Raw genomic sequence first — 70226 nt, 5'->3', positions numbered from 1 at the left:
GGCTTCTGCTGCTTGCCTGAGCCCAGTCTTGCGGTGGGAGAAACCCCACATACAGCGAAAGTCTCTTTGCCTGGGCATCTCCCCTGGGAAAACACAGCATTCCTTGGGAAATCAGAGTTGGGTTTGGGGATGCTACTGCTGCTTACCTGAGCTAATCACCACAGCACGGTGGAAGATACCCGCATGGAGCGAAATATCTTTGCCCTAGCATCCCCTCTGCCTGAGAGAAAAGCATGGTTGCACACGTCTGTCACCGCGCTCCCCAGGAGCAAGTGTGGGGAAGGCACAGCACGCCGCCCACGGGGAAGAGAAGGAGCCGTTGGCCTTGGGGTCGGGAAACGCTCGGGAAGCAGGATAGCCTGCCGTGGCACGAACAGCAGGCCGGTGGCAAGACAAGTGTCACCCGCTTCTAGTGCAGAGAGATGGAAGCCTGGCTGCTAAGGTGACATGAGTGGACTCTAGGTCAGGGGTGCGTGCTCCACTCTGAGGAAGGAGTCTGGGCAGAAAGCAGGCCTGTTCCGTGCCTCTGGTCCCAAAGGCACAGCATCTCCTTGGCCACTTGTGCGAAGGGCAGTCTTGGGTTTGCCACCATGTGCCATACCCGGAACTCGCAGAAACAACCCCATGGAGAAACGTGCAGTCAGATGCCACCAAGCTTTGGCAGCGTTGTGGGTGGCAAGGGGTGTGCCAGGGAAGGAGTGGAGACAGTCTCCTACAGTTCCCCATCCCAGTGCACGGGCCGTGTGCAGGGATCCTGTCGCCTCCACTCTCCTGTGGTGAAGGCACTGGCCTAGACCCCGAGTGTGCCTGAGCACCGGAGCAAAAGGCAAAGGCTTACCGATGCCAGGATATGGTAATAGGCATAGAGATCCAAGCAAGGCCATGCACGCTGCTGAGGGTTGTTACTGTGTTTCCTTAGTTCGGCTTAGCAAGGTGAACCCCGGGCACGAACTTGGAGCCCGGGAAAGCAAGGCCCAAGAGGTACCAGCTCTCCTGTGGCTCTTCTTCCCTGCCGCGACAGAGCGAACGACCAAAGCCTTGCTGAGGAATCAGCAGCGAAGTGCGGTTCACGCCAAGCTGAAAACCTCTGCGAAAGCATAGCAGTCGCTGGGAAATCAGAGTCCGTTCTGAGGGATGCTTTTGTTGCTTGCCTTAGCCTAGTATTCCCAGGACGATGGGAGAAACCCGCCGAGAGCGAAAGCCTCTTTGCCGGGGCATCCCCTGTGGGAAAGCACAGCATTCTATGGGAAATCAGAGTCGGTTCTGTGGGATGCTTCCTGCCGAGTGCCGGAGCTGGTCTCCACAGCACGGTGTAATAAACCCGCATGGAGCGAAATCTTTTTTGCCTGGGCATACCCTCTGCCTGAGAGAGAAGCGTGGTGGCGCCTGTGGAAAGAGTCTTTGGGAAAGGGACACGTCTGTCACTCTCAGAGCGACGGAAGCCTGGCTGCTAAGGAGACATGAGGGCAAGATTAGGGCAGGGGAAAGGGCTCCACTCTGAGGAAGGAGTCTGGTCAGAAAGCAAGACTGTCCTGAACCTTAGGTCCCATGCAGTCAGCAGCTCCTTGGCCACCTGTCCGTGGTGGAGACATGGGCTTGCCACCAGGCGCCTACCCTGAACTCGACAAACCACCCCAGAAAGAACAGGCCATCAGAAGCTGTCTTCCTCCAGGATGTGGAAGCTTGGAGGAGGCACGGGGTTTAAGGGGAAGGAGTGGGGACAGTCCCCCAAAGCTCCCTATTCAGTGCACGGGTGGTGTGCACGGATCCTGTCACCTCTCCTTTCCTGTGGGGAAAGCACTGGCCTAATCCGCAAGTACGCCTGAGCACAGAGTAAAAGGCCAATCCATGAATACACCGGGCGATGGTAGTGTGCATAGAGTGCCGACCTATTCTACACACGCTACTGCACAGTTGTGGCTGTGTCTGCTTGATTCGGCCTGGCAGGGTGAACCCAGGACGCGAACATGGAGCCCGGGAAAGCAAGGCCCAAGAGGCAACAGCTCTCCCGCAGCTCTTCTTCCCTGACGCGACTAAAGCCTTGCTGAGGAAGCAGCGGTGAAGTGCTGTTCGCTCCAAGCCAAAGCCTCTGCGAAAGCACAGCATGCGCTGAGAAATGTTCTGCAGGCTGCTGCTGCTTGCCTGAGCCCAGTCTCTAGGTGGAAGAAACCCCGCATACAGCGAAAGCCTCTTTGCCTGGGCATCTCCCCTGGGAAATCACAGCATTCGTTGGGAAATCAGAGTTGGGTTTGGGGATGCTGCTGCTGCTTGCCTGAGCTAGTCTCCACAGCACGGTGGAAGATACCCGCATGGAGCGAAATACTCTTTGCCCTAGCATCCCCTCTGCCTGACAGAGAAGCACGGTTGCACACGTCTGTCACCGCGCTCCCCAGGAGCAAGTGTGGGGAAGGCACAGCACGCTGCCCACGGGGAAGAGAAGGAACAGTTGGCCTTGGGGTCGGGAAACGCTCGGGAAGCAGGATAGCCTGCCGTGGCACGAACAGCAGGCCCGTGGCAAGACAAGTGTCAACCGCTCCCTGTGCGGAGAATGGAAGCCTGGCTTCTAAGGAGACATGAGGGGACGACTAGGTCAGGGGTGCGTGCTCCACTCTGAGGAAGGAGTCTGGGCAGGAAGCAGGCCTGTCCTGTGCCTCTGGTCCCAAGGAGACAACATCTCCTTGGCCACCTGTCCCAAGGGCAGTCTTGGGCTTGCCACCCTGTGCCATAATCGGAACTCGCAGAAACAACCCCATGGAGAAAAGGGCCGTCAGATGCCGTCTTCCACCAAGATGTGGCAGCGTTGTGGGTGGCAGGGGTATGCCAGGGAAGGAGTGTAGACAGGCCTCTACAGTTCCCCATCCCAGTGCACGGGCCGTGTGCAGGGATCCTGTCGCCTCCTCTCTCCTGTCGTGAAGGCACTGGCCTAGGCCCCGTGTCTGCCTAAGCACCGGAGCAAAAGGCAAAGCCTTACATATGCCAGGAGATGGTAATAGGCATAGAGTTCCATGCTAGGCCACGCATGCTGCTGCAGGGCGGTGACTATGTCTGCTTAGTTCGGGTTAGCAAGGTGAACCCCGGGCACGAACCTGGAGCCTGGGAAGGCAAGGCTCAAGAGGCACCAGCTCTCCCGTGGCTCTTCTTCCCTGCCGCGACAGAGCAAACGACCAAAGCCTTGCTGAGGATCAGCAGCGAAGTGCGGTTCACGCCAAGCTGAAAACCTCTGCGAAAGCCTAGCAGTCGCTGGGTAATCAGAGTCGGTTCTGAGGGCTGCTTTTGTTGCTTGCCTTAGCCTAGTATTCGCAGGACGATGGGAGTAACCCGAGAGAGCGAAAGCCTCTTTGAAGGGGCATCCCCTGTGGGAAAGCACAGCATTCTTGGTGAAATCAGAGTCCGGTCCGTGGGATGCTGCCTTCTGTTTGCCTTAGCTGGTCTCCACAGCACGGTGAAATAAAACCGCATGGAGCGAAATCTTTTTTGCCTGGGCATACCCTCTGCCTGAGAGGGAAGTGCGGTGGTGCCTGTGGAAAGAGCCTTAAGGAAAGGGACACGTCGGTCACTCTAAGAGCGACGGAAGCCTGGCTGCTAAGGAGACACGAGGGCAAGATTAGGGCAGGAGAAAGGGCTCCACTCTGTAGAAGGAATCTGGGCAGAAAGCAAGCCTGTCCTGAACCTTTGGGCACATGGACACAGCAGCTCCTTGGCCACCTGTCCGTGGTGGAAACATGGGCTTGCCAACAGGCGCCTACCCTGAACTCGAGAAACAACTCCCTGAAAGAACAGGCCATCAGAAGCCGTCTTCCACCAGGATGTGGAAGCTTGGAGGAGGCACGGGGTTGAAGGGGAAGGAGTGGGGACAGTCCCCCAAAGCTCCCTATTCAGTGCCAGGGCGGTTTGCACGGATCCTGTCACATCTCCTTTCCTGTGGGGAAAGCACTGGCCTAGTCCGCGAGTCCGCATTAGCGCCAGAGTAAAAGGCCAATCGATGCCTACACCGGGAGATGGTAGTGTGCATAGAGTGCAATACTAGGCTACGCAAGCTATTGCACAGTGTGGCTGTGTCTTCTTGATTCGGCCTGGCAGGGTGAACCCAGGAGGCGAACATGGAGCCTGGGAAAGCAAGGCGCAAGAGGCACCAGCTCTCCCGCAGCTCTTCTTCCCTGACGCGACTGACGCCTTGCTGAGGAAGCCGCGGTGAATTGCTGTTTGCTCCAAGCCAAAGCCTCTGCGAAAGCACAGCATGCGCTGAGAAATGTTCTGCGGGCTTCTGCTGCTTGCCTGAGCCCAGTCTTGCGGTGGGAGAAACCCCACATACAGCGAAAGTCTCTTTGCCTGGGCATCTCCCCTGGGAAAACACAGCATTCCTTGGGAAATCAGAGTTGGGTTTGGGGATGCTACTGCTGCTTACCTGAGCTAATCACCACAGCACGGTGGAAGATACCCGCATGGAGCGAAATATCTTTGCCCTAGCATCACCTTTGCCTGAGAGAAAAGCATGGTTGCACACGTCTGTCACCGCGCTCCCCAGGAGCAAGTGTGGGGAAGGCACAGCACGCCGCCCACGGGGAAGAGAAGGAGCCGTTGGCCTTGGGGTCGGGAAACGCTCGGGAAGCAGGATAGCCTGCCGTGGCACGAACAGCAGGCCGGTGGCAAGACAAGTGTCACCCGCTTCTAGTGCGGAGAGATGGAAGCCTGGCTGCTAAGGTGACATGAGTGGACTCTAGGTCAGGGGTGCGTGCTCCACTCTGAGGAAGGAGTCTGGGCAGAAAGCAGGCCTGTTCCGTGCCTCTGGTCCCAAAGGCACAGCATCTCCTTGGCCACTTGTGCGAAGGGCAGTCTTGGGTTTGCCACCATGTGCCATACCCGGAACTCGCAGAAACAACCCCATGGAGAAACGTGCAGTCAGATGCCACCAAGCTTTGGCAGCGTTGTGGGTGGCAAGGGGTGTGCCAGGGAAGGAGTGGAGACAGTCTCCTACAGTTCCCCATCCCAGTGCACGGGCCGTGTGCAGGGATCCTGTCGCCTCCACTCTCCTGTGGTGAAGGCACTGGCCTAGACCCCGAGTGTGCCTGAGCACCGGAGCAAAAGGCAAAGGCTTACCGATGCCAGGATATGGTAATAGGCATAGAGATCCAAGCAAGGCCATGCACGCTGCTGAGGGTTGTTACTGTGTTTCCTTAGTTCGGCTTAGCAAGGTGAACCCCGGGCACGAACTTGGAGCCCGGGAAAGCAAGGCCCAAGAGGTACCAGCTCTCCTGTGGCTCTTCTTCCCTGCCGCGACAGAGCGAACGACCAAAGCCTTGCTGAGGAATCAGCAGCGAAGTGCGGTTCACGCCAAGCTGAAAACCTCTGCGAAAGCATAGCAGTCGCTGGGAAATCAGAGTCCGTTCTGAGGGATGCTTTTGTTGCTTGCCTTAGCCTAGTATTCCCAGGACGATGGGAGAAACCCGCCGAGAGCGAAAGCCTCTTTGCCGGGGCATCCCCTGTGGGAAAGCACAGCATTCTATGGGAAATCAGAGTCGGGTCTGTGGGATGCTTCCTGCCGAGTGCCGGAGCTGGTCTCCACAGCACGGTGTAATAAACCCGCATGGAGCGAAATCTTTTTTGCCTGGGCATACCCTCTGCCTGAGAGAGAAGCGTGGTGGCGCCTGTGGAAAGAGTCTTTGGGAAAGGGACACGTCTGTCACTCTCAGAGCGACGGAAGCCTGGCTGCTAAGGAGACATGAGGGCAAGATTAGGGCAGGGGAAAGGGCTCCACTCTGAGGAAGGAGTCTGGTCAGAAAGCAAGACTGTCCTGAACCTTAGGTCCCATGCAGTCAGCAGCTCCTTGGCCACCTGTCCGTGGTGGAGACATGGGCTTGCCACCAGGCGCCTACCCTGAACTCGACAAACCACCCCAGAAAGAACAGGCCATCAGAAGCTGTCTTCCTCCAGGATGTGGAAGCTTGGAGGAGGCACGGGGTTTAAGGGGAAGGAGTGGGGACAGTCCCCCAAAGCTCCCTATTCAGTGCACGGGTGGTGTGCACGGATCCTGTCACCTCTCCTTTCCTGTGGGGAAAGCACTGGCCTAATCCGCAAGTACGCCTGAGCACAGAGTAAAAGGCCAATCCATGAATACACCGGGCGATGGTAGTGTGCATAGAGTGCCGACCTATTCTACACACGCTACTGCACAGTTGTGGCTGTGTCTGCTTGATTCGGCCTGGCAGGGTGAACCCAGGACGCGAACATGGAGCCCGGGAAAGCAAGGCCCAAGAGGCAACAGCTCTCCCGCAGCTCTTCTTCCCTGACGCGACTGAAGCCTTGCTGAGGAAGCAGCGGTGAAGTGCTGTTCGCTCCAAGCCAAAGCCTCTGCGAAAGCACAGCATGCGCTGAGAAATGTTCTGCAGGCTGCTGCTGCTTGCCTGAGCCCAGTCTCTAGGTGGAAGAAACCCCGCATACAGCGAAAGCCTCTTTGCCTGGGCATCTCCCCTGGGAAATCACAGCATTCGTTGGGAAATCAGAGTTGGGTTTGGGGATGCTGCTGCTGCTTGCCTGAGCTAGTCTCCACAGCACGGTGGAAGATACCCGCATGGAGCGAAATACTCTTTGCCCTAGCATCCCCTCTGCCTGACAGAGACGCACGGTTGCACACGTCTGTCACCGCGCTCCCCAGGAGCAAGTGTGGGGAAGGCACAGCACGCTGCCCACGGGGAAGAGAAGGAACAGTTGGCCTTGGGGTCGGGAAACGCTCGGGAAGCAGGATAGCCTGCCGTGGCACGAACAGCAGGCCCGTGGCAAGACAAGTGTCAACCGCTCCCTGTGCGGAGAATGGAAGCCTGGCTTCTAAGGAGACATGAGGGGACGACTAGGTCAGGGGTGCGTGCTCCACTCTGAGGAAGGAGTCTGGGCAGGAAGCAGGCCTGTCCTGTGCCTCTGGTCCCAAGGAGACAACATCTCCTTGGCCACCTGTCGCAAGGGCAGTCTTGGGCTTGCCACCCTGTGCCATAATCGGAACTCGCAGAAACAACCCCATGGAGAAAAGGGCCGTCAGATGCCGTCTTCCACCAAGATGTGGCAGCGTTGTGGGTGGCAGGGGTATGCCAGGGAAGGAGTGTAGACAGGCCTCTACAGTTCCCCATCCCAGTGCACGGGCCGTGTGCAGGGATCCTGTCGCCTCCTCTCTCCTGTCGTGAAGGCACTGGCCTAGGCCCCGTGTCTGCCTAAGCACCGGAGCAAAAGGCAAAGCCTTACATATGCCAGGAGATGGTAATAGGCATAGAGTTCCATGCTAGGCCACGCATGCTGCTGCAGGGCGGTGACTATGTCTGCTTAGTTCGGGTTAGCAAGGTGAACCCCGGGCACGACCTGGAGCCTGGGAAGGCAAGGCCCAAGAGGCACCAGCTCTCCCGTGGCTCTTCTTCCCTGCCGCGACAGAGCAAACGACCAAAGCCTTGCTGAGGATCAGCAGCGAAGTGCGGTTCACGCCAAGCTGAAAACATCTGCGAAAGCCTAGCAGTCGCTGGGAAATCAGAGTCCGTTCTGAGGGATGCTTTTGTTGCTTGCCTTAGCCTAGTATTCCCAGGACGATGGGAGAAACCCGCCGAGAGCGAAAGCCTCTTTGCCGGGGCATCCCCTGTGGGAAAGCACAGCATTCTATGGGAAATCAGAGTCGGGTCTGTGGGATGCTTCCTGCCGTTTGCCGGAGCTGGTCTCCACAGCACGGTGTAATAAACACGCATGGAGCGAAATCTTTTTTGCCTGGGCATACCCTCTGCCTGAGAGAGAAGCGTGGTGGCGCCTGTGGAAAGAGTCTTTGGGAAAGGGACACGTCTGTCACTCTCAGAGCGACGGAAGCCTGGCTGCTAAGGAGACATGAGGGCAAGATTAGGGCAGGGGAAAGGGCTCCACTCTGAGGAAGGTGTCTGGTCAGAAAGCAAGACTGTCCTGAACCTTAGGTCCCATGCAGTCAGCAGCTCCTTGGCCACCTGTCCGTGGTGGAGACATGGGCTTGCCACCAGGCGCCTACCCTGAACTCGACAAACCACCCCAGAAAGAACAGGCCATCAGAAGCCGTCTTCCTCCAGGATGTGGAAGCTTGGAGGAGGCACGGGGTTTAAGGGGAAGGAGTGGGGACAGTCCCCCAAAGCTCCCTATTCAGTGCACGGGTGGTGTGCACGGATCCTGTCACATCTCCTTTCCTGTGGGGAAAGCACTGGCCTAATCCGCAAGTACGCCTGAGCACAGAGTAAAAGGCCAATCCATGAATACACCGGGCGATGGTAGTGTGCATAGAGTGCCGACCTATTCTACACACGCTACTGCACAGTTGTGGCTGTGTCTGCTTGATTCGGCCTGGCAGGGTGAACCCAGGACGCGAACATGGAGCCCGGGAAAGCAAGGCCCAAGAGGCAACAGCTCTCCCGCAGCTCTTCTTCCCTGACGCGACTGAAGCCTTGCTGAGGAAGCAGCGGTGAAGTGCTGTTCGCTCCAAGCCAAAGCCTCTGCGAAAGCACAGCATGCGCTGAGAAATGTTCTGCAGGCTGCTGCTGCTTGCCTGAGCCCAGTCTCTAGGTGGAAAAAACCCCGCATACAGCGAAAGCCTCTTTGCCTGGGCATCTCCCCTGGGAAATCACAGCATTCGTTGGGAAATCAGAGTTGGGTTTGGGGATGCTGCTGCTGCTTGCCTGAGCTAGTCTCCACAGCACGGTGGAAGATACCCGCATGGAGCGAAATACTCTTTGCCCTAGCATCCCCTCTGCCTGACAGAGACGCACGGTTGCACACGTCTGTCACCGCGCTCCCCAGGAGCAAGTGTGGGGAAGGCACAGCACGCTGCCCACGGGGAAGAGAAGGAACAGTTGGCCTTGGGGTCGGGAAACGCTCGGGAAGCAGGATAGCCTGCCGTGGCACGAACAGCAGGCCCGTGGCAAGACAAGTGTCAACCGCTCCCTGTGCGGAGAATGGAAGCCTGGCTTCTAAGGAGACATGAGGGGACGACTAGGTCAGGGGTGCGTGCTCCACTCTGAGGAAGGAGTCTGGGCAGGAAGCAGGCCTGTCCTGTGCCTCTGGTCCCAAGGAGACAACATCTCCTTGGCCACCTGTCGCAAGGGCAGTCTTGGGCTTGCCACCCTGTGCCATAATCGGAACTCGCAGAAACAACCCCATGGAGAAAAGGGCCGTCAGATGCCGTCTTCCACCAAGATGTGGCAGCGTTGTGGGTGGCAGGGGTATGCCAGGGAAGGAGTGTAGACAGGCCTCTACAGTTCCCCATCCCAGTGCACGGGCCGTGTGCAGGGATCCTGTCGCCTCCTCTCTCCTGTCGTGAAGGCACTGGCCTAGGCCCCGTGTCTGCCTAAGCACCGGAGCAAAAGGCAAAGCCTTACATATGCCAGGAGATGGTAATAGGCATAGAGTTCCATGCTAGGCCACGCATGCTGCTGCAGGGCGGTGACTATGTCTGCTTAGTTCGGGTTAGCAAGGTGAACCCCGGGCACGAACCTGGAGCCTGGGAAGGCAAGGCCCAAGAGGCACCAGCTCTCCCGTGGCTCTTCTTCCCTGCCGCGACAGAGCAAACGACCAAAGCCTTGCTGAGGATCAGCAGCGAAGTGCGGTTCACGCCAAGCTGAAAACCTCTGCGAACGCCTAGCAGTCGCTGGGTAATCAGAGTCGGTTCTGAGGGCTGCTTTTGTTGCTTGCCTTAGCCTAGTATTCGCAGGACGATGGGAGTAACCCGAGAGAGCGAAAGCCTCTTTGAAGGGGCATCCCCTGTGGGAAAGCACAGCATTCTTGGTGAAATCAGAGTCCGGTCCGTGGGATGCTGCCTTCTGTTTGCCTTAGCTGGTCTCCACAGCATGGTGAAATAAAACCGCATGGAGCGAAATCTTTTTTGCCTGGGCATACCCTCTGCCTGAGAGGGAAGTGCGGTGGTGCCTGTGGAAAGAGCCTTAAGGAAAGGGACACGTCGGTCACTCTAAGAGCGACGGAAGCCTGGCTGCTAAGGAGACACGAGGGCAAGATTAGGGCAGGAGAAAGGGCTCCACTCTGTAGAAGGAATCTGGGCAGAAAGCAAGCCTGTCCTGAACCTTTGGGCACATGGACACAGCAGCTCCTTGGCCACCTGTCCGTGGTGGAAACATGGGCTTGCCAACAGGCGCCTACCCTGAACTCGAGAAACAACTCCCTGAAAGAACAGGCCATCAGAAGCCGTCTTCCACCAGGATGTGGAAGCTTGGAGGAGGCACGGGGTTGAAGGGGAAGGAGTGGGGACAGTCCCCCAAAGCTCCCTATTCAGTGCCAGGGCGGTTTGCACGGATCCTGTCACATCTCCTTTCCTGTGGGGAAAGCACTGGCCTAGTCCGCGAGTCCGCATTAGCGCCAGAGTAAAAGGCCAATCGATGCCTACACCGGGAGATGGTAGTGTGCATAGAGTGCAATACTAGGCTACGCAAGCTATTGCACAGTGTGGCTGTGTCTTCTTGATTCGGCCTGGCAGGGTGAACCCAGGAGGCGAACATGGAGCCTGGGAAAGAAAGGCCCAAGAGGCACCAGCTCTCCCGCAGCTCTTCTTCCCTGACGCGACTGACGCCTTGCTGAGGAAGCCGCGGTGAATTGCTGTTTGCTCCAAGCCAAAACCTCTGCGAAAGCACAGCATGCGCTGAGAAATGTTCTGCGGGCTTCTGCTGCTTGCCTGAGCCCAGTCTTGCGGTGGGAGAAACCCCGCATACAGCGAAAGTCTCTTTGCCTGGGCATCTCCCCTGGGAAATCACAGCATTCGTTGGGAAATCAGAGTTGGGTTTGGGGATGCTACTGCTGCTTACCTGAGCTAATCACCGCAGCACGGTGGAAGATACCCGCATGGAGCGAAATATCTTTGCCCTAGCATCCCCTCTGCCTGAGAGAAAAGCATGGTTGCACACGTCTGTCACCGCGCTCCCCAGGAGCAAGTGTGGGGAAGGCACAGCACGCCACCCACGGGGAAGAGAAGGAGCCGTTGGCCTTGGGGTCGGGAAACGCTCGGGAAGCAGGATAGCCTGCCGTGGCACGAACAGCAGGCCGGTGGCAAGACAAGTGTCACCCGCTTCCAGTGCGGAGAGATGGAAGCCTGGCTGCTAAGGTGACATGAGTGGACTCTAGGTCAGGGGTGCGTGCTCCACTCTGAGGAAGGAGTCTGGGCAGAAAGCAGGCCTGTTCCGTGCCTCTGGTCCCAAAGGCACAGCATCTACTTGGCCACTTGTGCGAAGGGCAGTCTTGGGTTTGCCACCATGTGCCATACCCGGAACTCGCAGAAACAACCCCATGGAGAAACGTGCAGTCAGATGCCACCAAGCTTTGGCAGCGTTGTGGTTGGCAAGGGGTGTGCCAGGGAAGGAGTGGAGACAGTCTCCTACAGTTCCCCATCCCAGTGCACGGGCCGTGTGCAGGGATCCTGTCGCCTCCACTCTCCTGTGTTGAAGGCACTGGCCTAGACCCCGAGTGTGCCTGAGCACCGGAGCAAAAGGCAAAGGCTTACCGATGCCAGGATATGGTAATAGGCATAGAGATCCAAGCAAGGCCATGCACGCTGCTGAGGGTTGTTACTGTGTTTCCTTAGTTCGGCTTAGCAAGGTGAACCCCGGGCACGAACTTGGAGCCCGGGAAAGCAAGGCCCAAGAGGTACCAGCTCTCCTGTGGCTCTTCTTCCCTGCCGCGACAGAGCGAACGACCAAAGCCTTGCTGAGGAATCAGCAGCGAAGTGAGGTTCACGCCAAGCTGAAAACCTCTGCGAAAGCATAGCAGTCGCTGGGAAATCAGAGTCCGTTCTGAGGGATGCTTTTGTTGCTTGCCTTAGCCTAGTATTCCCAGGACGATGGGAGAAACCCGCCGAGAGCGAAAGCCTCTTTGCCGGGGCATCCCCTGTGGGAAAGCACAGCATTCTATGGGAAATCAGAGTCGGGTCTGTGGGATGCTTCCTGCCGAGTGCCGGAGCTGGTCTCCACAGCACGGTGTAATAAACCCGCATGGAGCGAAATCTTTTTTGCCTGGGCATACCCTCTGCCTGAGAGAGAAGCGTGGTGGCGCCTGTGGAAAGAGTCTTTGGGAAAGGGACACGTCTGTCACTCTCAGAGCGACGGAAGCCTGGCTGCTAAGGAGACATGAGGGCAAGATTAGGGCAGGGGAAAGGGCTCCACTCTGAGGAAGGAGTCTGGTCAGAAAGCAAGACTGTCCTGAACCTTAGGTCCCATGCAGTCAGCAGCTCCTTGGCCACCTGTCCGTGGTGGAGACATGGGCTTGCCACCAGGCGCCGACCCTGAACTCGACAAACCACCCCAGAAAGAACAGGCCATCAGAAGCCGTCTTCCTCCAGGATGTGGAAGCTTGGAGGAGGCACGGGGTTTAAGGGGAAGGAGTGGGGACAGTCCCCCAAAGCTCCCTATTCAGTGCACGGGTGGTGTGCACGGATCCTGTCACCTCTCCTTTCCTCTGGGGAAAGCACTGGCCTAATCCGCAAGTACGCCTGAGCACAGAGTAAAAGGCCAATCCATGAATACACCGGGAGATGGTAGTGTGCATAGAGTGCCGACCTATTCTACACACGCTACTGCACAGTTGTGGCTGTGTCTGCTTGATTCAGCCTGGCAGGGTGAACCCAGGACGCGAACATGGAGCCCGGGAAAGCAAGGCCCAAGAGGCAACAGCTCTCCCGCAGCTCTTCTTCCCTGACGCGACTGAAGCCTTGCTGAGGAAGCAGCGGTGAAGTGCTGTTCGCTCCAAGCCAAAGCCTCTGCGAAAGCACAGCATGCACTGAGAAATGTTCTGCAGGCTGCTGCTGCTTGCCTGAGCCCAGTCTCTAGGTGGAAGAAACCCCGCATACAGCGAAAGCCTCTTTGCCTGGGCATCTCCCCTGGGAAATCACAGCATTCATTGGGAAATCAGAGTTGGGTTTGGGGATGCTGCTGCTGCTTGCCTGAGCTAGTCTCCACAGCACGGTGGAAGATACCCGCATGGAGCGAAATACTCTTTGCCCTAGCATCCCTTCTGCCTGACAGAGAAGCACGGTTGCACACGTCTGTCACCGCGCTCCCCAGGAGCAAGTGTGGGGAAGGCACAGCACGCTGCCCACGGGGAAGAGAAGGAACAGTTGGCCTTGGGGTCGGGAAACGCTCGGGAAGCAGGATAGCCTGCCGTGGCACGAACAGCAGGCCCGTGGCAAGACAAGTGTCAACCGCTCCCTGTGCGGAGAATGGAAGCCTGGCTTCTAAGGAGACATGAGGGGACGACTAGGTCAGGGGTGCGTGCTCCACTCTGAGGAAGGAGTCTGGGCAGGAAGCAGGCCTGTCCTGTGCCTCTGGACCCAAGGAGACAACATCTCCTTGGCCACCTGTCCCAAGGGCAGTCTTGGGCTTGCCACCCTGTGCCATAATCGGAACTCGCAGAAACAACCCCATGGAGGAAAGGGCCGTCAGATGCCGTCTTCCACCAAGATGTGGCAGCGTTGTGGGTGGCAGGGGTATGCCAGGGAAGGAGTGTAGACATCCCCATCCCAGTGCACGGGCCGTGTGCAGGGATCCTGTCGCCTCCTCTCTCCTGTCGTGAAGGCACTGGCCTAGGCCCCGTGTCTGCCTAAGCACCGGAGCAAAAGGCAAAGCCTTACATATGCCAGGAGATGGTAATAGGCATAGAGTTCCATGCTAGGCCACGCATGCTGCTGCAGGGCGGTGACTATGTCTGCTTAGTTCGGGTTAGCAAGGTGAACCCCGGGCACGAACTTGGAGCCTGGGAAGGCAAGGCCCAAGAGGCACCAGCTCTCCCGTGGCTCTTCTTCCCTGCCGCGACAGAGCAAACGACCAAAGCCTTGCTGAGGATCAGCAGCGAAGTGCGGTTCACGCCAAGCTGAAAACCTCTGCGAAAGCCTAGCAGTCGCTGGGAAATCAGAGTCGGTTCTGAGGGCTGCTTTTGTTGCTTGCCTTAGCCCAGTATTCGCAGTACGATGGGAGTAATCCGAGAGAGCGAAAGCCTCTTTGAAGGGGCATCCCCTGTGGGAAAGCACAGCATTCTTGGTGAAATCAGAGTCCGGTCCGTGGGATGCTGCCTTCTGTTTGCCTTAGCTGGTCTCCACAGCACGGTGAAATAAACCCGCATGGAGCGAAATCTTTTTTGCCTGGGCATACCCTCTGCCTGAGAGGGAAGCGCGGTGGCGCCTGTGGAAAGAGCCTTAAGGAAAGGGACACGTCGGTCACTCTAAGAGCGACGGAAGCCTGGCTGCTAAGGAGACCCGAGGGCAAGATTAGGGCAGGAGAAAGGGCTCCACTCTGTAGAAGGAGTCTGGGCAGAAAGCAAGCCTGTCCTGAACCTTTGGGCACATGGACACAGCAGCTCCTTGGCCAACTGTCCGTGGTGGAGACATGGGCTTGCCAACAGGCGCCTACCCTGAACTCGAGAAACAACTCCCTGAAAGAACAGGCCATCAGAAGCCGTCTTCCACCAGGATGTGGAAGCTTGGAGGAGGCACGGGGTTGAAGGGGAAGGAGTGGGGACAGTCCCCCAAAGCTCCCTATTCAGTGCAAGGGCGGTTTGCACGGATCCTGTCACATCTCCTTTCCTGTGGGGAAAGCACTGGCCTAGTCCGCGAGTCCGCATTAGCGCCAGAGTAAAAGGCCAATCGATGCCTACACCGGGAGATGGTAGTGTGCATAGAGTGCAATACTAGGCTACGCAAGCTATTGCACAGTGTGGCTGTGTCTTCTTGATTCGGCCTGGCAGGGTGAACCCAGGACGCGAACATGGAGCCTGGGAAAGCAAGGCCCAAGAGGCACCAGCTCTCCCGCAGCTCTTCTTCCCTGACGCGACTGACGCCTTGCTGAGGAAGCCGCGGTGAATTGCTGTTTGCTCCAAGCCAAAACCTCTGCGAAAGCACAGCATGCTCTGAGAAATGTTCTGCGGGCTTCTGCTGCTTGCCTGAGCCCAGTCTTGCGGTGGGAGAAACCCCGCATACAGCGAAAGTCTCTTTGCCTGGGCATCTCCCCTGGGAAATCACAGCATTCGTTGGGAAATCAGAGTTGGGTTTGGGGATGCTACTGCTGCTTACCTGAGCTAATCACCGCAGCACGGTGGAAGATACCCGCATGGAGCGAAATATCTTTGCCCTAGCATCCCCTCTGCCTGAGAGAAAAGCATGGTTGCACACGTCTGTCACCGCGCTCCCCAGGAGCAAGTGTGGGGAAGGCACAGCACGCCACCCACGGGGAAGAGAAGGAGCCGTTGGCCTTGGGGTCGGGAAACGCTCGGGAAGCAGGATAGCCTGCCGTGCACGAACAGCAGGCCGGTGGCAAGACAAGTGTCACCCGCTTCCAGTGCGGAGAGATGGAAGCCTGGCTGCTAAGGTGACATGAGTGGACTCTAGGTCAGGGGTGCGTGCTCCACTCTGAGGAAGGAGTCTGGGCAGAAAGCAGGCCTGTTCCGTGCCTCTGGTCCCAAAGGCACAGCATCTCCTTGGCCACTTGTGCGAAGGGCAGTCTTGGGTTTGCCACCATGTGCCATACCCGGAACTCGCAGAAACAACCCCATGGAGAAACGTGCAGTCAGATGCCACCAAGCTTTGGCAGCGTTGTGGTTGGCAAGGGGTGTGCCAGGGAAGGAGTGGAGACAGTCTCCTACAGTTCCCCATCCCAGTGCACGGGCCGTGTGCAAGGATCCTGTCGCCTCCACTCTCCTGTGGTGAAGGCACTGGCCTAGACCCCGAGTGTGCCTGAGCACCGGAGCAAAAGGCAAAGGCTTACCGATGCCAGGATATGGTAATAGGCATAGAGATCCAAGCAAGGCCATGCACGCTGCTGAGGGTTGTTACTGTGTTTCCTTAGTTCGGCTTAGCAAGGTGAACCCCGGGCACGAACTTGGAGCCCGGGAAAGCAAGGCCCAAGAGGTACCAGCTCTCCTGTGGCTCTTCTTCCCTGCCGCGACAGAGCGAACGACCAAAGCCTTGCTGAGGAATCAGCAGCGAAGTGCGGTTCACGCCAAGCTGAAAACCTCTGCGAAAGCATAGCAGTCGCTGGGAAATCAGAGTCCGTTCTGAGGGATGCTTTTGTTGCTTGCCTTAGCCTAGTATTCCCAGGACGATGGGAGAAACCCGCCGAGAGCGAAAGCCTCTTTGCCGGGGCATCCCCTGTGGGAAAGCACAGCATTCTATGGGAAATCAGAGTCGGGTCTGTCGGATGCTTCCTGCCGTTTGCCGGAGCTGGTCTCCACAGCACGGTGTAATAAACCCGCATGGAGCGAAATCTTTTTTGCCTGGGCATACCCTCTGCCTGAGAGAGAAGCGTGGTGGCGCCTGTGGAAAGAGTCTTTGGGAAAGGGACACGTCTGTCACTCTCAGAGCGACGGAAGCCTGGCTGCTAAGGAGACATGAGGGCAAGATTAGGGCAGGGGAAAGGGCTCCACTCTGAGGAAGGAGTCTGGTCAGAAAGCAAGACTGTCCTGAACCTTAGGTCCCATGCAGTCAGCAGCTCCTTGGCCACCTGTCCGTGGTGGAGACATGGGCTTGCCACCAGGCGCCTACCCTGAACTCGACAAACCACCCCAGAAAGAACAGGCCATCAGAAGCCGTCTTCCTCCAGGATGTGGAAGCTTGGAGGAGGCACGGGGTTTAAGGGGAAGGAGTGGGGACAGTCCCCCAAAGCTCCCTATTCAGTGCACGGGTGGTGTGCACGGATCCTGTCACCTCTCCTTTCCTGTGGGGAAAGCACTGGCCTAATCCGCAAGTACGCCTGAGCACAGAGTAAAAGGCCAATCCATGAATACACCGGGAGATGGTAGTGTGCATAGAGTGCCGACCTATTCTACACACGCTACTGCACAGTTGTGGCTGTGTCTGCTTGATTCGGCCTGGCAGGGTGAACCCAGGACGCGAACATGGAGCCCGGGAAAGCAAGGCCCAAGAGGCAACAGCTCTCCGCAGCTCTTCTTCCCTGACGCGACTGAAGCCTTGCTGAGGAAGCAGCGGTGAAGTGCTGTTCGCAACAAGCCAAAGCCTCTGCGAAAGCACAGCATGCGCTGAGAAATGTTCTGCAGGCTGCTGCTGCTTGCCTGAGCCCAGTCTCTAGGTGGAAGAAACCCCGCATACAGCGAAAGTCTCTTTGCCTGGGCATCTCCCCTGGGAAATCACAGCATTCGTTGGGAAATCAGAGTTGGGTTTGGGGATGCTGCTGCTGCTTGCCTGAGCTAGTCTCCACAGCACGGTGGAAGATACCCGCATGGAGCGAAATACTCTTTGCCCTAGCATCCCCTCTGCCTGACAGAGAAGCACGGTTGCACACGTCTGTCACCGCGCTCCCCAGGAGCAAGTGTGGGGAAGGCACAGCACGCTGCCCACGGGGAAGAGAAGGAACAGTTGGCCTTGGGGTCGGGAAACCCTCGAGAAGCAGGATAGCCTGCCGTGGCACGAACAGCAGGCCCGTGGCAAGACAAGTGTCAACTGCTCCCTGTGCGGAGAATGGAAGCCTGGCTTCTACGGAGACATGAGGGGACGACTAGGTCAGGGGTGCGTGCTCCACTCTGAGGAAGGAGTCTGGGCAGGAAGCAGGCCTGTCCTGTGCCTCTGGTCCCAAGGAGACAACATCTCCTTGGCCACCTGTCCCAAGGGCAGTCTTGGGCTTGCCACCCTGTGCCATAATCGGAACTCGCAGAAACAACCCCATGGAGAAAAGGGCCGTCAGATGCCGTCTTCCACCAAAATGTGGCAGCGTTGTGGGTGGCAGGGGTATGCCAGGGAAGGAGTGTAGACATCCCCATCCCAGTGCACGGGCCGTGTGCAGGGATCCTGTCGCCTCCTCTCTCCTGTCGTGAAGGCACTGGCCTAGGCCCCGTGTCTGCCTAAGCACCGGAGCAAAAGGCAAAGCCTTACATATGCCAGGAGATGGTAACAGGCATAGAGTTCCATGCTAGGCCACGCATGCTGCTGCAGGGCGGTGACTATGTCTGCTTAGTTCGGGTTAGCAAGGTGAACCCCGGGCACGAACTTGGAGCCTGGGAAGGCAAGGCCCAAGAGGCACCAGCTCTCCCGTGGCTCTTCTTCCCTGCCGCGACAGAGCAAACGACCAAAGCCTTGCTGAGGATCAGCAGCGAAGTGCGGTTCACGCCAAGCTGAAAACCTCTGCGAAAGCCTAGCAGTCGCTGGGAAATCAGAGTCGGTTCTGAGGGCTGCTTTTGTTGCTTGCCTTAGCCTAGTATTCGCAGGACGATGGGAGTAACCCGAGAGAGCGAAAGCCTCTTTGAAGGGGCATCCCCTGTGGGAAAGCACAGCATTCTTGGTGAAATCAGAGTCCGGTCCGTGGGATGCTGCCTTCTGTTTGCCTTAGCTGGTCTCCACAGCACGGTGTAAAAAACCCGCATGGAGCGAAATCTTTTTTGCCTGGGCATGCCCTCTGCCTGAGAGGGAAGCGCGGTGGCGCCTGTGGAAAGAGCCTTAAGGAAAGGGACACGTCGGTCACTCTAAGAGCGACGGAAGCCTGGCTGCTAAGGAGACACGAGGGCAAGATTAGGGCAGGAGAAAGGGCTCCACTCTGTAGAAGGAGTCTGGGCAGAAAGCAAGCCTGTCCTGAACCTTTGGGCACATGGACACAGCAGCTCCTTGGCCACCTGTCCGTGGTGGAGACATGGGCTTGCCAACAGGCGCCTACCCTGAACTCGAGAAACAACTCCCTGAAAGAACAGGCCATCAGAAGCCGTCTTCCACCAGGATGTGGAAGCTTGGAGGAGGCACGGGGTTGAAGGGGAAGGAGTGGGGACAGTCCCCCAAAGCTCCCTATTCAGTGCCAGGGCGGTTTGCACGGATCCTGTCACATCTCCTTTCCTGTGGGGAAAGCACTGGCCTAGTCCGCGAGTCCGCATTAGCGCCAGAGTAAAAGGCCAATCGATGCCTACACCGGGAGATGGTAGTGTGCATAGAGTGCAACACTAGGCTACGCAAGCTATTGCACAGTGTGGCTGTGTCTTCTTGATTCGGCCTGGCAGGGTGAACCCAGGACGCGAACATGGAGCCTGGGAAAGCAAGGCCCAAGAGGCACCAGCTCTCCCGCAGCTCTTCTTCCCTGACGCGACTGACGCCTTGCTGAGGAAGCCGCGGTGAATTGCTGTTTGCTCCAAGCCAAAACCTCTGCGAAAGCACAGCATGCGCTGAGAAATGTTCTGCGGGCTTCTGCTGCTTGCCTGAGCCCAGTCTTGCGGTGGGAGAAACCCCGCATACAGCGAAAGTCTCTTAGCCTGGGCATCTCCCCTGGGAAAACACAGCATTCGTTGGGAAATCAGAGTTGGGTTTGGGGATGCTACTGCTGCTTACCTGAGCTAATCACCGCAGCACGGTGGAAGATACCCGCATGGAGCGAAATATCTTTGCCCTAGCATCCCCTCTGCCTGAGAGAAAAGCATGGTTGCACACGTCTGTCACCGTGCTCCCCAGGAGCAAGTGTGGGGAAGGCACAGCACGCCGCCCACGGGGAAGAGAAGGAGCCGTTGGCCTTGGGGTCGGGAAACGCTCGGGAAGCAGGATAGCCTGCCGTGGCACGAACAGCAGGCCGGTGGCAAGACAAGTGTCACCCGCTTCCAGTGCGGAGAGATGGAAGCCTGGCTGCTAAGGTGACATGAGTGGACTCTAGGTCAGGGGTGCGTGCTCCACTCTGAGGAAGGAGTCTGGGCAGAAAGCAGGCCTGTTCCGTGCCTCTGGTCCCAAAGGCACAGCATCTCCTTGGCCACTTGTGCGAAGGGCAGTCTTGGGTTTGCCACCATGTGCCATACCCGGAACTCGCAGAAACAACCCCATGGAGAAACGTGCAGTCAGATGCCACCAAGCTTTGGCAGCGTTGTGGGTGGCAAGGGGTGTGCCAGGGAAGGAGTGGAGACAGTCTCCTACAGTTCCCCATCCCAGTGCACGGGCCGTGTGCAGGGATCCTGTCGCCTCCACTCTCCTGTGGTGAAGGCACTGGCCTAGACCCCGAGTGTGCCTGAGCACCGGAGCAAAAGGCAAAGGCTTACCGATGCCAGGATATGGTAATAGGCATAGAGATCCAAGCAAGGCCATGCACGCTGCTGAGGGTTGTTACTGTGTTTCCTTAGTTCGGCTTAGCAAGGTGAACCCCGGGCACGAACTTGGAGCCCGGGAAAGCAAGGCCCAAGAGGTACCAGCTCTCCTGTGGCTCTTCTTCCCTGCCGCGACAGAGCGAACGACCAAAGCCTTGCTGAGGAATCAGCAGCGAAGTGCGGTTCACGCCAAGCTGAAAACCTCTGCGAAAGCATAGCAGTCGCTGGGAAATCAGAGTCCGTTCTGAGGGATGCTTTTGTTGCTTGCCTTAGCCTAGTATTCCCAGGACGATGGGAGAAACCCGCCGAGAGCGAAAGCCTCTTTGCCGGGGCATCCCCTGTGGGAAAGCACAGCATTCTATGGGAAATCAGAGTCGGGTCTGTCGGATGCTTCCTGCCGTTTGCCGGAGCTGGTCTCCACAGCACGGTGTAATAAACCCGCATGGAGCGAAATCTTTTTTGCCTGGGCATACCCTCTGCCTGAGAGAGAAGCGTGGTGGCGCCTGTGGAAAGAGTCTTTGGGAAAGGGACACGTCTGTCACTCTCAGAGCGACGGAAGCCTGGCTGCTAAGGAGACATGAGGGCAAGATTAGGGCAGGGGAAAGGGCTCCACTCTGAGGAAGGAGTCTGGTCAGAAAGCAAGACTGTCCTGAACCTTAGGTCCCATGCAGTCAGCAGCTCCTTGGCCACCTGTCCGTGGTGGAGACATGGGCTTGCCACCAGGCGCCTACCCTGAACTCGACAAACCACCCCAGAAAGAACAGGCCATCAGAAGCCGTCTTCCTCCAGGATGTGGAAGCTTGGAGGAGGCACGGGGTTTAAGGGGAAGGAGTGGGGACAGTCCCCCAAAGCTCCCTATTCAGTGCACGGGTGGTGTGCACGGATCCTGTCACCTCTCCTTTCCTGTGGGGAAAGCACTGGCCTAATCCGCAAGTACGCCTGAGCACAGAGTAAAAGGCCAATCCATGAATACACCGGGAGATGGTAGTGTGCATAGAGTGCCGACCTATTCTACACACGCTACTGCACAGTTGTGGCTGTGTCTGCTTGATTCGGCCTGGCAGGGTGAACCCAGGACGCGAACATGGAGCCCGGGAAAGCAAGGCCCAAGAGGCAACAGCTCTCCCGCAGCTCTTCTTCCCTGACGCGACTGAAGCCTTGCTGAGGAAGCAGCGGTGAAGTGCTGTTCGCAACAAGCCAAAGCCTCTGCGAAAGCACAGCATGCGCTGAGAAATGTTCTGCAGGCTGCTGCTGCTTGCCTGAGCCCAGTCTCTAGGTGGAAGAAACCCCGCATACAGCGAAAGCCTCTTTGCCTGGGCATCTCCCCTGGGAAATCACAGCATTCGTTGGGAAATCAGAGTTGGGTTTGGGGATACTGCTGCTGCTTGCCTGAGCTAGTCTCCACAGCACGGTGGAAGATACCCGCATGGAGCGAAATACTCTTTGCCCTAGCATCCCCTCTGCCTGACAGAGAAGCATGGTTGCACACGTCTGTCACCGCGCTCCCCAGGAGCAAGTGTGGGGAAGGCACAGCACGCTGCCCACGGGGAAGAGAAGGAACAGTTGGCCTTGGGGTCGGGAAACGCTCGGGAAGCATGATAGCCTGCCGTGGCACGAACAGCAGGCCCGTGGCAAGACAAGTGTCAACCGCTCCCTGTGCGGAGAATGGAAGCCTGGCTTCTAAGGAGACATGAGGGGACTACTAGGTCAGGGGTGCGTGCTCCACTCTGAGGAAGGAGTCTGGGCAGGAAGCAGGCCTGTCCTGTGCCTCTGGTCCCAAGGAGACAACATCTCCTTGGCCACCTGTCCCAAGGGCAGTCTTGGGCTTGCCACCCTGTGCCATAATCGGAACTCGCAGAAACAACCCCATGGAGAAAAGGGCCGTCAGATGCCGTCTTCCACCAAGATGTGGCAGCGTTGTGGGTGGCAGGGGTATGCCAGGGAAGGAGTGTAGACAGGCCTCTACAGGTCCCCATCCCAGTGCACGGGCCGTGTGCAGGGATCCTGTCGCCTCCTCTCTTCTGTCGTGAAGGCACTGGCCTAGGCCCCGTGTCTGCCTAAGCACCGGAGCAAAAGGCAAAGCCTTACATATGCCAGGAGATGGTAATAGGCATAGAGTTCCATGCTAGGCCACGCATGCTGCTGCAGGGCGGTGACTATGTCTGCTTAGTTCGGGTTAGCAAGGTGAACCCCAGCACGAACTTGGAGCCTGGGAAGGCAAGGCCCAAGAGGCACCAGCTCTCCCGTGGCTCTTCTTCCCTGCCGCGACAGAGTAAACGACCAAAGCCTTGCTGAGGATCAGCAGCGAAGTGCGGTTCACGCCAAGCTGAAAACCTCTGCGAAAGCCTAGCAGTCGCTGGGAAATCAGAGTCGGTTCTGAGGGCTGCTTTTGTTGCTTGCCTTAGCCTAGTATTCGCAGGACGATGGGAGTAACCCGAGAGAGCGAAAGCCTCTTTGAAGGGGCATCCCCTGTGGGAAAGCACAGCATTCTTGGTGAAATCAGAGTCCGGTCCGTGGGATGCTGCCTTCTGTTTGCCTTAGCTGGTCTCCACAGCACGGTGAAATAAACCCGCATGGAGCGAAATCTTTTTTGCCTGGGCATACCCTCTGCCTGAGAGGGAAGCGCGGTGGCGCCTGTGGAAAGAGCCTTAAGGAAAGGGACAAGTCGGTCACTCTAAGAGCGACGGAAGCCTGGCTGCTAAGGAGACACGAGGGCAAGATTAGGGCAGGAGAAAGGGCTTCACTCTGTAGAAGGAGTCTGGGCAGAAAGCAAGCCTGTCCTGAACCTTTGGGCACATGGACACAGCAGCTCCTTGGCCACCTGTCCGTGGTGGAGACATGGGCTTGCCAACAGGCGCCTAACCTGAACTCGAGAAACAACTCCCTGAAAGAACAGGCCATCAGAAGCCGTCTTCCACCAGGATGTGGAAGCTTAGAGGAGGCACGGGGTTGAAGGGGAAGGAGTGGGGACAGTCCCCCAAAGCTCCCTATTCAGTGCAAGGGCGGTTTGCACGGATCCTGTCACATCTCCTTTCCTGTGGGGAAAGCACTGGCCTAGTCCGCGAGTCCGCATTAGCGCCAGAGTAAAAGGCCAATCGATGCCTACACCGGGAGATGGTAGTGTGCATAGAGTGCAACACTAGGCTACGCAAGCTATTGCACAGTGTGGCTGTGTCTTCTTGATTCGGCCTGGCAGGGTGAACCCAGGACGCGAACATGGAGCCTGGGAAAGCAAGGCCCAAGAGGCACCAGCTCTCCCGCAGCTCTTCTTCCCTGACGCGACTGACGCCTTGCTGAGGAAGCAGCGGTGAATTGCTGTTTGCTCCAAGCCAAAGCCTCTGCGAAAGCACAGCATGCCCTGAGAAATGTTCTGCGGGCTTCTGCTGCTTGCCTGAGCCCAGTCTTGCGGTGGGAGAAACCCCGCATACAGCGAAAGTCTCTTTGCCTGGGCATCTCCCCTGGGAAAACACAGCATTCGTTGGGAAATCAGAGTTGGGTTTGGGGATGCTACTGCTGCTTACCTGAGCTAATCACCGCAGCACGGTGGAAGATACCCGCATGGAGCGAAATATCTTTGCCCTAGCATCCCCTCTGCCTGAGAGAAAAGCATGGTTGCACACGTCTGTCACCGCGCTCCCCAGGAGCAAGTGTGGGGAAGGCACAGCACGCCGCCCACGGGGAAGAGAAGGAGCCGTTGGCCTTGGGGTCGGGAAACGCTCGGGAAGCAGGATAGCCTGCCGTGGCACGAACAGCAGGCCGGTGGCAAGACAAGTGTCACCTGCTTCCAGTGCGGAGAGATAAAGCCTGGCTGCTAAGGTGACATGAGTGGACTCTAGGTCAGGGGTGCGTGCTCCACTCTGAGGAAGGAGTCTGGGCAGAAAGCTGGCCTGTTCCGTGCCTCTGGTCCCAAAGGCACAGCATCTCCTTGGCCACTTGTGCGAAGGGCAGTCTTGGGTTTGCCACCATGTGCCATACCTGGAACTCGCAGAAACAACCCCATCGAGAAACGTGCAGTCAGATGCCACCAAGATTTGGCAGCGTTGTGGGTGGCAAGGGGTGTGCCAGGGAAGGAGTGGAGACAGTCTCCTACAGTTCCCCATCCCAGTGCACGGGCCGTGTGCAGGGATCCTGTCGCCTCCACTCTCCTGTGGTGAAGGCACTGGCCTAGACCCCGAGTGTGCCTGAGCACCGGAGCAAAAGGCAAAGGCTTACCGATGCCAGGATATGGTAATAGGCATAGAGATCCAAGCAAGGCCATGCACGCTGCTGAGGGTTGTTACTGTGTTTCCTTAGTTCGGCTTAGCAAGGTGAACCCCGGGCACGAACTTGGAGCCCGGGAAAGCAAGGCCCAAGAGGTACCAGCTCTCCTGTGGCTCTTCTTCCCTGCCGCGACAGAGCGAACGACCAAAGCCTTGCTGAGGAATCAGCAGCGAAGTGCGGTTCACGCCAAGCTGAAAACCTCTGCGAAAGCATAGCAGTCGCTGGGAAATCAGAGTCCGTTCTGAGGGATGCTTTTGTTGCTTGCCTTAGCCTAGTATTCCCAGGACGATGGGAGAAACCCGCCGAGAGCGAAAGCCTCTTTGCCGGGGCATCCCCTGTGGGAAAGCACAGCATTCTATGGGAAATCAGAGTCGGGTCTGTGGGATGCTTCCTGCCGTTTGCCGGAGCTGGTCTCCACAGCACGGTGTAATAAACCCGCATGGAGCGAAATCTTTTTTGCCTGGGCATACCCTCTGCCTGAGAGAGAAGCGTGGTGGCGCCTGTGGAAAGAGTCTTTGGGAAAGGGACACGTCTGTCACTCTCAGAGCGACGGAAGCCTGGCTGCTAAGGAGACATGAGGGCAAGATTAGGGCAGGGGAAAGGGCTCCACTCTGAGGAAGGAGTCTGGTCAGAAAGCAAGACTGTCCTGAACCTTAGGTCCCATGCAGTCAGCAGCTCCTTGGCCACCTGTCCGTGGTGGAGACATGGGCTTGCCACCAGGCGCCTACCCTGAACTCGACAAACCACCCCAGAAAGAACAGGCCATCAGAAGCCGTCTTCCTCCAGGATGTGGAAGCTTGGAGGAGGCACGGGGTTTAAGGGGAAGGAGTGGGGACAGTCCCCCAAAGCTCCCTATTCAGTGCACGGGTGGTGTGCACGGATCCTGTCACCTCTCCTTTCCTGTGGGGAAAGCACTGGCCTAATCCGCAAGTACGCCTGAGCACAGAGTAAAAGGCCAATCCATGAATACACCGGGAGATGATAGTGTGCATAGACTGCCGACCTATTCTACACACGCTACTGCACAGTTGTGGCTGTGTCTGCTTGATTCGGCCTGGCAGGGTGAACCCAGGACGCGAACATGGAGCCCGGGAAAGCAAGGCCCAAGAGGCAACAGCTCTCCTGCAGCTCTTCTTCCCTGACGCGACTGAAGCCTTGCTGAGGAAGCAGCGGTGAAGTGCTGTTCGCTCCAAGCCAAAGCCTCTGCGAAAGCACAGCATGCGCTGAGAAATGTTCTGCAGGCTGCTGCTGCTTGCCTGAGCCCAGTCTCTAGGTGGAAGAAACCCCGCATACAGCGAAAGCCTCTTTGCCTGGGCATCTCCCCTGGGAAATCACAGCATTCGTTGGGAAATCAGAGTTGGGTTTGGGGATGCTGCTGCTGCTTGCCTGAGCTAGTCTCCACAGCACGGTGGAAGATACCCGCATGGAGCGAAATACTCTTTGCCCTAGCATCCCCTCTGCCTGACAGAGAAGCATGGTTGCACACGTCTGTCACCGTGCTCCCCAGGAGCAAGTGTGGGGAAGGCACAGCACGCTGCCCACGGGGAAGAGAAGGAACAGTTGGCCTTGGGGTCGGGAAACGCTCGGGAAGCAGGATAGCCTGCCGTGGCACGAACAGCAGGCCCGTGGCAAGACAAGTGTCAACCGCTCCCTGTGCGGAGAATGGAAGCCTGGCTTCTAAGGAGACATGAGGGGACGACTAGGTCAGGGGTGCGTGCTCCACTCTGAGGAAGGAGTCTGGGCAGGAAGCAGGCCTGTCCTGTGCCTTTGGTCCCAAGGAGACAACATCTCCTTGGCCACCTGTCCCAAGGGCAGTCTTGGGCTTGCCACCCTGTGCCATAATCGGAACTCGCAGAAACAACCCCATGGAGAAAAGGGCCGTCAGATGCCGTCTTCCACCAAGATGTGGCAGCGTTGTGGGTGGCAGGGGTATGCCAGGGAAGGAGTGTAGACAGGCCTCTACAGTTCCCCATCCCAGTGCACGGGCCGTGTGCAGGGATCCTGTCGCCTCCTCTCTCCTGTCGTGAAGGCACTGGCCTAGGCCCCGTGTCTGCCTAAGCACCGGAGCAAAAGGCAAAGCCTTACATATGCCAGGAGATGGTAATAGGCATAGAGTTCCATGCTAGGCCACGCATGCTGCTGCAGGCCGGTGACTATGTCTGCTTAGTTCGGGTTAGCAAGGTGAACCCCGGGCACGAACTTGGAGCCTGGGAAGGCAAGGCCCAAGAGGCACCAGCTCTCCCGTGGCTCTTCTTCCCTGCCGCGACAGAGCAAACGACCAAAGCCTTGCTGAGGATCAGCAGCGAAGTGTGGTTCACGCCAAGCTGAAAACCTCTGCGAAAGCCTAGCAGTCGCTGGGAAATCAGAGTCGGTTCTGAGGGCTGCTTTTGTTGCTTGCCTTAGCCTAGTATTCGCAGGACGATGGGAGTAACCCGAGAGAGCGAAAGCCTCTTTGAAGGGGCATCCCCTGTGGGAAAGCACAGCATTCTTGGTGAAATCAGAGTCCGGTCCGTGGGATGCTTCCTTCTGTTTGCCTTAGCTGGTCTCCACAGCACGGTGAAATAAACCCGCATGGAGCGAAATCTTTTTTGCCTGGGCATACCCTCTGCCTGAGAGGGAAGCGCGGTGGCGCCTGTGGAAAGAGCCTTAAGGAAAGGGACACGTCGGTCACTCTAAGAGCGACGGAAGCCTGGCTGCTAAGGAGACACGAGGGCAAGATTAGGGCAGGAGAAAGGGCTCCACTCTGTAGAAGGAGTCTGGGCAGAAAGCAAGCCTGTCCTGAACCTTTGGGCACATGGACACAGCAGCTCCTTGGCCACCTGTCCGTGGTGGAGACATGGGCTTGCCAACAGGCGCCTACCCTGAACTCGAGAAACAACTCCCTGAAAGAACAGGCCATCAGAAGCCGTCTTCCACCAGGATGTGGAAGCTTGGAGGAGGCACGGGGTTGAAGGGGAAGGAGTGGGGACAGTCCCCCAAAGCTCCCTATTCAGTGCAAGGGCGGTTTGCACGGATCCTGTCACATCTCCTTTCCTGTGGGGAAAGCACTGGCCTAGTCCGCGAGTCCGCATTAGCGCCAGAGTAAAAGGCCAATCGATGCCTACACCGGGAGATGGTAGTGTGCATAGAGTGCAACACTAGGCTACGCAAGCTATTGCACAGTGTGGCTGTGTCTTCTTGATTCGGCCTGGCAGGGTGAACCCAGGACGCGAACATGGAGCCTGGGAAAGCAAGGCCCAAGAGGCACCAGCTCTCCCGCAGCTCTTCTTCCCTGACGCGACTGACGCCTTGCTGAGGAAGCCGCGGTGAATTGCTGTTTGCTCCAAGCCAAAACCTCTGCGAAAGCACAGCATGCGCTGAGAAATGTTCTGCGGGCTTCTGCTGCTTGCCTGAGCCCAGTCTTGCGGTGGGAGAAACCCCGCATACAGCGAAAGTCTCTTTGCCTGGGCATCTCCCCTGGGAAAACACAGCATTCGTTGGGAAATCAGAGTTGGGTTTGGGGATGCTACTGCTGCTTACCTGAGCTAATCACCGCAGCACGGTGGAAGATACCCGCATGGAGCGAAATATCTTTGCCCTAGCATCCCCTCTGCCTGAGAGAAAAGCATGGTTGCACACGTCTGTCACCGTGCTCCCCAGGAGCAAGTGTGGGGAAGGCACAGCACGCCACCCACGGGGAAGAGAAGGAGCCGTTGGCCTTGGGGTCGGGAAACGCTCGGGAAGCAGGATAGCCTGCCGTGGCCCGAACAGCAGGCCGGTGGCAAGACAAGTGTCACCCGCTTCCAGTGCGGAGAGATAAAGCCTGGCTGCTAAGGTGACATGAGTGGACTCTAGGTCAGGGGTGCGTGCTCCACTCTGAGGAAGGAGTCTGGGCAGAAAGCAGGCCTGTTCCGTGCCTCTGGTCCCAAAGGCACAGCATCTCCTTGGCCACTTGTGCGAAGGGCAGTCTTGGGTTTGCCACCATGTGCCATACCCGGAACTCGCAGAAACAACCCCATGGAGAAACGTGCAGTCAGATGCCACCAAGCTTTGGCAGCGTTGTGGGTGGCAAGGGGTGTGCCAGGGAAGGAGTGGAGACAGTCTCCTACAGTTCCCCATCCCAGTGCACGGGCCGTGTGCAGGGATCCTGTCGCCTCCACTCTCCTGTGGTGAAGGCACTGGCCTAGACCCCGAGTGTGCCTGAGCACCGGAGCAAAAGGCAAAGGCTTACCGATGCCAGGATATGGTAATAGGCATAGAGATCCAAGCAAGGCCATGCACGCTGCTGAGGGTTGTTACTGTGTTTCCTTAGTTCGGCTTAGCAAGGTGAACCCCGGGCACGAACTTGGAGCCCGGGAAAGCAAGGCCCAAGAGGTACCAGCTCTCCTGTGGCTCTTCTTCCCTGCCGCGACAGAGCGAACGACCAAAGCCTTGCTGAGGAATCAGCAGCGAAGTGCGGTTCACGCCAAGCTGAAAACCTCTGCGAAAGCATAGCAGTCGCTGGGAAATCAGAGTCCGTTCTGAGGGATGCTTTTGTTGCTTGCCTTAGCCTAGTATTCCCAGGACGATGGGAGAAACCCGCCGAGAGCGAAAGCCTCTTTGCCGGGGCATCCCCTGTGGGAAAGCACAGCATTCTATGGGAAATCAGAGTCGGGTCTGTGGGATGCTTCCTGCCGTTTGCCGGAGCTGGTCTCCACAGCACGGTGTAATAAACCCGCATGGAGCGAAATCTTTTTTGCCTGGGCATACCCTCTGCCTGAGAGAGAAGCGTGGTGGCGCCTGTGGAAAGAGTCTTTGGGAAAGGGACACGTCTGTCACTCTCAGAGCGACGGAAGCCTGGCTGCTAAGGAGACATGAGGGCAAGATTAGGGCAGGGGAAAGGGCTCCACTCTGAGGAAGGAGTCTGGTCAGAAAGCAAGACTGTCCTGAACCTTAGGTCCCATGCAGTCAGCAGCTCCTTGGCCACCTGTCCGTGGTGGAGACATGGGCTTGCCACCAGGCGCCTACCCTGAACTCGACAAACCACCCCAGAAAGAACAGGCCATCAGAAGCCGTCTTCCTCCAGGATGTGGAAGCTTGGAGGAGGCACGGGGTTTAAGGGGAAGGAGTGGGGACAGTCCCCCAAAGCTCCCTATTCAGTGCACGGGTGGTGTGCACGGATCCTGTCACCTCTCCTTTCCTGTGGGGAAAGCACTGGCCTAATCCGCAAGTACGCCTGAGCACAGAGTAAAAGGCCAATCCATGAATACACCGGGAGATGGTAGTGTGCATAGAGTGCCGACCTATTCTACACACGCTACTGCACAGTTGTGGCTGTGTCTGCTTGATTCGGCCTGGCAGGGTGAAACCAGGACGCGAACATGGAGCCCGGGAAAGCAAGGCCCAAGAGGCAACAGCTCTCCCGCAGCTCTTCTTCCCTGACGCGACTGAAGCCTTGCTGAGGAAGCAGCGGTGAAGTGCTGTTCGCTCCAAGCCAAAGCCTCTGCGAAAGCACAGCATGCGCTGAGAAATGTTCTGCAGGCTGCTGCTGCTTGCCTGAGCCCAGTCTCTAGGTGGAAGAAACCCCGCATACAGCGAAAGCCTCTTTGCCTGGGCATCTCCCCTGGGAAATCACAGCATTCGTTGGGAAATCATAGTTGGGTTTGGGGATGCTGCTGCTGCTTGCCTGAGCTAGTCTCAACAGCACGGTGGAAGATACCCGCATGGAGCGAAATACTCGTTGCCCTAGCATCCCCTCTGCCTGACAGAGAAGCATGGTTGCACACGTCTGTCACCGTGCTCCCCAGGAGCAAGTGTGGGGAAGGCACAGCACGCTGCCCACGGGGAAGAGAAGGAACAGTTGGCCTTGGGGTCGGGAAACGCTCGGGAAGCAGGATAGCCTGCCGTGGCACGAACAGCAGGCCCGTGGCAAGACAAGTGTCAACCGCTCCCTGTGCGGAGAATGGAAGCCTGGCTTCTAAGGAGACATGAGGGGACGACTAGGTCAGGGGTGCGTGCTCCACTCTGAGGAAGGAGTCTGGGCAGGAAGCAGGCCTGTCCTGTGCCTCTGGTCCCAAGGAGACAACATCTCCTTGGCCACCTGTCCCAAGGGCAGTCTTGGGCTTGCCACCCTGTGCCATAATCGGAACTCGCAGAAACAACCCCATGGAGAAAAGGGCCGTCAGATGCCGTCTTCCACCAAGATGTGGCAGCGTTGTGGGTGGCAGGGGTATGCCAGGGAAGGAGTGTAGACAGGCCTCTACAGGTCCCCATCCCAGTGCACGGGCCGTGTGCAGGGATCCTGTCGCCTCCTCTCTCCTGTCGTGAAGGCACTGGCCTAGGCCCCGTGTCTGCCTAAGCACCGGAGCAAAAGGCAAAGCCTTACATATGCCAGGAGATGGTAATAGGCATAGAGTTCCATGCTAGGCCACGCATGCTGCTGCAGGGCGGTGACTATGTCTGCTTAGTTCGGGTTAGCAAGGTGAACCCCGGGCACGAACTTGGAGCCTGGGAAGGCAAGGCCCAAGAGGCACCAGCTCTCCCGTGGCTCTTCTTCCCTGCCGCGACAGAGCAAACGACCAAAGCCTTGCTGAGGATCAGCAGCGAAGTGCGGTTCACGCCAAGCTGAAAACCTCTGCGAAAGCCTAGCAGTCGCTGGGAAATCAGAGTCGGTTCTGAGGGCTGCTTTTGTTGCTTGCCTTAGCCTAGTATTCGCAGGACGATGGGAGTAACCCGAGAGAGCGAAAGCCTCTTTGAAGGGGCATCCCCTGTGGGAAAGCACAGCATTCTTGGTGAAATCAGAGTCCGGTCCGTGGGATGCTGCCTTCTGTTTGCCTTAGCTGGTCTCCACAGCACGGTGAAATAAACCCGCATGGAGCGAAATCTTTTTTGCCTGGGCATACCCTCTGCCTGAGAGGGAAGCGCGGTGGCGCCTGTGGAAAGAGCCTTAAGGAAAGGGACACGTCAGTCACTCTAAGAGCGACGGAAGCCTGGCTGCTAAGGAGACACGAGGGCAAGATTAGGGCAGGAGAAAGGGCTCCACTCTGTAGAAGGAGTCTGGGCAGAAAGCAAGCCTGTCCTGAACCTTTGGGCACATGGACACAGCAGCTCCTTGGCCACCTGTCCGTGGTGGAGACATGGGCTTGCCAACAGGCGCATACCCTGAACTCGAGAAACAACTCCCTGAAAGAACAGGCCATCAGAAGCCGTCTTCCACCAGGATGTGGAAGCTTAGAGGAGGCACGGGGTTGAAGGGGAAGGAGTGGGGACAGTCCCCCAAAGCTCCCTATTCAGTGCAAGGGCGGTTTGCACGGATCCTGTCACATCTCCTTTCCTGTGGGGAAAGCACTGGCCTAGTCCGCGAGTCCGCATTAGCGCCAGAGTAAAAGGCCAATCGATGCCTACACCGGGAGATGGTAGTGTGCATAGAGTGCAATACTAGGCTACGCAAGCTATTGCACAGTGTGGCTGTGTCTTCTTGATTCGGCCTGGCAGGGTGAACCCAGGACGCGAACATGGAGCCTGGGAAAGCAAGGCCCAAGAGGCACCAGCTCTCCCGCAGCTCTTCTTCCCTGACGCGACTGACGCCTTGCTGAGGAAGCCGCGGTGTATTGCTGTTTGCTCCAAGCCAAAACCTCTGCGAAATCACAGCATGCGCTGAGAAATGTTCTGCGGGTTTCTGCTGCTTGCCTGAGCCCAGTCTTGCGGTGGGAGAAACCCCGCATACAGCGAAAGTCTCTTTGCCTGGGCATCTCCCCTGGGAAATCACAGCATTCGTTGGGAAATCAGAGTTGGGTTTGGGGATGCTACTGCTGCTTACCTGAGCTAATCACCGCAGCACGGTGGAAGATACCTGCATGGAGCGAAATATCTTTGCCCTAGCATCCCCTCTGCCTGAGAGAAAAGCATGGTTGCACACGTCTGTCACCGCGCTCCCCAGGAGCAAGTGTGGGGAAGGCACAGCACGCCACCCACGGGGAAAAGAAGGAGCCGTTGGCCTTGGGGTCGGGAAACGCTCGGGAAGCAGGATAGCCTGCCGTGGCACGAACAGCAGGCCGGTGGCAAGACAAGTGTCACCCGCTTCCAGTGCGGAGAGATGGAAGCCTGGCTGCTAAGGTGACATGAGTGGACTCTAGGTCAGGGGTGCGTGCTCCACTCTGAGGAAGGAGTCTGGGCAGAAAGCAGGCCTGTTCCGTGCCTCTGGTCCCAAAGGCACAGCATCTCCTTGGCCACTTGTGCGAAGGGCAGTCTTGGGTTTGCCACCATGTGCCATACCCGGAACTCGCAGAAACAACCCCATGGAGAAACGTGCAGTCAGATGCCACCAAGCTTTGGCAGCGTTGTGGGTGGCAAGGGGTGTGCCAGGGAAGGAGTGGAGACAGTCTCCTACAGTTCCCCATCCCAGTGCACGGGCCGTGTGCAGGGATCCTGTCGCCTCCACTCTCCTGTGGTGAAGGCACTGGCCTAGACCCCGAGTGTGCCTGAGCACCGGAGCAAAAGGCAAAGGCTTACCGATGCCAGGATATGGTAATAGGCATAGAGATCCAAGCAAGGCCATGCACGCTGCTGAGGGTTGTTACTGTGTTTCCTTAGTTCGGCTTAGCAAGGTGAACCCAGGGCACGAACTTGGAGCCCGGGAAAGCAAGGCCCAAGAGGTACCAGCTCCCCTGTGGCTCTTCTTCCCTGCCGCGACAGAGCGAACGACCAAAGCCTTGCTGAGGAATCAGCAGCGAAGTGCGGTTCACGCCAAGCTGAAAACCTCTGCGAAAGCATAGCAGTCGCTGGGAAATCAGAGTCCGTTCTGAGGGATGCTTTTGTTGCTTGCCTTAGCCTAGTATTCCCAGGACGATGGGAGAAACCCGCCGAGAGCGAAAGCCTCTTTGCCGGGGCATCCCCTGTGGGAAAGCACAGCATTCTATGGGAAATCAGAGTCGGGTCTGTGGGATGCTTCCTGCCGTTTGCCGGAGCTGGTCTCCACAGCACGGTGTAATAAACCCGCATGGAGCGAAATCTTTTTTGCCTGGGCATACCCTCTGCCTGAGAGAGAAGCGTGGTGGCGCCTGTGGAAAGAGTCTTTGGGAAAGGGACACGTCTGTCACTCTCAGAGCGACGGAAGCCTGGCTGCTAAGGAGACATGAGGGCAAGATTAGGGCAGGGGAAAGGGCTCCACTCTGAGGAAGGAGTCTGGTCAGAAAGCAAGACTGTCCTGAACCTTAGGTCCCATGCAGTCAGCAGCTCCTTGGCCACCTGTCCGTGGTGGAGACATGGGCTTGCCACCAGGCGCCTACCCTGAACTCGACAAACCACCCCAGAAAGAACAGGCCATCAGAAGCCGTCTTCCTCCAGGATGTGGAAGCTTGGAGGAGGCACGGGGTTTAAGGGGAAGGAGTGGGGACAGTCCCCCAAAGCTCCCTATTCAGTGCACGGGTGGTGTGCACGGATCCTGTCACCTCTCCTTTCCTGTGGGGAAAGCACTGGCCTAATCCGCAAGTACGCCTGAGCACAGAGTAAAAGGCCAATCCATGAATACACCGGGAGATGGTAGTGTGCATAGAGTGCCGACCTATTCTACACACGCTACTGCACAGTTGTGGCTGTGTCTGCTTGATTCGGCCTGGCAGGGTGAACCCAGGACGCGAACATGGAGCCCGGGAAAGCAAGGCCCAAGAGGCAACAGCTCTCCCGCAGCTCTTCTTCCCTGACGCGACTGAAGCCTTGCTGAGGAAGCAGCGGTGAAGTGCTGTTCGCTCCAAGCCAAAGCCTCTGCGAAAGCACAGCATGCGCTGAGAAATGTTCTGCAGGCTGCTGCTGCTTGCCTGAGCCCAGTCTCTAGGTGGAAGAAACCCCGCATACAGCGAAAGCCTCTTTGCCTGGGCATCTCCCCTGGGAAATCACAGCATTCGTTGGGAAATCAGAGTTGGGTTTGGGGATGCTGCTGCTGCTTGCCTGAGCTAGTCTCCACAGCACGGTGGAAGATACCCGCATGGAGCGAAATACTCTTTGCCCTAGCATCCCCTCTGCCTGACAGAGAAGCACGGTTGCACACGTCTGTCACCGCGCTCCCCAGGAGCAAGTGTGGGGAAGGCACAGCACGCTGCCCACGGGGAAGAGAAGGAACAGTTGGCCTTGGGGTCGGGAAACGCTCGGGAAGCAGGATAGCCTGCCGTGGCACGAACAGCAGGCCCGTGGCAAGACAAGTGTCAACCGCTCCCTGTGCGGAGAATGGAAGCCTGGCTTCTAAGGAGACATGAGGGGACGACTAGGTCAGGGGTGCGTGCTCCACTCTGAGGAAGGAGTCTGGGCAGGAAGCAGGCCTGTCCTGTGCCTCTGGTCCCAAGGAGACAACATCTCCTTGGCCACCTGTCGCAAGGGCAGTCTTGGGCTTGCCACCCTGTGCCATAATCGGAACTCGCAGAAACAACCCCATGGAGAAAAGGGCCGTCAGATGCCGTCTTCCACCAAGATGTGGCAGCGTTGTGGGTGGCAGGGGTATGCCAGGGAAGGAGTGTAGACAGGCCTCTACAGTTCCCCATCCCAGTGCACGGGCCGTGTGCAGGGATCCTGTCGCCTCCTCTCTCCTGTCGTGAAGGCACTGGCCTAGGCCCCGTGTCTGCCTAAGCACCGGAGCAAAAGGCAAAGCCTTACATATGCCAGGAGATGGTAATAGGCATAGAGTTCCATGATAGGCCACGCATGCTGCTGCAGGGCGGTGACTATGTCTGCTTAGTTCGGGTTAGCAAGGTGAACCCCGGGCACGAACTTGGAGCCTGGGAAGGCAAGGCCCAAGAGGCACCAGCTCTCCCGTGGCTCTTCTTCCCTGCCGCGACAGAGCAAACGACCAAAGCCTTGCTGAGGATCAGCAGCGAAGTGCGGTTCACGCCAAGCTGAAAACCTCTGCGAAAGCCTAGCAGTCGCTGGGAAATCAGAGTCGGTTCTGAGGGCTGCTTTTGTTGCTTGCCTTAGCCTAGTATTCGCAGGACGATGGGAGTAACCCGAGAGAGCGAAAGCCTCTTTGAAGGGGCATCCCCTGTGGGAAAGCACAGCATTCTTGGTGAAATCAGAGTCCGGTCCGTGGGATGCTTCCTTCTGTTTGCCTTAGCTGGTCTCCACAGCACGGTGAAATAAACCCGCATGGAGCGAAATCTTTTTTACCTGGGCATACCCTCTGCCTGAGAGGGAAGCGCGGTGGCGCCTGTGGAAAGAGCCTTAAGGAAAGGGACACGTCGGTCACTCTAAAAGCGACGGAAGCCTGGCTGCTAAGGAGACACGAGGGCAAGATTAGGGCAGGAGAAAGGGCTCCACTCTGTAGAAGGAGTCTGGGCAGAAAGCAAGCCTGTCCTGAACCTTTGGGCACATGGACACAGCAGCTCCTTGGCCACCTGTCCGTGGTGGAGACATGGGCTTGCCAAGAGGCGCCTACCCTGAACTCGAGAAACAACTCCCTGAAAGAACAGGCCATCAGAAGCCGTCTTCCACCAGGATGTGGAAGCTTGGAGGAGGCACGGGGTTGAAGGGGAAGGAGTGGGGACAGTCCCCCAAAGCTCCCTATTCAGTGCAAGGGCGGTTTGCACGGATCCTGTCACATCTCCTTTCCTGTGGGGAAAGCACTGGCCTAGTCCGCGAGTCCGCATTAGCGCCAGAGTAAAAGGCCAATCGATGCCTACACCTGGAGATGGTAGTGTGCATAGAGTGCAACACTAGGCTACGCAAGCTATTGCACAGTGTGGCTGTGTCTTCTTGATTCGGCCTGGCAGGGTGAACCCAGGACGCGAACATGGAGCCTGGGAAAGCTAGGCCCAAGAGGCACCAGCTCTCCCGCAGCTCTTCTTCCCTGACGCGACTGACGCCTTGCTGAGGAAGCCGCGGTGAATTGCTGTTTGCTCCAAGCCAAAACCTCTGCGAAAGCACAGCATGCGCTGAGAAATGTTCTGCGGGCTTCTGCTGCTTGCCTGAGCCCAGTCTTGCGGTGGGAGAAACCCCGCATACAGCGAAAGTCTCTTTGCCTGGGCATCTCCCCTGGGAAAACACAGCATTCGTTGGGAAATCAGAGTTGGGTTTGGGGATGCTACTGCTGCTTACCTGAGCTAATCACCGCAGCACGGTGGAAGATACCTGCATGGAGCGAAATATCTTTGCCCTAGCATCCCCTCTGCCTGAGAGAAAAGCATGGTTGCACACGTCTGTCACCGCGCTCCCCAGGAGCAAGTGTGGGGAAGGCACAGCACGCCGCCCACGGGGAAGAGAAGGAGCCGTTGGCCTTGGGGTCGGGAAACGCTCGGGAAGCAGGATAGCCTGCCGTGGCACGAACAGCAGGCCGGTGGCAAGACAAGTGTCACCCGCTTCCAGTGCGGAGAGATGGAAGCCTGGCTGCTAAGGTGACATGAGTGGACTCTAGGTCAGGGGTGCGTGCTCCACTCTGAGGAAGGAGTCTGGGCAGAAAGCAGGCCTGTTCCGTGCCTCTGGTCCAAAGGCACAGCATCTCCTTGGCCACCTGTCCCAAGGGCAGTCTTGGGTTTGCCACCATGTGCCATAACCGGAACTCGCAGAAACAACCACATGGAGAAACGTGCAGTCAGATGCCACCAAGCTTTGGCAGCGTTGTGGGTGGCAAGGGGTGTGCCAGGGAAGGAGTGGAGACAGTCTCCTACAGTTCCCCATCCAAGTGCACGGGCCGTGTGCAGGGATCCTGTCGCCTCCACTCTCCTGTGGTGAAGGCACTGGCCTAGACCCCGAGTGTGCCTGAGCACCGGAGCAAAAGGCAAAGGCTTACCGATGCCAGGATATGGTAATAGGCATAGAGATCCAAGCAAGGCCATGCACGCTGCTGAGGGTTGTTACTGTGTTTCCTTAGTTCGGCTTAGCAAGGTGAACCCCGGGCACGAACTTGGAGCCCGGGAAAGCAAGGCCCAAGAGGTACCAGCTCTCCTGTGGCTCTTCTTCCCTGCCGCGACAGAGCGAACGACCAAAGCCTTGCTGAGGAATCAGCAGCGAAGTGCGGTTCACGCCAAGCTGAAAACCTCTGCGAAAGCATAGCAGTCGCTGGGAAATCAGAGTACGTTCTGAGGGATGCTTTTGTTGCTTGCCTTAGTCTAGTATTCCCAGGACGATGGGAGAAACCCGCCGAGAGCGAAAGCCTCTTTGCCGGGGCATCCCCTGTGGGAAAGCACAGCATTCTATGGGAAATCAGAGTCGGGTCTGTGGGATGCTTCCTGCCGTTTGCCGGAGCTGGTCTCCACAGCACGGTGTAATAAACCCGCATGGAGCAAAATCTTTTTTGCCTGGGCATACCCTCTGCCTGAGAGAGAAGCGTGGTGGCGCCTGTGGAAAGAGTCTTTGGGAAAGGGACACGTCTGTCACTCTCAGAGCGACGGAAGCCTGGCTGCTAAGGAGACATGAGGGCAAGATTAGGGCAGGGGAAAGGGCTCCACTCTGAGGAAGGAGTCTGGTCAGAAAGCAAGACTGACCTGAACCAAAGGTCCCATGCAGTCAGCAGCTCCTTGGCCACCTGTCCGTGGTGGAGACATGGGCTTGCCAACAGGCGCCTACCCTGAACTCGAGAAACAACTCCCTGAAAGAACAGGCCATCAGAAGCCGTCTTCCACCAGGATGTGGAAGCTTGGAGGAGGCACGGGGTTGAAGGGGAAGGAGTGGGGACAGTCCCCCAAAGCTCCCTATTCAGTGCAAGGGCGGTTTGCACGGATCCTGTCACATCTCCTTTCCTGTGGGGAAAGCACTGGCCTAGTCCGCGAGTCCGCATTAGCGCCAGAGTAAAAGGCCAATCGATGCCTACACCGGGAGATGGTAGTGTGCATAGAGTGCAACACTAGGCTACGCAAGGTATTGCACAGTGTGGCTGTGTCTTCTTGATTCGGCCTGGCAGGGTGAACCCAGGACGCGAACATGGAGCCTGGGAAAGCAAGGCCCAAGAGGCACCAGCTCTCCCGCAGCTCTTCTTCCCTGACGCGACTGACGCCTTGCTGAGGAAGCCGCGGTGAATTGCTGTTTGCTCCAAGCCAAAACCTCTGCGAAAGCACAGCATGAGCTGAGAAATGTTCTGCGGGCTTCTGCTGCTTGCCTGAGCCCAGTCTTGCGGTGGGAGAAACCCCGCATACAGGGAAAGTCTCTTTGCCTGGGCATCTCCCCTGGGAAAACACAGCATTCGTTGGGAAATCAGCGTTGGGTTTGGGGATGCTACTGCTGCTTACCTGAGCTAATCACCGCAGCACGGTGGAAGATACCCGCATGGAGCGAAATATCTTTGCCCTAGCATCCCCTCTGCCTGAGAGAAAAGCATGGTTGCACACGTCTGTCACCGCGCTCCCCAGGAGCAAGTGTGGGGAAGGCACAGCACGCCGCCCACGGGGAAGAGAAGGAGCCGTTGGCCTTGGGGTCGGGAAACGCTCGGGAAGCAGGATAGCCTGCCGTGGCACGAACAGCAGGCCGGTGGCAAGACAAGTGTCACCCGCTTCCAGTGCGGAGAGATGGAAGCCTGGCTGCTAAGGTGACATGAGTGGACTCTAGGTCAGGGGTGCGTGCTCCACTCTGAGGAAGGAGTCTGGGCAGAAAGCAGGCCTGTTCCGTGCCTCTGGTCCCAAAGGCACAGCGTCTCCTTGGCCACTTGTGTGAAGGGCAGTCTTGGGTTTGCCACCATGTGCCATACCCGGAACTCGCAGAAACAACCCCATGGAGAAACGTGCAGTCAGATGCCACCAAGCTTTGGCAGCGTTGTGGGTGGCAAGGGGTGTGCCAGGGAAGGAGTGGAGACAGTCTCCTACAGTTCCCCATCCCAGTGCACGGGCCATGTGCAGGGATCCTGTCGCCTCCACTCTCCTGTGGTGAAGGCACTGGCCTAGAACTGAGTGTGCCTGAGCACCGGAGCAAAAGGCAAAGGCTTACCGATGCCAGGATATGGTAATAGGCATAGAGATCCAAGCAAGGCCATGCACGCTGCTGAGGGTTGTTACTGTGTTTCCTTAGTTCGGCTTAGCAAGGTGAACCCCGGGCACGAACTTGGAGCCCGGGAAAGCAAGGCCCAAGAGGTACCAGCTCTCCTGTGGCTCTTCTTCCCTGCCGCGACAGAGCGAACGACCAAAGCCTTGCTGAGGAATCAGCAGCGAAGTGCGGTTCACGCCAAGCTGAAAACCTCTGCGAAAGCATAGCAGTCGCTGGGAAATCAGAGTCCGTTCTGAGGGATGCTTTTGTTGCTTGCCTTAGCCTAGTATTCCCAGGACGATGGGAGAAACCCGCCGAGAGCGAAAGCCTCTTTGCCGGGGCATCCCCTGTGGGAAAGCACAGCATTCTATGGGAAATCAGAGTCGGGTCTGTGGGATGCTTCCTGCCGTTTGCCGGAGCTGGTCTCCACAGCACGGTGTAATAAACCCGCATGGAGCGAAATCTTTTTTGCCTGGGCATACCCTCTGCCTGAGAGAGAAGCGTGGTGGCGCCTGTGGAAAGAGTCTTTGGGAAAGGGACACGTCTGTCACTCTCAGAGCGACGGAAGCCTGGCTGCTAAGGAGACATGAGGGCAAGATTAGGGCAGGGGAAAGGGCTCCACTCTGAGGAAGGAGTCTGGTCAGAAAGCAAGACTGTCCTGAACCTTAGGTCCCATGCAGTCAGCAGCTCCTTGGCCACCTGTCCGTGGTGGAGACATGGGCTTGCCACCAGGCGCCTACCCTGAACTTGACAAACCACCCCAGAAAGAACAGGCCATCAGAAGCCGTCTTCCTCCAGGATGTGGAAGCTTGGAGGAGGCACGGGGTTTAAGGGGAAGGAGTGGGGACAGTCCCCCAAAGCTCCCTATTCAGTGCACGGGTGGTGTGCACGGATCCTGTCACCTCTCCTTTCCTGTGGGGAAAGCACTGGCCTAATCCGCAAGTACGCCTGAGCACAGAGTAAAAGGCCAATCCATGAATACACCGGGAGATGGTAGTGTGCATAGAGTGCCGACCTATTCTACACACGCTACTGCACAGTTGTGGCTGTGTCTGCTTGATTCGGCCTGGCAGGGTGAACCCAGGACGCGAACATGGAGCCCGGGAAAGCAAGGCCCAAGAGGCAACAGCTCTCCCGCAGCTCTTCTTCCCTGACGCGACTGAAGCCTTGCTGAGGAAGCAGCGGTGAAGTGCTGTTCGCTCCAAGCCAAAGCCTCTGCGAAAGCACAGCATGCGCTGAGAAATGTTCTGCAGGCTGCTGCTGCTTGCCTGAGCCCAGTCTCTAGGTGGAAGAAACCCCGCATACAGCGAAAGCCTCTTTGCCTGGGCATCTCCCCTGGGAAATCACAGCATTCGTTGGGAAATCAGAGTTGGGTTTGGGGATGCTGCTACTGCTTGCCTGAGCTAGTCTCCACAGCACGGTGGAAGATACCCGCATGGAGCGAAATACTCTTTGCCCTAGCATCCCCTCTGCCTGACAGAGAAGCATGGTTGCACACGTCTGTCACCGCGCTCCCCAGGAGCAAGTGTGGGGAAGGCACAGCACGCTGCCCACGGGGAAGAGAAGGAACAGTTGGCCTTGGGGTCGGGAAACGCTCGGGAAGCAGGATAGCCTGCCGTGGCACGAACAGCAGGTCGTGGCAAGACAAGTGTCAACCGCTCCCTGTGCGGAGAATGGAAGCCTGGCTTCTAAGGAGACATGAGGGGACGACTAGGTCAGGGGTGCGTGCTCCACTCTGAGGAAGGAGTCTGGGCAGGAAGCAGGCCTGTCCTGTGCCTCTGGTCCCAAGGAGACAACATCTCCTTGGCCACCTGTCGCAAGGGCAGTCTTGGGCTTGCCACCCTGTGCCATAATCGGAACTCGCAGAAACAACCCCATGGAGAAAAGGGCCGTCAGATGCCGTCTTCCACCAAGATGTGGCAGCGTTGTGGGTGGCAGGGGTATGCCAGGGAAGGAGTGTAGACAGGCCTCTACAGTTCCCCATCCCAGTGCACGGGCCGTGTGCAGGGTCCTGTCGCCTCCACTCTCCTGTGGTGAAGGCACTGGCCTAGACCCCGAGTGTGCCTGAGCACCGGAGCAAAAGGCAAAGGCTTACCGATGCCAGGATATGGTAATAGGCATAGAGATCCAAGCAAGGCCATGCACGCTGCTGAGGGTTGTTACTGTGTTTCCTTAGTTCGGCTTAGCAAGGTGAACCCCGGGCACGAACTTGGAGCCCGGGAAAGCAAGGCCCAAGAGGTACCAGCTCTCCTGTGGCTCTTCTTCCCTGCCGCGACAGAGCGAACGACCAAAGCCTTGCTGAGGAATCAGCAGCGAAGTGCGGTTCACGCCAAGCTGAAAACCTCTGCGAAAGCATAGCAGTCGCTGGGAAATCAGAGTCCGTTCTGAGGGATGCTTTTGTTGCTTGCCTTAGCCTAGTATTCCCAGGACGATGGGAGAAACCCGCCGAGAGCGAAAGCCTCTTTGCCGGGGCATCCCCTGTGGGAAAGCACAGCATTCTATGGGAAATCAGAGTCGGGTCTGTGGGATGCTTCCTGCCGTTTGCCGGAGCTGGTCTCCACAGCACGGTGTAATAAACCCGCATGGAGCGAAATCTTTTTTGCCTGGGCATACCCTCTGCCTGAGAGAGAAGCGTGGTGGCGCCTGTGGAAAGAGTCTTTGGGAAAGGGACACGTCTGTCACTCTCAGAGCGACGGAAGCCTGGCTGCTAAGGAGACATGAGGGCAAGATTAGGGCAGGGGAAAGGGCTCCACTCTGAGGAAGGAGTCTGGTCAGAAAGCAAGACTGTCCTGAACCTTAGGTCCCATGCAGTCAGCAGCTCCTTGGCCACCTGTCCGTGGTGGAGACATGGGCTTGCCACCAGGCGCCTACCCTGAACTCGACAAACCACCCCAGAAAGAACAGGCCATCAGAAGCCGTCTTCCTCCAGGATGTGGAAGCTTGGAGGAGGCACGGGGTTTAAGGGGAAGGAGTGGGGACAGTCCCCCAAAGCTCCCTATTCAGTGCACGGGTGGTGTGCACGGATCCTGTCACCTCTCCTTTCCTGTGGGGAAAGCACTGGCCTAATCCGCAAGTACGCCTGAGCACAGAGTAAAAGGCCAATCCATGAATACACCGGGAGATGGTAGTGTGCATAGAGTGCCGACCTATTCTACACACGCTACTGCACAGTTGTGGCTGTGTCTGCTTGATTCGGCCTGGCAGGGTGAACCCAGGACGCGAACATGGAGCCCGGGAAAGCAAGGCCCAAGAGGCAACAGCTCTCCCGCAGCTCTTCTTCCCTGACGCGACTGAAGCCTTGCTGAGGAAGCAGCGGTGAAGTGCTGTTCGCTCCAAGCCAAAGCCTCTGCGAAAGCACAGCATGCGCTGAGAAATGTTCTGAAGGCTGCTGCTGCTTGCCTGAGCCCAGTCTCTAGGTGGAAGAAACCCCGCATACAGCGAAAGCCTCTTTGCCTGGGCATCTCCCCTGGGAAATCACAGCATTCGTTGGGAAATCAGAGTTGGGTTTGGGGATGCTGCTGCTGCTTGCCTGAGCTAGTCTCCACAGCACGGTGGAAGATACCCGCATGGAGCGAAATACTCTTTGCCCTAGCATCCCCTCTGCCTGACAGAGAAGCACGGTTGCACACGTCTGTCACCGCGCTCCCCAGGAGCAAGTGTGGGGAAGGCACAGCACGCTGCCCACGGGGAAGAGAAGGAACAGTTGGCCTTGGGGTCGGGAAACGCTCGGGAAGCAGGATAGCCTGCCGTGGCACGAACAGCAGGCCCGTGGCAAGACAAGTGTCAACCGCTCCCTGTGCGGAGAATGGAAGCCTGGCTTCTAAGGAGACATGAGGGGACGACTAGGTCAGGGGTGCGTGCTCCACTCTGAGGAAGGAGTCTGGGCAGGAAGCAGGCCTGTCCTGTGCCTCTGGTCCCAAGGAGACAACATCTCCTTGGCCACCTGTCGCAAGGGCAGTCTTGGGCTTGCCACCCTGTGCCATAATCGGAACTCGCAGAAACAACCCCATGGAGAAAAGGGCCGTCAGATGCCGTCTTCCACCAAGATGTGGCAGCGTTGTGGGTGGCAGGGGTATGCCAGGGAAGGAGTGTAGACAGGCCTCTACAGTTCCCCATCCCAGTGCACGGGCCGTGTGCAGGGATCCTGTCGCCTCCTCTCTCCTGTCGTGAAGGCACTGGCCTAGGCCCCGTGTCTGCCTAAGCACCGGAGCAAAAGGCAAAGCCTTACATATGCCAGGAGATGGTAATAGGCATAGAGTTCCATGCTAGGCCACGCATGCTGCTGCAGGGCGGTGACTATGTCTGCTTAGTTCGGGTTAGCAAGGTGAACCCCGGGCACGAACTTGGAGCCTGGGAAGGCAAGGCCCAAGAGGCACCAGCTCTCCCGTGGCTCTTCTTCCCTTCCGCGACAGAGCAAACGACCAAAGCCTTGCTGAGGATCAGCAGCGAAGTGCGGTTCACGCCAAGCTGAAAACCTCTGCAAAAGCCTAGCAGTCGCTGGGAAATCAGAGTCGGTTCTGAGGGCTGCTTTTGTTGCTTGCCTTAGCCTAGTATTCGCAGGACGATGGGAGTAACCCGAGAGAGCGAAAGCCTCTTTGAAGGGGCATCCCCTGTGGGAAAGCACAGCATTCTTGGTGAAATCAGAGTCCGGTCCGTGGGATGCTGCTTTCTGTTTGCCTTAGCTGGTCTCCACAGCACGGTGAAATAAACCCGCATGGAGCGAAATCTTTTTTGCCTGGGCATACCCTCTGCCTGAGAGGGAAGCGAGGTGGCGCCTGTGGAAAGAGCCTTAAGGAAAGGGACACGTCGGTCACTCTAAGAGCGACGGAAGCCTGGCTGCTAAGGAGACACGAGGGCAAGATTAGGGCAGGAGAAAGGGCTCCACTCTGTAGAAGGAGTCTGGGCAGAAAGCAAGCCTGTCCTGAACCTTTGGGCACATGGACACAGCAGCTCCTTGGCCACCTGTCCGTGGTGGAGACATGGGCTTGCCAAGAGGCGCCTACCCTGAACTCGAGAAACAACTCCCTGAAAGAACAGGCCATCAGAAGCCGTCTTCCACCAGGATGTGGAAGCTTGGAGGAGGCACGGGGTTGAAGGGGAAGGAGTGGGGACAGTCCCCCAAAGCTCCCTATTCAGTGCAAGGGCGGTTTGCACGGATCCTGTCACATCTCCTTTCCTGTGGGGAAAGCACTGGCCTAGTCCGCGAGTCCGCATTAGCGCCAGAGTAAAAGGCCAATCGATGCCTACACCGGGAGATGGTAATGTGCATAGAGTGCAATACTAGGCTACGCAAGCTATTGCACAGTGTGGCTGTGTCTTCTTGATTCGGCCTGGCAGGGTGAACCCAGGACGCGAACATGGAGCCTGGGAAAGCAAGGCCCAAGAGGCACCAGCTCTCCCGCAGCTCTTCTTCCCTGACGCGACTGAAGCCTTGCTGAGGAAGCCGCGGTGAATTGCTGTTTGCTCCAAGCCAAAACCTCTGCGAAAGCACAGCATGCGCTGAGAAATGTTCTGCGGGCTTCTGCTGCTTGCCTGAGCCCAGTCTTGCGGTGGGAGAAACCCCGCATACAGCGAAAGTCTCTTTGCCTGGGCATCTCCCCTGGGAAAACACAGCATTCGTTGGGAAATCAGAGTTGGGTTTGGGGATGCTACTGCTGCTTACCTGAGCTAATCACTGCAGCACGGTGGAAGATACCCGCATGGAGCGAAATATCTTTGCCCTAGCATCCCCTCTGCCTGAGAGAAAAGCATGGTTGCACACGTCTGTCACCGCGCTCCCCAGGAGCAAGTGTGGGGAAGGCACAGCACGCCGCCCACGGGGAAGAGAAGGAGCCGTTGGCCTTGGGGTCGGGAAACGCTCGGGAAGCAGGATAGCCTGCCGTGGCACGAATAGCAGGCCGGTGGCAAGACAAGTGTCACCCGCTTCCAGTGGGGAGAGATGGAAGCCTGGCTGCTAAGGTGACATGAGTGGACTCTAGGTCAGGGGTGCGTGCTCCACTCTGAGGAAGGAGTCTGGGCAGAAAGCAGGCCTGTTCCGTGCCTCTGGTCCCAAAGGCACAGCATCTCCTTGGCCACTTGTGCGAAGGGCAGTCTTGAGTTCGCCACCATGTGCCATACCCGGAACTCGCAGAAACAACCCCATGGAGAAACGTGCAGTCAGATGCCACCAAGCTTTGGCAGCGTTGTGGGTGGCAAGGGGTGTGCCAGGGAAGGAGTGGAGACAGTCTCCTACAGTTCCCCATCCCAGTACACAGGCCGTGTGCAGGGATCCTGTCGCCTCCACTCTCCTGTGGTGAAGGCACTGGCCTAGATCCCGAGTGTGCCTGAGCACCGGAGCAAAAGGCAAAGGCTTACCGATGCCAGGATATGGTAATAGGCATAGAGATCCAAGCAAGGCCATGCACGCTGCTGAGGGTTGTTACTGTGTTTCCTTAGTTCGGCTTAGCAAGGTGAACCCCGGGCACGAACTTGGAGCCTGGGAAAGCAAGGCCCAAAGGTACCAGCTCTCCTGTGGCTCTTCTTCCCTGCCGCGACAGAGCGAACGACCAAAGCCTTGCTGAGGAATCAGCAGCGAAGTGCGGTTCACGCCAAGCTGAAAACCTCTGCGAAAGCCTAGCAGTCGCTGGGAAATCAGAGTCCGTTCTGAGGGATGCTTTTGTTGCTTGCCTTAGCCTAGTATTCCCAGGACGATGGGAGAAACCCGCCGAGAGCAAAAGCCTCTTTGCCGGGGCATCCCCTGTGGGAAAGCACAGCAGTCTATGGGAAATCAGAGTCGGGTCTGTGGGATGCTTCCTGCCGTTTGCCGGAGCTGGTCTCCACAGCACGGTGTAATAAACCCGCATGGAGCGAAATCTTTTTTGCCTGGGCATACCCTCTGCCTGAGAGAGAAGCGTGGTGGCGCCTGTGGAAAGAGTCTTTGGGAAAGGGACACGTCTGTCACTCTCAGAGCGACGGAAGCCTGGCTGCTAAGGAGACATGAGGGCAAGATTAGGGCAGGGGAAAGGGCTCCACTCTGAGGAAGGAGTCTGGTCAGAAAGCAAGACTGTCCTGAACCTTAGGTCCCATGCAGTCAGCAGCTCCTTGGCCACCTGTCCGTGGTGGAGACATGGGCTTGCCACCAGGCGCCTACCCTGAACTCGACAAACCACCCCAGAAAGAACAGGCCATCAGAAGCCGTCTTCCTCCAGGATGTGGAAGCTTGGAGGAGGCACGGGGTTTAAGGGGAAGGAGTGGGGACAGTCCCCCAAAGCTCCCTATTCAGTGCACGGGTGGTGTGCACGGATCCTGTCACCTCTCCTTTCCTGTAGGGAAAGCACTGGCCTAATCCGCAAGTACGCCTGAGCACAGAGTAAAAGGCCAATCCATGAATACACCGGGAGATGGTAGTGTGCATAGAGTGTCGACCTATTCTACACACGCTACTGCACAGTTGTGGCTGTGTCTGCTTGATTCGGCCTGGCAGGGTGAACCCAGGACGCGAACATGGAGCCCGGGAAAGCAAGGCCCAAGAGGCAACAGCTCTCCCGCAGCTCTTCTTCCCTGACGCGACTGAAGCCTTGCTGAGGAAGCAGCGGTGAAGTGCTTTTCGCTCCAAGCCAAAGCCTCTGCGAAAGCACAGCATGCGCTGAGAAATGTTCTGAAGGCTGCTGCTGCTTGCCTGAGCCCAGTCTCTAGGTGGAAGAAACCCCGCATACAGCGAAAGCCTCTTTGCCTGGGCATCTCCCCTGGGAAATCACAGCATTCGTTGGGAAATCAGAGTTGGGTTTGGGGATGCTGCTGCTGCTTGCCTGAGCTAGTCTCCACAGCACGGTGGAAGATACCCGCATGGAGCGAAATACTCTTTGCCCTAGCATCCCCTCTGCCTGACAGAGAAGCATGGTTGCACACGTCTGTCACCGCGCTCCCCAGGAGCAAGTGTGGGGAAGGCACAGCACGCTGCCCACGGGGAAGAGAAGGAACAGTTGGCCTTGGGGTCGGGAAACGCTCGGGAAGCAGGATAGCCTGCCGTGGCACGAACAGCAGGCCCGTGGCAAGACAAGTGTCAACCGCTCCCTGTGCGGAGAATGGAAGCCTGGCTTCTAAGGAGACATGAGGGGACGACTAGGTCAGGGGTGCGTGCTCCACTCTGAGGAAGGAGTCTGGGCAGGAAGCAGGCCTGTCCTGTGCCTCTGGTCCCAAGGAGACAACATCTCCTTGGCCACCTGTCGCAAGGGCAGTCTTGGGCTTGCCACCCTGTGCCATAATCGGAACTCGCAGAAACAACCCCATGGAGAAAAGGGCCGTCAGATGCCGTCTTCCACCAAGATGTCGCAGCGTTGTGGGTGGCAGGGGTATGCCAGGGAAGGAGTGTAGACAGGCCTCTACAGTTCCCCATCCCAGTGCACGGGCCGTGTGCAGGGATCCTGTCGCCTCCTCTCTCCTGTCGTGAAGGCACTGGCCTAGGCCCCGTGTCTGCCTAAGCACCGGAGCAAAAGGCAAAGCCTTACATATGCCAGGAGATGGTAATAGGCATAGAGTTCCATGCTAGGCCACGCATGCAGCTGCAGGGCGGTGACTATGTCTGCTTAGTTCGGGTTAGCAAGGTGAACCCCGGGCACGAACTTGGAGCCTGGGAAGGTAAGGCCCAAGAGGCACCAGCTCTCCCGTGGCTCTTCTTCCCTGCCGCGACAGAGCAAACGACCAAAGCCTTGCTGAGGATCAGCAGCGAAGTGCGGTTCACGCCAAGCTGAAAACCTCTGCAAAAGCCTAGCAGTCGCTGGGAAATCAGAGTCGGTTCTGAGGGCTGCTTTTGTTGCTTGCCTTAGCCTAGTATTCGCAGGACGATGGGAGTAACCCGAGAGAGCGAAAGCCTCTTTGAAGGGGCATCCCCTGTGGGAAAGCACAGCATTCTTGGTGAAATCAGAGTCCGGTCCGTGGGATGCTGCCTTCTGTTTGCCTTAGCTGGTCTCCACAGCACGGTGAAATAAACCCGCATGGAGCGAAATCTTTTTTGCCAGGGCATACCCTCTGCCTGAGAGGGAAGCGCGGTGGCGCCTGTGGAAAGAGCCTTAAGGAAAGGGACACGTCGGTCACTCTAAGAGCGACGGAAGCCTGGCTGCTAAGGAGACACGAGGGCAAGATTAGGGCAGGAGAAAGGGCTCCACTCTGTAGAAGGAGTCTGGGCAGAAAGCAAGCCTGTCCTGAACCTTTGGGCACATGGACACAGCAGCTCCTTGGCCACCTGTCCGTGGTGGAGACATGGGCTTGCCAACAGGCGCCTACCCTGAACTCGAGAAACAACTCCCTGAAAGAACAGGCCATCAGAAGCCGTCTTCCACCAGGATGTGGAAGCTTGGAGGAGGCACGGGGTTGAAGGGGAAGGAGTGGGGACAGTCCCCCAAAGCTCCCTATTCAGTGCCAGGGCGGTTTGCACGGATCCTGTCACATCTCCTTTCCTGTGGGGAAAGCACTGGCCTAGTCCGCGAGTCCGCATTAGCGCCAGAGTAAAAGGCCAATCGATGCCTACACCGGGAGATGGTAGTGTGCATAGAGTGCAATACTAGGCTACGCAAGCTATTGCACAGTGTGGCTGTGTCTTCTTGATTCGGCCTGGCAGGGTGAACCCAGGACGCGAACATGGAGCCTGGGAAAGCAAGGCCCAAGAGGCACCAGCTCTCCCGCAGCTCTTCTTCCCTGACGCGAATGACGCCTTGCTGAGGAAGCCGCGGTGAATTGCTGTTTGCTCCAGCCAAAACCTCTGCGAAAGCACAGCATGCGCTGAGAAATGTTCTGCGGGCTTCTGCTGCTTGCCTGAGCCCAGTCTTGCGGTGGGAGAAACCCCGCATACAGCGAAATTCTCTTTGCCTGGGCATCTCCCCTGGGAAAACACAGCATTCGTTGGGAAATCAGAGTTGGGTTTGGGGATGCTACTGCTGCTTACCTGAGCTAATCACCGCAGCACGGTGGAAGATACCCGCATGGAGCGAAATATCTTTGCCCTAGCATCCCCTCTGCCTGAGAGAAAAGCATGGTTGCACACGTCTGTCACCGCGCTCCCCAGGAGCAAGTGTGGGGAAGGCACAGCACGCCGCCCACGGGGAAGAGAAGGAGCCGTTGGCCTTGGGGTCGGGAAACGCTCGGGAAGCAGGATAGCCTGCCGTGGCACGAATAGCAGGCCGGTGGCAAGACAAGTGTCACCCGCATCCAGTGCGGAGAGATGGAAGCCTGGCTGCTAAGGTGACATGAGTGGACTCTAGGTCAGGGGTGCGTGCTCCACTCTGAGGAAGGAGTCTGGGCAGAAAGCAGGCCTGTTCCGTGCCTCTGGTCCCAAAGGCACAGCATCTCCTTGGCCACTTGTGCGAAGGGCAGTCTTGGGTTTGCCACCATGTGCCATACCCGGAACTCGCAGAAACAACCCCATGGAGAAACGTGCAGTCAGATGCCACCAAGCTTTGGCAGCGTTGTGGGTGGCAAGGGGTGTGCCAGGGAAGGAGTAGAGACAGTCTCCTACAGTTCCCCATCCCAGTACACAGGCCGTGTGCAGGGATCCTGTCGCCTCCACTCTCCTGTGGTGAAGGCACTGGCCTAGATCCCGAGTGTGCCTGAGCACCGGAGCAAAAGGCAAAGGCTTACCGATGCCAGGATATGGTAATAGGCATAGAGATCCAAGCAAGGCCATGCACGCTGCTGAGGGTTGTTACTGTGTTTCCTTAGTTCGGCTTAGCAAGGTGAACCCCGGGCACGAACTTGGAGCCTGGGAAAGCAAGGCCCAAAGGTACCAGCTCTCCTGTGGCTCTTCTTCCCTGCCGCGACAGAGCGAACGACCAAAGCCTTGCTGAGGAATCAGCAGCGAAGTGCGGTTCACGCCAAGCTGAAAACCTCTGCGAAAGCATAGCAGTCGCTGGGAAATCAGAGTCCGTTCTGAGGGATGCTTTTGTTGCTTGCCTTAGCCTAGTATTCCCAGGACGATGGGAGAAACCCGCCGAGAGCGAAAGCCTCTTTGCCGGGGCATCCCCTGTGGGAAAGCACAGCATTCTATGGGAAATCAGAGTCGGGTCTGTGGGATGCTTCCTGCCGTTTGCCGGAGCTGGTCTCCACAGCACGGTGTAATAAACCCGCATGGAGCGAAATCTTTTTGCCTGGGCATACCCTCTGCCTGAGAGAGAAGCGTGGTGGCGCCTGTGGAAAGAGTCTTTGGGAAAGGGACACGTCTGTCACTCTCAGAGCGACGGAAGCCTGGCTGCTAAGGAGACATGAGGGCAAGATTAGGGCAGGGGAAAGGGCTCCACTCTGAGGAAGGAGTCTGGTCAGAAAGCAAGATTGTCCTGAACCTTAGGTCCCATGCAGTCAGCAGCTCCTTGGCCACCTGTCCGTGGTGGAGACATGGGCTTGCCACCAGGCGCCTACCCTGAACTCGACAAACCACCCCAGAAAGAACAGGCCATCAGAAGCCGTCTTCCTCCAGGATGTGGAAGCTTGGAGGAGGCACGGGGTTTAAGGGGAAGGAGTGGGGACAGTCCCCCAAAGCTCCCTATTCAGTGCACGGGTGGTGTGCACGGATCCTGTCACCTCTCCTTTCCTGTGGGGAAAGCACTGGCCTAATCCGCAAGTACGCCTGAGCACAGAGTAAAAGGCCAATCCATGAATACACCGGGCGATGGTAGTGTGCATAGAGTGCCGACCTATTCTACACACGCTACTGCACAGTTGTGGCTGTGTCTGCTTGATTCGGCCTGGCAGGGTGAACCCAGGACGCGAACATGGAGCCCGGGAAAGCAAGGCCCAAGAGGCAACAGCTCTCCCGCAGCTCTTCTTCCCTGACGCGACTGAAGCCTTGCTGAGGAAGCAGCGGTGAAGTGCTGTTCGCTCCAAGCCAAAGCCTCTGCGAAAGCACAGCATGCGCTGAGAAATGTTCTGCAGGCTGCTGCTGCTTGCCTGAGCCCAGTCTCTAGGTGGAAAAAACCCCGCATACAGCGAAAGCCTCTTTGCCTGGGCATCTCCCCTGGGAAATCACAGCATTCGTTGGGAAATCAGAGTTGGGTTTGGGGATGCTGCTGCTGCTTGCCTGAGCTAGTCTCCACAGCACGGTGGAAGATACCCGCATGGAGCGAAATACTCTTTGCCCTAGCATCCCCTCTGCCTGACAGAGAAGCATGGTTGCACACGTCTGTCACCGTGCTCCCCAGGAGCAAGTGTGGGGAAGGCACAGCACGCTGCCCACAGGGAAGAGAAGGAACAGTTGGCCTTGGGGTCGGGAAAAGCTCGGGAAGCAGGATAGCCTGCCGTGGCACGAACAGCAGGCCCGTGGCAAGACAAGTGTCAACCGCTCCCTGTGCGGAGAATGGAAGCCTGGCTTCTAAAAAGACATGAGGGGACGACTAGGTCAGGGGTGCGTGCTCCACTCTGAGGTAGGAGTCTGGGCAGAAAGCAGGCCTGTCCTGTGCCTCTGGTCCCAAGGAGACAACATCTCCTTGGCCACCTGTCCCAAGGGCAGTCTTGGTCTTGCCACCCTGTGCCATAATCGGAACTCGCAGAAACAACCCCATGGAGAAAAGGGCCGTCAGATGCCGTCTTCCACCAAGATGTGCCAGCGTTGTGGGTGGCAGGGGTATGCCAGGGAAGGAGTGTAGACAGGCCTCTACAGTTCCCCATCCCAGTGCACGGGCCGTGTGCAGGGATCCTGTCGCCTCCACTCTCCTGTGGTGAAGGCACTGGCCTAGACCCCGAGTGTGCCTGAGCACCGGAGCAAAAGGCAAAGGCTTACCGATGCCAGGATATGGTAATAGGCATAGAGATCCAAGCAAGGCCATGCACGCTGCTGAGGGTTGTTACTGTGTTTCCTTAGTTCGGCTTAGCAAGGTGAACCCCGGGCACGAACTTGGAGCCCGGGAAAGCAAGGCCCTAGAGGTACCAGCTCCCCTGTGGCTCTTCTTCCCTGCCGCGACAGAGCGAACGACCAAAGCCTTGCTGAGGAATCAGCAGCGAAGTGCGGTTCACGCCAAGCTGAAAACCTCTGCGAAAGCATAGCAGTCGCTGGGAAATCAGAGTCCGTTCTGAGGGATGCTTTTGTTGCTTGCCTTAGCCTAGTATTCCCAGGACGATGGGAGAAACCCGCCGAGAGCGAAAGCCTCTTTGCCGGGGCATCCCCTGTGGGAAAGCACAGCATTCTATGGGAAATCAGAGTCGGGTCTGTGGGATGCTTCCTGCCGTTTGCCGGAGCTGGTCTCCACAGCACGGTGTAATAAACCCGCATGGAGCGAAATCTTTTTTGCCTGGGCATACCCTCTGCCTGAGAGAGAAGCGTGGTGGCGCCTGTGGAAAGAGTCTTTGGGAAAGGGATACGTCTGTCACTCTCAGAGCGACGGAAGCCTGGCTGCTAAGGAGAAATGAGGGCAAGATTAGGGCAGGGGAAAGGGCTCCACTCTGAGGAAGGAGTCTGGTCAGAAAGCAAGACTGTCCTGAACCTTAGGTCCCATGCAGTCAGCAGCTCCTTGGCCACCTGTCCGTGGTGGAGACATGGGCTTGCCACCAGGCACCTACCCTGAACTCGACAAACCACCCCAGAAAGAACAGGCCATCAGAAGCCGTCTTCCTCCAGGATGTGGAAGCTTGGAGGAGGCACGGGGTTTAAGGGGAAGGAGTGGGGACAGTCCCCCAAAGCTCCCTATTCAGTGCACGGGTGGTGTGCACGGATCCTGTCACCTCTCCTTTCCTGTGGGGAAAGCACTGGCCTAATCCGCAAGTACGCCTGAGCACAGAGTAAAAGGCCAATCCATGAATACACCGGGCGATGGTAGTGTGCATAGAGTGCCGACCTATTCTACACACGCTACTGCACAGTTGTGGCTGTGTCTGCTTGATTCGGCCTGGCAGGGTGAACCCAGGACGCGAACATGGAGCCCGGGAAAGCAAGGCCCAAGAGGCAACAGCTCTCCCGCAGCTCTTCTTCCCTGACGCGACTGAAGCCTTGCTGAGGAAGCCGCGGTGAATTGCTGTTTGCTCCAAGCCAAAGCCTCTGCGAAAGCACAGCATGCGCTGAGAAATGTTCTGCGGGCTTCTGCTGCTTGCCTGAGCCCAGTCTTGCGGTGGGAGAAACCCCGCATACAGCGAAAGTCTCTTTGCCTGGGCATCTCCCCTGGGAAAACACAGCATTCATTGGGAAATCAGAGTTGGGTTTGGGGATGCTGCTGCTGCTTGCCTGAGCTAGTCTCCACAGCACGGTGGAAGATACCCGCATGGAGCGAAATACTCTTTGCCCTAGCATCCCCTCTGCCTGACAGAGAAGCATGGATGCACACGTCTGTCTCCGCGCTCCCCAGGAGCAAGTGTGGGGTAGGCACAGCACGCTGCCCACGGGGAAGAGAAGGAACAGTTGGCCTTGGGGTCGAGAAACGCTCGGGAAGCAGGATAGCCTGCCGTGGCACGAACAGCAGGCCCGTGGCAAGACAAGTGTCAACCGCTCCCTGTGCGGAGAATGGAAGCCTGGCTTCTAAGGAGACATGAGGGGACGACTAGGTCAGGGGTGCGTGCTCCACTCTGAGGAAGGAGTCTGGGCAGAAAGCAGGCCTGTCCTGTGCCTCTGGTCCCAAGGAGACAACATCTCCTTGGCCACCTGTCGCAAGGGCAGTCTTGGGCTTGCCACCCTGTGCCATAATCGGAACTCGCAGAAACAACCCCATGGAGAAAAGGGCCGTCAGATCCCGTCTTCCACCAAGATGTGGCAGCGTTGTGGGTGGCAGGGGTATGCCAGGGAAGGAGTGTAGACAGGCCTCTACAGGTCCCCATCCCAGTGCACGGGCCGTGTGCAGGGATCCTGTCGCCTCCTCTCTCCTGTCGTGAAGGCACTGGCCTAGGCCCCGTGTCTGCCTAAGCACCGGAGCAAAAGGCAAAGCCTTACATATGCCAGGAGATGGTAATAGGCATAGAGTTCCATGCTAGGCCACGCATGCTGCTGCAGGGCGGTGACTATGTCTGCTTAGTTCGGGTTAGCAAGGTGAACCCCGGGCACGAACTTGGAGCCTGGGAAGGCAAGGCCCAAGAGGCACCAGCTCTCCTGTGGCTCTTCTTCCCTGCCGCGACAGAGCAAACGACCAAAGCCTTGCTGAGGATCAGCAGCGAAGTGCGGTTCACGCCAAGCTGAAAACCTCTGCGAAAGCCTAGCAGTCGCTGGGAAATCAGAGTCGGTTCTGAGGGCTGCTTTTGTTGCTTGCCTTAGCCTAGTATTCGCAGGACGATGGGAGTAACCCGAGAGAGCGAAAGCCTCTTTGAAGGGGCATCCCCTGTGGGAAAGCACAGCATTCTTGGTGAAATCAGAGTCCGGTCCGTGGGATGCTGCCTTCTGTTTGCCTTAGCTGGTCTCCACAGCACGGTGAAATAAACCCGCATGGAGCGAAATCTTTTTTGCCTGGGCATACCCTCTGCCTGAGAGGGAAGCGCGGTGGCGCCTGTGGAAAGAGCCTTAAGGAAAGGGACACGTCGGTCACTCTAAGAGCGACGGAAGCCTGGCTGCTAAGGAGACACGAGGGCAAGATTAGGGCAGGAGAAAGGGCTCCACTCTGTAGAAGGAGTCTGGGCAGAAAGCAAGCCTGTCCTGAACCTTTGGGCACATGGACACAGCAGCTCCTTGGCCACCTGTCCGTGGTGGAGACATGGGCTTGCCAACAGGCGCCTACCCTGAACTCGAGAAACAACTCCCTGAAAGAACAGGCCATCAGAAGCCGTCTTCCACCAGGATGTGGAAGCTTGGAGGAGGCACGGGGTTGAAGGGGAAGGAGTGGGGACAGTCCCCCAAAGCTCCCTATTCAGTGCAAGGGCGGTTTGCACGGATCCTGTCACATCTCCTTTCCTGTGGGGAAAGCACTGGCCTAGTCCGCGAGTCCGCATTAGCGCCAGAGTAAAAGGCCAATCGATGCCTACACCGGGAGATGGTAGTGTGCATAGAGTGCAATACTAGGCTACGCAAGCTATTGCACAGTGTGGCTGTGTCTTCTTGATTCGGCCTGGCAGGGTGAACCCAGGACGCGAACATGGAGCCTGGGAAAGCAAGGCCCAAGAGGCACCAGCTCTCCCGCAGCTCTTCTTCCCTGACGCGACTGACGCCTTGCTGAGGAAGCCGCGGTGAATTGCTGTTTGCTCCAAGCCAAAACCTCTGCGAAAGCACAGCATGCGCTGAGAAATGTTCTGCGGGCTTCTGCTGCTTGCCTGAGCCCAGTCTTGCGGTGGGAGAAACCCCGCATACAGCGAAAGTCTCTTTGCCTGGGCATCTCCCCTGGGAAAACACAGCATTCGTTGGGAAATCAGAGTTGGGTTAGGGGATGCTACTGCTGCTTACCTGAGCTAATCACCGCAGCACGGTGGAAGATACCCGCATGGAGCGAAATATCTTTGCCCTAGCATCCCCTCTGCCTGAGAGAAAAGCATGGTTGCACACGTCTGTCACCGCGCTCCCCAGGAGCAAGTGTGGGGAAGGCACAGCACGCCGCCCACGGGGAAGAGAAGGAGCCGTTGGCCTTGGGGTCGGGAAACGCTCGGGAAGCAGGATAGCCTGCCGTGGCACGAACAGCAGGCCGGTGGCAAGACAAGTGTCACCCGCTTCCAGTGCGGAGAGATGGAAGCCTGGCTGCTAAGGTGACATGAGTGGACTCTAGGTCAGGGGTGCGTGCTCCACTCTGAGGAAGGAGTCTGGGCAGAAAGCAGGCCTGTTCCGTGCCTCTGGTCCCAAAGGCACAGCATCTCCTTGGCCACTTGTGAGAAGGGCAGTCGTGGGTTTGCCACCATGTGCCATAACCGGAACTCGCAGAAACAACCCCATGGATAAACGTGCAGTCAGATGCCACCAAGCTTTGGCAGCGTTGTGGGTGGCAAGGGGTGTGCCAGGGAAGGAGTGGAGACAGTCTCCTACAGTTCCCCATCCCAGTACACAGGCCGTGTGCAGGGATCCTGTCGCCTCCACTCTCCTGTGGTGAAGGCACTGGCCTAGACCCCGAGTGTGCCTGAGCACCGGAGCAAAAGGCAAAGGCTTACCGATGCCAGGATATGGTAATAGGCATAGAGATCCAAGCAAGGCCATGCACGCTGCTGAGGGTTGTTACTGTGTTTCCTTAGTTCGGCTTAGCAAGGTGAACCCCGGGCACGAACTTGGAGCCCGGGAAAGCAAGGCCCAAGAGGTACCAGCTCTCCTGTGGCTCTTCTTCCCTGCCGCGACAGAGCAAACGACCAAAGCCTTGCTGAGGAATCAGCAGCGAAGTGCGGTTCACGCCAAGCTGAAAACCTCTGCGAAAGCATAGCAGTCGCTGGGAAATCAGAGTCCGTTCTGAGGGATGCTTTTGTTGCTTGCCTTAGCCTAGTATTCCCAGGACGATGGGAGAAACCCGCCGAGAGTGAAAGCCTCTTTGCCGGGGCATCCCCTGTTGGAAAGCACAGCATTCTATGGGAAATCAGAGTCGGGTCTGTGGGATGCTTCCTGCCGTTTGCCGGTGCTGGTCTCCACAGCACGGTGTAATAAACCCGCATGGAGCGAAATCTTTTTTGCCTGGGCATACCCTCTGCCTGAGAGAGAAGCGTGGTGGCACCTGTGGAAAGAGTCTTTGGGAAAGGGACACGTCTGTCACTCTCAGAGCGACGGAAGCCTGGCTGCTAAGGAGACATGAGGGCAAGATTAGGGCAGGGGAAAGGGCTCCACTCTGAGGAAGGAGTCTGGTCAGAAAGCAAGACTGTCCTGAACCTTAGGTCCCATGCAGTCAGCAGCTCCTTGGCCACCTGTCCGTGGTGGAGACATGGGCTTGCCACCAGGCGCCTACCCTGAACTCGACAAACCACCCCAGAAAGAACAGGCCATCAGAAGCCGTCTTCCTCCAGGATGTGGAAGCTTGGAGGAGGCACGGGGTTGAAGGGGAAGGAGTGGGGACAGTCCCCCAAAGCTCCCTATTCAGTGCACGGGTGGTGTGCCTGAATCCTGTCACCTCTCCTTTCCTGTGGGGAAAGCACCGGCCTAATCCGCAAGTACGCCTGAGCACAGAGTAAAAGGCCAATCCATGAATACACCGGGAGATGGTAGTGTGCATAGAGTGCCGACCTATTCTACACACGCTACCGCACAGTTGTGGCTGTGTCTGCTTGATTCGGCCTGGCAGGGTGAACCCAGGACGCGAACATGGAGCCCGGGAAAGCAAGGCCCAAGAGGCAACAGCTCTCCCGCAGCTCTTCTTCCCTGACGCGACTGAAGCCTTGCTGAGGAAGCAGCGGTGAAGTGCTGTTCGCTCCAAGCCAAAGCTTCTGCGAAAGCACAGCATGCGCTGAGAAATGTTCTGCAGGCTGCTGCTGCTTGCCTGAGCCCAGTCTCTAGTTGGAAGAAACCCCGCATACAGCGAAAGCCTCTTTGCCTGGGCATCTCCCCTGGGAAATCACAGCATTCGTTGGGAAATCAGAGTTGGGTTTGGGGATGCTGCTGCTGCTTGCCTGAGCTAGTCTCCACAGCACGGTGGAAGATACCCGCATGGAGCGAAATACTCTTTGCCCTAGCATCCCCTCTGCCTGACAGAGAAGCATGGTTGCACACGTCTATCACCGCACTCCCCAGGAGCAAGTGTGGGGAAGGCACAGCACGCTGCCCACGGGGAAGAGAAGGAACAGTTGGCCTTGGGGTCGGGAAACGCTCGGGAAGCAGGATAGCCTGCCATGGCACGAACAGCAGGCCGGTGGCAAGACAAGTGTCAACCGCTCCCTGTGCGGAGAATGGAAGCCTGGCTTCTAAGGAGACATGAGGGGACGACTAGGTCAGGGGTGCGTGCTCCACTCTGAGGAAGGAGTCTGGGCAGAAAGCAGGCCTGTCCTGTGCCTCTGGTCCCAAGGAGACAACATCTCCTTGGCCACCTGTCCCAAGGGCAGTCTTGGGCTTGCCACCCTGTGCCATAATCGGAACTCGCAGAAACAACCCCATGGAGAAACGGGCAGTCAGATGCCGTCTTCCACCAAGATGTGGCAGCGTTGTGGGTGGCAGGGGTATGCCAGGGAAGGAGTGTAGACAGGCCTCTACAGTTCCCCATCCCAGTGCACGGGCCGTGTGCAGGGATCCTGTTGCCTCCTCTCTCCTGTAGTGAAGGCACTGTCCTAGGCCCCGTGTCTGCCTAAGCACCGGAGCAAAAGGCAAAGCCTTACATATGCCAGGAGATGGTAATAGGCATAGAGTTCCATGCTAGGCCACGCATGCTGCTGCAGGGCGGTGACTATGTCTGCTTAGTTCGGGTTAGCAAGGTGAACCCCGGGCACGAACTTGGAGCCTGGGAAGGCAAGGCCCAAGAGGCACCAGCTCTCCCGTGGCTCTTCTTCCCTGCCGCGACAGAGCAAACGACCAAAGCCTTGCTGAGGATCAGCAGCGAAGTGCGGTTCACGCCAAGCTGAAAACCTCTGCGAAAGCCTAGCAGTCGCTGGGAAATCAGAGTCGGTTCTGAGGGCTGCTTTTGTTGCTTGCCTTAGCCTAGTATTCGCAGGACGATGGGAGTAACCCGAGAGAGCGAAAGCCTCTTTGAAGGGGCATCCCCTGTGGGAAAGCACAGCATTCTTGGTGAAATCAGAGTCCGGTCCGTGGGATGCTGCCTTCTGTTTGCCTTAGCTGGTCTCCACAGCACGGTGAAATAAACCCGCATGGAGCGAAATCTTTTTTGCCTGGGCATACCCTCTGCCTGAGAGGGAAGCGCGGTGGCGCCTGTGGAAAGAGCCTTAAGGAAAGGGACACGTCGGTCACTCTAAGAGCGACGGAAGCCTGGCTGCTAAGGAGACACGAGGGCAAGATTAGGGCAGGAGAAAGGGCTCCACTCTGTAGAAGGAGTCTGGGCAGAAAGCAAGCCTGTCCTGAACCTTTGGGCACATGGACACAGCAGCTCCTTGGCCACCTGTCCGTGGTGGAGACATGGGCTTGCCAACAGGCGCCTACCCTGAACTCGAGAAACAACTCCCTGAAAGAACAGGCCATCAGAAGCCGTCTTCCACCAGGATGTGGAAGCTTGGAGGAGGCACGGGGTTGAAGGGGAAGGAGTGGGGACAGTCCCCCAAAGCTCCCTATTCAGTGCAAGGGCGGTTTGCACGGATCCTGTCACATCTCCTTTCCTGTGGGGAAAGCACTGGCCTAGTCCGCGAGTCCGCATTAGCGCCAGAGTAAAAGGCCAATCGATGCCTTCACCGGGAGATGGTAGTGTGCATAGAGTGCAATACTAGGCTACGCAAGCTATTGCACAGTGTGGCTGTGTCTTCTTGATTTGGCCTGGCAGGGTGAACCCAGGACGCGAACATGGAGCCTGGGAAAGCAAGGCCCAAGAGGCACCAGCTCTCCCGCAGCTCTTCTTCCCTGACACGACTGACGCCTTGCTGAGGAAGCCGCGGTGAATTGCTGTTTGCTCCAAGCCAAAGCCTCTGCAAAAGCACAGTATGCGCTGAGAAATGTTCTGCGGGCTTCTGCTGCTTGCCTGAGCCCAGTCTTGCGGTGGGAGAAACCCCGCATACAGGAAAGTCTCTTTGCCTGGGCATCTCCCCTGGGAAAACACAGCATTCGTTGGGAAATCAGAGTTGGGTTTGGGGATGCTACTGCTGCTTACCTGAGCTAATCACCGCAGCACGGTGGAAGATACCCGCATGGAGCGAAATATCTTTGCTCTAGCATCCCCTCTGCCTGAGAGAAAAGCATGGTTGCATACGTCTGTCACCGCGTTCCCCAGGAGCAAGTGTGGGGAAGGCACAGCACGCCGCCCACGGGGAAGAGAAGGAGCCGTTGGCCTTGGGGTCGGGAAACGCTCGGGAAGCAGGATAGCCTGCCGTGGCACGAACAGCAGGCCGGTGGCAAGACAAGTGTCACCCGCTTCCAGTGCGGAGAGATGGAAGCCTGGCTGTTAAGGTGACATGAGTGGACTCTAGGTCAGGGGTGCGTGCTCCACTCTGAGGAAGGAGTCTGGGCAGAAAGCAGGCCTGTTCCGTGCCTCTGGTCCCAAAGGCACAGCATCTCCTTGGCCACTTGTGAGAAGGGCAGTCGTGGGTTTGCCACCATGTGCCATACCCGGAACTCGCAGAAACAACCCCATGGAGAAACGTGCAGTCAGATGCCACCAAGATTTGGCAGCGTTGTGGGTGGCAAGGGGTGTGCCAGGGAAGGAGTGGAGACAGTCTCCTACAGTTCCCCATCCCAGTGCACGGGCCGTGTGCAGGGATCCTGTCGCCTCCACTCTCCTGTGGTGAAGGCACTGGCCTAGACCCCGAGTGTGCCTGAGCACCGGAGCAAAAGGCAAAGGCTTACCGATGCCAGGATACGGTAATAGGCATAGAGTTCCGAGCAAGGCCATGCACGCTGCTGAGGGTTGTTACTGTGTTTCCTTAGTTCGGCTTAGCAAGGTGAACCCCGGGCACGAACTTGGAGCCCGGGAAAGCAAGGCCCAAGAGGTACCAGCTCTCCTGTGGCTCTTCTTCCCTGCCGCGACAGAGCGAACGACCAAAGCCTTGCTGAGGAATCAGCAGCGAAGTGCGGTTCACGCCAAGCTGAAAACCTCTGCGAAAGCATAGCAGTCGCTGGGAAATCAGAGTCCGTTCTGAGGGATGCTTTTGTTGCTTGCCTTAGCCTAGTATTCCCAGGACGATGGGAGAAACCCGCCGAGAGCGAAAGCCTCTTTGCCGGGGCATCCCCTGTGGGAAAGCACAGCATTCTATGGGAAATCAGAGTCGGGTCTGTGGGATGCTTCCTGCCGTTTGCCGGAGCTGGTCTCCACAGCACGGTGTAATAAACCCGCATGGAGCGAAATCTTTTTTGCCTGGGCATACCCTCTGCCTGAGAGAGAAGCGTGGTGGCGCCTGTGACAAGAGTCTTTGGGAAAGGGACACGTCTGTCACTCTCAGAGCGACGGAAGCCTGGCTGCTAAGGAGACATGAGGGCAAGATTAGGGCAGGGGAAAGGGCTCCACTCTGAGGAAGGAGTCTGGTCAGAAAGCAAGACTGTCCTGAACCTTAGGTCCCATGCAGTCAGCAGCTCCTTGGCCACCTGTCCGTGGTGGAGACATGGGCTTGCCACCAGGCGCCTACCCTGAACTCGACAAACCACCCCAGAAAGAACAGGCCATCAGAAGCCATCTTCCTCCAGGATGTGGAAGCTTGGAGGAGGCACGGGGTTTAAGGGGAAGGAGTGGGGACAGTCCCCCAAAGCTCCCTATTCAGTGCACGGGTGGTGTGCACGGATCCTGTCACCTCTCCTTTCCTGTGGGGAAAGCACTGGCCTAGTCTACGAGTCCGCCTGAGCTCCAGATAAAAGGCCAATCGATGCTTACCCCGGGAGATGGTAGTGTGCACAGAGTGCAATACTAGGCCACGCACGCTACTGCACAGTTGTGGCTGTGTCTGCTTGATTCGGCCTGGCAGGGTGAACCCAGGACGAGAACATGGAGCCCGGGAAAGCAAGGCCCAAGAGGCACCAGCTCTCCCCCAGCTCTTCTTCCCTGACGCGACTGAAGCCTTGCTGAGGAAGCCGCGGTGATTTGCTGTTTGCTCTAGCCAAAGCCTCTGAGAAAGCATAGCATGCGCTGAGAAATGTTCTGCGGGCTGTTGCTGCTTGCCAGAGCCCAGTCTCGCGGTGGGAGAAACCCCGCATACAGCGAAAGCCTATTTGTGTGGGCATTTCCCCTGGGAAATCACAGCATATGTTGGGAAATCAGAGTTGCGTTTGGGGATGCTTCTGCTGCTTACCTGAGCTAATCTCCGCAGTATGGTGGAAGATACCCGCATGGAGTGAAATACTCTTTGCCCTAGCATCCCCTCTGCCTGAGAGAGAAGCATGATTGCACACATCTGTCACCGCGCTCCCCAGGAGCAAGTATGGGGAAGGCGCAGCACGCTGCCCACGGGGAAGAGAAGGAGCCATTGCCTTGGCGTAGGGAAACACTCGGGAAGCAGGATAGCCTGCCGTGGAACGAACAGCAGGCCGGTGGCAAGACAAATGTCACCCGCTCCGTGTGCGGAGAGATGGAAGCCTGGCTGCTAAGGTGACATGAGGGGAGGACTAGGTCAGGGGTGCGTGCTCCACTCTGAGGAAGGAGTCTGGGCAGAAAGCAGGCCTGTTCTGTGCCTCTAGTCCCAAGGGGACAGCATCTCCTTGGCCACTTGTGTGAAGGGCAGTCTTGGGTTTGCCACCATGTGCCATACCCGGAACTCGCAGAAACAACCCCATGGAGAAATGGGCAGTCAGATGCCACCAAGAATTGGCAGTGTTGTGGTTGGCAAGGGGTGTGCCAGGGAAGGAGTGGAGACAGTCCCCTACAGTTCCCCATCCCAGTGCACGGGCCGTGTGCAGGGATCCTGTCGCCTCCTCTCTCCTGTGGTGAAGGCACTGGCCTAGTCCCCGAGTGTGCCTGAGCACCGGAGCAAAAGGCAAAGGCTTACCGATGCCAGAAAATGGTAATAGGCATAGAGTTCCAAGCAAGGCCATGCACGCTGCTGAGGGTTGTTACTGTGTTTGCTTAGTTCGGCTTAGCAAGGTGAACCCCGGGCACGTACTTGGAGCCAGGGAAAGCAAGGCCCAAGAGGCACCAGCTCGCCCGTGGCTCTTCTTCCCTGCCGCGACAGAGCAAACAACCAAAGCCTTGCTGAGGATTCAGCAGCGAAGTACGGTTCACGCCAAGCTGAAAACCTCTGCGAAAGCATAGCAGTCGCTGGGAAATCAGAGTCGGTTCTGAGGGATGCTTTTGTTGCAAGATTAGGCAAGATTAGGGCAGGGGAAAGGGCTCCACTCTGAGGAAGGAGTCTGGTCAGAAAGCAAGACTGTCCTGAACCTTTGGGCCCATGCAGACAGCAGCTCCTTGGCCACCTGTCCGTGGTGGAGACATGGGCTTGCCACCAGGCTCCTACAGTGAAGTCGAGAAACAACTCCCAGAAAGAACAGGCCATCAGAACGCGTCTTCCTCCAGGATGTGGAAGCTTGGAGGAGGCAAGCGTTTTAAGGGGAAGGAGTGGGAACAGTCCCCCAAAGCTCCCTATTCAGTGCAAGGGTGGTGTGTACGGATCCTGTCACCTCTCCTTTCCTGTGGGTAAAGCACTGGCCTAGTCCGCGAGTCCGCTTGAGCGCCAGAGTAAAAGGCCAATGGATGAATACATCGGGAGGTGGTAGTGTGCATAGGGTGCCATCCTAGGCTACACACGCTACTGCACAGTTGTGTCTGTGTCTGCTTAGTTCGGCCTGGCAGGGTGCACCCAGGACGCGAACATGGAGCCCGGAAAAGCAAGGCCCAAGAGGCACCAGCTCTCCCGCAGCTCTTCTTCCCTGACGCGACTGAAGCCTTGCTGAGGAAGCAGCGGCGAAGTGCTGTTGGGTCCAAGCCAAAGCATCTGCGAAAGCACAGCATGTGCTTAGAAATGTTCTGCGGGCTGCCGCTGCTTGCCTGAGCCCTGTCTCGCGGTGGGAGATACCACGCATACAGCGAAAGCCTCTTTGCCTTGTCATCTCCCCTGGAAATACTCAGCATTCGTTGGGAAATCAGAGTTGGGTTTGGGGATTCTGCTGCTGCGTGCCTGAGCTAGTCTCCCCAGCATGGTGGAAGATACCCCCATGGAGCGAAATACTCTTTGCCCTAGCATCCCCTCTGCCTGACAGAGAAGCATGGTTGCACACGTCTGTCACCGCGCTCCCCAGGAGCAAGTGTGGGGAAGGCGCAGCACGCTGCCCACGGGGAAGAGAAGGAGCCGTTGGCCTTGGGGTCGGGAAACGCTCGGGAAGCAGGACAGCCTGCCGTGGCACGAACAGCAGGCCGATGGCAAGACAAGTGTCACCCGCTCCCTGTGCGGAGAGATGGAAGCCTGGCTGCTAAGGAGACTGAGGGGACGACTAGGTCAGGGGTGCGTGCTCCACTCTGAGGAAGGAGTCTGGGCAGAAAGCAGGTCTGTCCTGTGCCTCTGGTTACAAGGGGACAACATCTCCTTGGCCACCTGTCCCAAGGGCAGTCTTGTCCTTGCCACCATGTGCCTTACGCGGAACTCGCAGAAACAACCTCTTGGAGAAACGTGCAGTCAGATGCCACCAAGATGTGGCAGCGTTGTGGGTGGCAAGGGATGTGCCAGGGAAGGAGTGGAGACAGTCCCCTACAGTTCCTCATCCCAGTGCACGGGCCGTGTGCAGGGATCCTGTCGCCTCCTCTCTCCTGTGGTGAAGGCAGTGGCCTATTCCCCGAGTGTGCCCGAGCACCGGAGCAAAAGGCTAAGGCTTACCTATGCCAGGAAATGGTAATAGGCATAGAGTTCCAAGCTAGGCCACGCACGCTGCTAAGGGTTGTGAATGTGTGCTGTAATTTCCCATGGAACTATCCACCACAGGTGTGGCTATAATGAGGTGGCGGGCCTTGATATCAGAAGTATTTGAGGTAGTATCATTTTAGGTTAATCACTATATCTAAAATTTCCAAAGACTTCAACTGATGAAACTTTGATTATAAATCTATAAATATAACCATAAATCTACTGTATTCAAATTATTTTCATAGTAATTCACAGACAAAGCATCAATTGATTAATATTTAAATGTTACAAAATACTGAACTGAAAGAATTTGGTCATATACAACGTGTAAGAAGTAGAATTTAGGTTTATGTTAGAACTCAGGATGTATTTGCGACTCACTTAAACAATTGAATGGAGGGACACCTGGGTGGCTCAGTGGGTTAAGCCACTGTCTTCGGCTCAGGGCATGATCCCAGGGTCCTGGGATCCAGGCCACATCGGGATCTCTGCTCAGCAGGGAGCCTGCTTCCTCCTCTCTTTCTGCCTGCCTCTCTGCCTGCTTGTCATCTCTCTCTGTCAAATAAATAAATAATAAATAAATAAATACAAACTTAAAAAAAATAAATTGAATGGATGTCTGACTATCTTATAGGTTTTATAAAAATCAGTGACTTTGTGTTTACCTGTGGCTATGCAGAAATTTTTAACTTTCTCTAAGAAGTTATTAGATTTGATTACATAATGGCAGTAAAAGATGGGGAAAAGCAAAGTAAAAACCCCATAAAGACAAAGACACTGAGTATGAGAAAAGAGTAATAGATAAGAAGAATCAATGCATTTGAGGAGAATGGGAATTGAAATACACAATTATTGTTGATTTTTTTAGATTGAGAGCACAAAACTAGCTTGCAAGAAGGAAATAACAGAAGACATGTAGTGATGTGATACAGAATCCTGGAAAAGGCAGTAACGTGGAATAAAGGAGTAGGGAGAGCATATCAGGTAATTTGGATAGGAAGGAGTTAGGAGATAATTGCTTGATAAATTTTATATGGCCCACTTAAATGCACAGATTTCTCTTCTTTAATTTATATGGAGAACAGGGTGTCCTTTCTCTTCCCTTTCAGAGCACCAGAGGTGTACTCTTTCAGACTGAAAACCTGAAATGCTCAGGACTCAGTTGCTTAAGCACAGCTGAGAGGACATATTTCAATTAAGATTTACATTTTGCTGTATGTAGTAGACTGTCAAAAGTGGTTTAACCATATTTTTTCATTTAACAAGAAGACTACAGAGAGTGTTTTCTGGTGTTGGTTCAGGGTCTTATGAAAGTCAAGTGAACTATCTTAGAGGTTTTCATGGCTTTTTATTCATGGTTGCAAAAATTGCTGTTGGAGTTCTCACTATTAAGCCCACATTTCTGGCAGAAAGATAGAGGTAAAAGAGAATGATATCTTCTATGACTGATACCTTGTCATATGGTTACAATGTAACTAGAAAAGAGACAATAAAATATTTGATGTTGTTTTAAGTTTCCTTGTTGTCAATCCCTCAGTGCTTTCTGATATTAAAGGAAAAAGTAGATGGATATTGATCTGGCAACTATCAATACCTGTCAGTCTCTCTTGGATAAGCAATATCTCTATAATCTCTTCTTCCCAGTAATAAAATTAAAATATATTCATAACCCAAACTGTGCCATCTCAAGTTATTGCACCAAGATAAAATTACAATGATTTTCAGTTGTTCCAAATGGACGGAATACCCTTCCTTATGATATCATGTCTTATAGATAATTGGCTTGCTACCAATATACCCAGTTGTGACTGTGGAAGATACAGGAAAAAAATAATAATATTTATTTATTCCTTGGGTTGACCCTGTTTACACAAATGCATTACTATTAGAAAAGGTTGGTTTGGGACATTGGAATGAATTTACTTAATGGGTCTGTATGTAATTGGTTTGGAGGAAATTTTTAATATGTACAAAAATTTTTAGAATTCTATCTTATTCTCTTTTGTTAATGTTCACATGTTAACAAAGCCAATATTTTTGTCTAGCAGACAAGATCTTAAATACTAATAAAACTCAATTTTTTCCTTTTTTTTTTAAAGTTTGAGAGCCTCATATTCTCTCATGCTGCTTTAAATACTACTCAAAAAAAAAAAAAGGAGCTAAATGGGGCAGTAAGACCAGACTTTTTATTGTATTTTATTTATCTTATTTTTAATTAAAAAATTAAGGATTGCATTTATCTATTTATGAGTGAGAGAGCATGAGTGGGGCAGGGGAGGTAGCTGCAGAGAGAGACTGAGAAGTATACTCCCTAATGAGCAGGAAGCCCGATATGGGGCTCGATCCCTGGATCCTGACTGAGATCATGACCAGAGACAAAGGCAGATGCATGTGCCAAATCCCTTTTTTCTTGGAAACAATACTTTACACGAGATGTTTGAAAAAGTACTGGGGAATCAACTTTAATCGGATATACAAAAATTTAATTGACTTTTGTAAAGCTACAGGGATCCAAATGATGGGAATACCAGGCCATTTAGGTTGTGGACCACAGAGTATTCTTCTCTGTAATATTTTATTTTCTTCCATGTCTACTAACTCCAGTCCAAGTTCACTGATCTCTTTTTAGATAGTGCAAAACATGGCAAAGAATACCAAACAAGTGCCCAATATTCTGTGTTATCAAGGCTGGTTCTGTGAACGAACATAGTTATGCTAAAGTGTGTTTTGTTCTCCACAAAATCTCTATTATATTATAATATCTCTATTATAAATGATTCACAAGGGCATCTTTCTGACAAAGGACAAAGAGCTGGCTACTAGTAGAAAAAGTACAATTGACTCTGTCAGTGAAAATGTTAAAGGGATTTGAGAAAATAAGGAAAAGCACTGGAATTATGTGTTAAAACTTTAAATATTATAGACACATTTACTTAATTTCTAATACTGTTGTTGCTTATAATTAAATAAGATATTTTCCATGAATGATGCGTTACAGCAAATATATTGTTTATACAGATTAAATTTTCATCAAATGGGACGCCTGGGTGACTCAGTTGGTTAAGCAGCTGCCTTTGGCTCAGGTCATGATCCCAGCGTCATGGGATCAAGTCCCGCATCTGGCTCCTTGCTCGGCCGGGAGCCTGCTTCTCCCTCTGCCTCTGCCTGCCATTCTGTCTGCCTGTGCTTGCTCTCTCGCCAACTCTCTCTGATAAATAAATAAAATCTTAAAATAAATAAATAAATAAACAAATAAATCAATTTTCATCAAAAAATTGTAAGTGTATTTTATTGTAGGATCATGATCAGCATTTTGCAGATGAGAAAAGTGAAATTTAGGAAAGTATGTCTCTTCAAATCCCTTATACAATATCTGGCCTAGATAGAAGGATATACTATCACAATTGAGGAAGATAATTGAGATTACTTAAAATCATAAACTTTACTGTTTAGGGTTTTTTAAAAGTTTGCCACCGATTCAGATTCTTTTAAAATATATATCTATTTTGTGTAAAGAGAATGCACTGAGAAGTAAAAAGAAAGTGATATATCAGTGCTACCAACTAATGGCTATAATATCATCGCCTTATTTATGAACAATGAAAGAGTGTGCAATATTTAAATAAACTTAAATAAATTCCTGTTTATTTTATATATTTATAAATTTAAATAAATTCCTATTTATTTACTATTAAAGAAATTCCTCTAACAAACAGTATGTTTTGAAGGTTGCTAGCAGAAAAGTGTTGTACTACATGGAAGTCATCAGAAAATATGATCTAAAATTCTGCTTTCAAGGGTGCCTGGGTGGCTCAGTGGGTTAAAATTCTGCATTCAAGAAGCTATAACAGTAAGTACTGAGCATTAGCTATTATATGCTATGGATGAATAACTGAAATCTACATTTGAAACTAATGGTACAGTATATGTTAACTAATTGAATTTTAAAAAGTTAATAAAAAAATACCACTATTTTATAAAACAATATTCCCAACAGATTCTTTTGCTTTAAAATATTCACTTTGTAATGAGAGTCATTATTTTTGTCTAGCCAATTCGTACATCACTGTTTATCCCTTCCCTGCTTTATCCCTTCCCAGTAATAATAAAGGCTCACTTGGGTTACCTAGAAGCCATGGGAAAGCTTGTAATGGATCTGGCTGGTTTTCACCAGCAATTTGACCACCATGTACACAGGGAAGTCTATTAATAAAGGCTTTATTGCAATAGATTGCAAATACATTGATGATTTTCAATTCTCTTTCTTGAGGTCTTGTTTCATGATAATAAATTTAGGGTGGCTTATTGGAATGAATGTTATTAACATATTTTCATAGTTCTAAGTACATGGAATTGTAAAATAGATTAATGAATGTGGCATTACTGACAACTTCCCTCATTTTGAAATCAAATTACAGTGTACTAAGCTGAGGAAGCAAAGCAGATTTGGGATTATGAGTGAACTAATTTAAAAAAGTCTTAGGGGTATGATCAGACTGTTAGGTAATTCAGTAGAAAAATGTCAACTGATTGAGATTCTGTGTTCCCTGATTTCAGAGAGAAGTTAAGATAAATAAGTAACACGAGGAGATTAGGAAGCAAAACATAAGTGATAATTTTGTGCCAGGGTGTGTATCCATCTGTTTATCTTCTTGCTTTACCACTAAGGTGTTGGAGCTAATCTCTGTGGATTACACAAGAAACCCCATCCTACAGCTCTCCCTGAAACACCCCTTATGATTTTAATGTAATTTGGTTTTTGCATTTTTAGAAATAACAAAATACTTTGCAAACTAATCTACTTTATTATTTCTACAAGTTACCACTACAAGTGAGTCAGATGACTCCACATTTTAACACAGTGACAGTCACAGAGGAATGGAGGAATGAGTAGACTTATTAGTATATGTGCTTTTAAGAAGTATGACAGGGTAGCAGCTATTTCCAGGAACCAAAACGTGGATAGGCAGCTGTGCAGGAAAAGTGATGGAATAAATGACTCATTTTAGAGTAGTTCTATAACATATTAGTTCTATAATGTATCTTCAGCACCCAATTACCCGCTTTGATCTAAAGATAAGGATTTATAGTTAAGTTCCCATTTATGATTTGACTGGTAGGGTCTGAATCATTTTTACTAATGTTTTGACTATTACTTGAAACCTATAGTAGTCCTTGGGATATGTGTTGTGTATTCTGTGAACATGTGCTATTTTTAGATTAGATAATTCCTGTCTCGAACCCTGGTTAATTTGTTTGTTTTTGTTTATTTGATAGTCATTTCAGTAAATGGATATATCTAAAAAATTGCAAAGCCACTATTAAAATAAGTTATTATTATATATAGCATTGAATTGCACATTCCTCCTTTGAATCTGACAGAGTTTCACCGTATCCTTAACAATTTTGGAAAAACATGCTATTATTTTTCTTTATAAAATTTATCCAGTTAGGCTGTGATGGTTGTCATCAGCAGTAACTCCTCTGAAGGCTTTGTCAAAAGAGTCGAAAAAATTGGAAAGGTGTGAATGAATCTGTTTGCTGAATATAAAGAAAAGAGCATTGAAGTACAATTCACACTCTTAATTCTCCTTCTATGATTTCAGATGTTTGACATTTGAAAATTTTGCTTCTAAAAGAGATGCCCTATATAATTCTTACTTTAAGGAGCAAGTTGTTTTTATAATTTTTTTTATTATTCTACCATTCAAGTATTTCTATTTAAATTAAATTCAATACCATTTAAAAAAAATCAAAAGTGCAGCCAGTATTCAATTCCTGGGCTAAATAATTTTAGAAAGCTTTGTATTATTGAACCTACA

This window comes from Mustela nivalis, assembly GCF_964662115.1.
Source record: "Mustela nivalis genome assembly, chromosome: 3".
In the NCBI taxonomy this organism is placed as follows: Eukaryota; Metazoa; Chordata; class Mammalia; order Carnivora; family Mustelidae; genus Mustela; species Mustela nivalis.
Note: the sequence above shows the minus strand (reverse complement) of the source record.